Source organism: Rhinopithecus bieti, unplaced genomic scaffold (genome assembly GCF_001698545.2).
Source record: "Rhinopithecus bieti isolate Rb0 unplaced genomic scaffold, ASM169854v2 scaffold_15676, whole genome shotgun sequence".
NCBI lineage: Eukaryota > Metazoa > Chordata > Mammalia > Primates > Cercopithecidae > Rhinopithecus > Rhinopithecus bieti.
This window is the reverse complement of record NW_016809194.1, coordinates 706,946-778,757: the sequence shown is the minus strand read 5'-3', so window position 1 is coordinate 778,757 and position 71,812 is coordinate 706,946. Positions and strand designations below refer to the sequence as shown.

Below are 71,812 nucleotides of genomic sequence, written 5' to 3'. Positions count from 1 at the left end.
GATTCTTCTGCCTCAGCTTCCTGAGTGGCTGCGACTACCGGAACATACCACCATGCCTGGGTAAATTTTGTGTTTTTAGTAGAGATGGGGGTTTCACCTTGTTGACCAGGCTGGTCTCGAACTCCTGACCTCAGGTAATCTGCCTGCCTCAGCCTGCCAAAGTGCTGGGATTACAGGCATGAGCCACCATGCCCGGCTTCTCATTGTCGTTTTGATATGCATTTCCCTAATGATTAGTGATGTTGGGCATCTTTTAACAAGTGTTTATTGGCTATTTGTGTATCTGTTTTTGAGAAATTTTGAAGTCCTTTGCCTGTTTTTGAATCTGTTTGCTTTTTTGTTGTTTACTTGTTGGTCTTTGTTTTGTAATGCCATTTTCTTCTTACTATCATTGTCTTCTTTTTTTCTTTAAGCATATTAAACACAACATATTTGTTGCTGAGTAACCAGTTATCCCCAAATTTAGCAGCTTAAAACAAACAACATTTATTCTGAGTGTTAGAAATCTGAGAGTGTCTTAGCCAGGTATTTCTAGCTCAGGGTTTCTCAAAAGGTTCCAGTCATACTGCTAGCTGCTCAGGGTTTCTCAAAAGGTTCCAGTCATACTGCTAGCTGGAACCCTTGTATTCTTCAGTGGATTTTAATTATTTGCAGAAATATGAAGTGTTTTGTGTGTTGAGTTTTAATTTGTGTGTAAATAGAGTGTTGATACCTTAAAAATGGTTTTTTAGAAATCTTTATTCCATGTTAGCAGAAATTATATGATATGTAAAAAAAAAAAAATCATTTTCAAGCCTCCTGGCTTGAAACCCCTGGCTCTTTAGAAAGCACTCTGCTTAATGTTCGTGATTTGATTGTTGACATTTAGTTCAGTGAAGTAGTTTAATTTCCATAAAAACTTCCTTTGCCTTAAGTTATGTCATTAGGAAACTATTAAGGATGATTGGTTTTTCAATTACTAAATTCATGCTCATGTAACAAGACTCTTGAAAGAGGTTATTATATTTGAAACACTGGAAATGGTATTTGCCAAAAAAAATGTGTTTCTACCTTGCAGGACCTTCATTGTAGTCAAAATTATGAAATTTATAAAAACTAATGTTAACTCTGTTTTGACCATGGGAAAAAAGTTATTTAGGTGAGATTATAAAAAAGTGAATTTATTATGACAGAGTTTGATTTAGTAAGACAAGGAACTGTTCCTCACCAGTCCACTAGGGGATACTCCAGTACTTAGGAAGAAAATCCAGTTTCTGCTGTAACTTAAAAATTAGGCCAGGATGGAGACCATCCTGGCTAACAAGGTGAAACCCCATCTTTACTAAAAAACATACAAAAAATTAGCCGGGCCACGTGGTGGTGGGCGTCTGTAGTTCCAGCTACTTGGGAGGCTGAGGCAGGAGAATGGCGTGAACCTGGGAGGTGGAGCTTGCAGTGAGTTGAGATTGCACCACTGCACTCCAGTCTGGGCGACTGAGTGAGACTCCGTCTAAAAAAAAAAAACCACCACCAACAAAAACAGGTCAGGCGCAGTGGCTCACACCTGTAATCTCACTCAGCACTTGGGGAGGCCAAAGTGTGCGTGCGGATCACTTGAGGTCAGGAGTTTGAGAGTAGCTTGGTGAACATGGTGAAACCCCGTCTCTACTAAAAATAGAAAAAATTAGCCGGGTGTGGTGGCAGGCACCTGTAATCTCAGCTATTTGGGAGCCTGAGGCAGGATAATTGCTTGAACCCAGGAGATGGAGGTTGCAAGTGAGTCAAGATCACGCTGTTATACTCCAGCCTGGGTGACAGAACGAGATTCTGTCTCAAAGAAGAAACAAACAAAAAATTAAATCCCACTTGCTTACCTGAAAAAAAAAAAGCAGACATTTAGGGCTGGTTTGAGTTACTGATTTGACGATAATATTCACCTTTAGAAAGAGCCTACTACATTTTTTAAGTTTAGAAATTTGTATGATTTCATTGGCCACTTTTCTAGTAGAGTTGCCTCAAATTGACTTCTTTGAGTACTTTAGAAAACTGATTATTATATTTTTTTCTTGATACATGAAAATTAATGGTTCTCTCTCTTTTTTTTTTTTTTTTTTTTTTTGCAAGTGTCCCTTTTTGGAAAATTCCAGAAAGGCTGATATTGGTGTGAGTTTGTTATATTTTTCAAACATCACACCATGTAGCTGTTTAAGATCGTTTATCTAAGAAAAGTATGAAATATATATGACCTTTGATATAGACAACACAAAGATAATTCCTTCAGTTACCAAATTGTTTTTTTTTTTTTTTTTGAACGGAGTCTGCTCTGTCCCCCAGGCTGGAGTGCCAGTAGCCGGATCTCAGCCCTCACTGCAAGCTCCGCCTCCCGGGTTTACGCCATTCCCTGCCTCAGCCTCCCGAGTACTGGGGACTACAGGCCCCGCCACCTGCCTGCTAGTTTTTTGTATTTTTAGTAGAGATGGGGTTCACCGCGTTAGCCAGGATGGTCCTCGATTCTCCTGACCTTGTGACCCACCCGTCTCGGTCACCAAAGGCAGGGATTACAGGCTTGAGCCACCACGCCCGCCACCAAAGGATATTTTAAGAGTTTAATGTTTCTTGATTTCTTTCTAGTAATTTTAATAGTAATTCAAATAGACAAATGCAGTGTGACCTAACGCTTTAAAGAAAAATATGAAAAAGTTATGTACTTGCAATAGCAAAGTTTTAAGAAAATAAATTCAGGCTCTTGTATTTATTAGGAAGAAGTGATCAGACTTAATGTTTCAGAACATACTTTGATTAACCAAAATTTACTAATTTACTTTTCCTAACCTAGTTTTAAATTTTTTTCTATGTGATATGATTGTACAATTTTTCTGCATGCCATGTGTTTCATTCTTTTATGTCTAGCACATAAGTAATTAAAGGTTAAGTGAATTGTCAGATTTAACTCAACCTGCTTGAGTTAATGTACTTGATTTTTCTGGTGCTTACAAGTACAACAAATGGGTGAAGGTGTGTGCCATTATGACAACATGACTTGGAAAATGGAAATTCATGCGGTGTGGGACAAGAACAAGGATATTTATTTGTCCAGTGAAAATAAAAGTGGTCTAGGATTTATTGAGGGTTTGTTGTAATTCGAGCTTGAGTGATAATTTTATAGGATGTTATGGAGATAACAAGTGTAGGTGGAACGGTTGCATTTGGCATTCTTTTTTTTTTGAGACGGAGGCTTGCTCTGTTGCCCAGACTGGAGTACAGTGGCACTATCGCGGCTCACTGCATCCTCCGCCTCCTGGGTTCACGCCATTCGCCTCAGCCTCCTGAGGAGTTGGGACTACAGGCATCCGCTGCCACGCCTGGCTAATTTTAAAAATATTTTTAGTAGAGACGGGGTTTCACCGTGTTAGCCAGGATTGTCTTGATCTCCTGACCTTGTGATCCACGCGCCTCGGCCTCCCAGAGTGCTGGGATTACAGACGTGAGCCACCGCGCCTGGCCACATTTCACGTTCTCTTATCATATTTTTTGGTTTGTCTCTGTCTCCCTAATGAAATGAAATAGGAAACAGCTAGAGAGTGGTGGGATATTAGTAGTTGTGCATTTGGATAGATTGACTAGCATGCTCAAGATGCCAGCTGTATCTACCTTTGGGAGAGCGAGAGAGAGCCAAGGTATTCCTGTGGATTGTTTTTCATAACTAAATCTCTAACTACTGAGTATAGAGTCTCTGCTATATACAGTGACTAACCAAGGAGTGAAATATAATTGGTTCAAATATTTTGTTATATTTTGACTATAGGGGAATGGTAAAATGTCACAAAGTATCAGTTACTCTTCTGCTTTATACTTTGTTTGCAATTAAATGTATTTTTCTTAAAGAGAATATAAAAGCAAAAAAAAAAAAACCATTGGTAATGCTTTTGCTTAGGTCCAACCTTAATTTTTATATGACAGTTTCCAGTTGATTGTCAGATTTTCTGTCTCATTTCAATTGAGTTAGTAATGGCTCCATCTGTCATTTAATAGGACACAGACTGTTTCTTAGTGATTTTTTGAAAACTCTTTAGTGATTTTTAAAAATCTTAACAGAATGTTGATTATTTAAATGATAGCAGAATATGTGTATGTAATAGAGATTTCAGAGTCTGGGCATGGTGGCTCATGTCTGTAATCCCAGCACTTTTTTGCGAGGCCGAGGTGGGTGGATATCACCTGAGATCAGGAGTTCGAGACCAGCCTGGACAACATGGTGAAACCCTGTCTCTACTAAAAATACAAAAAATTAGCCAGGCATGGTGGCACATGCCTGTAATCCCACCTACTTGGCAGGATGAGGTAGGAGAATTGCTTGAACCCAGGAGACAGAGGTTGCAGTGAGCCGAAATTACGCCTTTGCACTCCAGCCTGGGCAATAAGAGCGAAACTCCATCTCAAACAAACAAACAAAAAACGGATTTCATACAGAAAGGTTAAGGTTCTTATACTATCATACAACATCTAATAATTTAATGCAGAAGAGTTGGAAAAGTATCCAGCCTTATTTGATTTTGAAAGTTAAGTGCAATCGTCTATTACCTTACAGCTGGCAGAAATCAGTGCTTATTCTTTCTAACTTTGGGTTTATAAGCCTCATCCTTTGTGATGTAGTAAGAATTATAAAGTACTGGGAAGACAGTCTAGTATTGGTCCATGAAGGATTTCATTACTGTCATCTTTCTGGGTTTTCTTTTCTGAAAGTAACCTTCTTCCTGTGGCCTTGGCAGTTGAGAGGACCACTGTTTTCAAGAGAACTGGGAGTGGCTTCCTATCTAAATAGGGACTAGCTGTGGTTAGAAGGGGAAGTGAGAAGTGGCTGGATCGCTGCTTCTACTTTTTCCTACTCAACCCTTCTTCCGCCCAACTCTACTACCAGGCTTACCTAGGACCTTAAATTCTGGATATAATGGACCATATCCTGGAATATTTTGTTATGGGAACTTTGGTGACAGAGTTTCTTATAACAATGAAACTTTATGTGATATTGTGAAATATATATTTGGTCTTTATTCCGTTTCATGGCCAAAAAAAAAAAAACCCTCCTAAAATTCTAGGACTCTCCCTAGTGATTAGAGCGTCTTTTGTATGCGAATGAGATGACTGGAGGCTGGGGACCCCTAGATAGCCTCAGGATGGGGACTGCGTCACCTGAAAGACTGAGGAGAGCCGATAGAAGAGTCGAGACTTTCAGCACTCACTCCTCAACCCCCCCATCCACCAGCCACATCTCTGTAGAGAGGAGAGAGCTAAAGTTAACCTCATCAATCATCAACAATGGCCGGTGATTTAATCAACTATGCCTATGTAATGAAGCCTTCACAAAACCTAAAAGTACTGGGTTCAGAGAGCTTTGGAAGAGCTGAACACCTGGAAGTTACTGAAGGACTCTGCTCAGCCACTCTTCTCCCACACCTTGCTCTGTGTATCTTTTTATTTGGCTGTTCATCTGTATCCTTTGTAATATCCTTTATAATAAATTAGTAAATGTATGTGAAGTGTTTCCCTGAGTTCTGTGAGCCACTCTTGCAAATTAATCTAACCAAGGAAGGGGTTGTGGAAACCCCAGTTTATTGCCAATCAATCAGAAATGGCATCTGAAGTCTAGGACAGTCATGTGGGCCTAAGCCCTGGACTTCTGGAATCTGACACTATCTCTAGGTAGATAGAATTAGAATTGAGTTAAATTGTAAGACACCCAGCTTGTGCGCTGCTTGCTTGGTGTGTGGAGGAAATAACTCCACACATCTGGTGTCAGAAATATTGTGCTGAGTGGTGAGAGTAGGCAAAAACACTTGGGGATTTTGTTTTTCCTATCCTCAGACTCCACTTACTGTTTGGTGGCTGTGTCACCCTTTATGAATGAACAAATGAATGTAGGTAACAACTTCCTACTGACAAGGTGATTGCTAATTAAGATGTAATATGATATAACAGTAGGGAACATTTAAGAAAGTAACATTTAACTTCTTGTGCTCTGAGAAATTCCCGGAGAGTCTTATTAAAATACCCTAGAACAGGGCTGGACACGGTGGCTCACGCCTGTAATCCCAGCACTTTGGGAGGCTGAGGTGGGAGGATCACCTGAAGTCAGGAGTTTGAGACCAGCTTGGCCAACATGGTGAAAACCCATCTCTATTAAAAATACAAAATTAGCCGGCCGTGGTGGTGCATACCTGTATTCCCAGCTACTCGGGAGGCTGAGACAGGAGAATCACTTGAACCTGGAAGACGAAGGTTGCAGTGAGCCTAGATCACAGCATTGCACTCCAGTCTGGGCAACAAGAGTGAAACTCTGTGTCAAAACAACAACAACAACAACAACAACAACAAAAAGCACCCGAAAACAACATGAAGATTGTCATGTTTTGGCCATTAGTGTTCCATATCCTGAGAATGCAGAATTTAATTGGAAAGTTAATGTAATTCAGTCATTGTTATAACCTGTTAAATTAACATGTTACATTTTGTTTAATTTTGAAAAATTAACTCATTAATATAGTTCAAGATTTAAGGGGTATACATTTAATCTCCCTGTATTTCTCTCCCTTTAGCCTCTTCTTTAGAGGCAATCAATATTCTCAGTTTAAATATACTTCTAACATTTATTATTTAAAGGACTTCTTTGGTGTGTATGAATAATTAAAGTTGATAACATGGATTCTAGAGTCAGACATTTTAAATTTTCATCTGCTCAACAGTTATTGAGCACCTACGAGGTAGTTTTTTGGCACTGGAAATAACAGCACTGAACAAATCACAGCCTTCATGGAAAATACATTATAGTAGGTGGAAACAGGTGCTAACTAAATATTGATTTACTGTATAATGAGATGATGAGTGATAGGGAGGAAGATAGTGCTGGTTAAAGGGAGAGAGAGTGATAGTAGAAGTGCTGTTTTATTTTTTATTTTATTTTATTTTTTTGAGAAAGAGTCTTACTCTGTTGTCCAGGCTGGAGTGTGGTGGTGTGATCTCGGCTTACTGCAACCTCCACCTCCCGGGTTCAAGCAGTTCTCCTGCCTCAGCCCCCTGAGTAGCTGGGATTACAGGCGTGTGCCACCACGCCCCACTATATTTTTTTTTGTATTTTTAGTAGAGATGGGGTTTTGCCGTATTGGCCAGGCTGTTCTCCAACTCCTGCCCTTCGGTGATGCACCCATCTTGGCTTCCCATAGTTCTAGGATTACAGGCCTGTGTCACCATGCCCAGTGAATGTGCTGTTTTAGATTAGATGGCTGGGGAAAGCCTCTGATGGGGTAACATTTGAGCAGATAATTGCCGTCTGAAAGAGTCAAACTTGTGACTTTTGAGATAAAAACGTTTCAGGAAGAGGACCATCGAGGGCAAAAGTCTGGAGACTGTATTTACAGTAGAGGTGTATATCCTTCCAGAATGGTGGAAGAGGCTAGACTGGCTGGAGAGGAAAGCTGAAGGAGAATGGTAGTGTTATGCCCAGACCTTTTATTCCCCGAAAAAGACCACCAGAGACCAGAGTCAAAGCCAAGCGGCAAGGATCTTTAATGCAAGTTCGAACTTGGTCCCTCCGTTTTACAACATACAAGAGGGCCCTGAACAATGCGTGCGCTTGCCTTTTATAGCCTAATGTAAACGGGACTTGTAAAGTTGCAGAGGAACGAGGGAATTCTCTAGGTTACAGCATTACAATTGGTTAACATTTTAAGTCTATACATTTAGCAGTTTTTTTATTGGTTCCCGCGCTCTCACAAACGACTGTGCTCTTATCGGGGACTTTCCAGGTGGTGTCTTTCTAAAGTTGAGATATATGGTAGTCTTTGAATTGAGAGATATATGGTGGGGAGACATGTAGTGGGATGAGCCCAGTAAGTTGAGAGATATATGGAGGGATATGTTTATACTGGGCTCAGGAAGTTTGAGAGATATATGGCAAGCACTAGTAATTTAGAACAGAAAAAGAACAAGACAGGGACTTTCACAATGCTTGTCTATACAACATCTGAAATCTATAGATAACATTATCGGTTGGGCCCGGGGTCAACTTGTTAACTAGGCTCAAGGCGCCGCCCGGGCTGTCTGCCTTTAGGGTCAACTTTTAGCTAGGCTCAAGGCGCCGCCCGGGCTGTCTGCCTGTGGATTTCATTATTTCATTTGATCTCTTTCAGTAGGGGATAATATAAGAAAAAAGAAAGTAAAAGAATTGTGTGGGAGTAGTGATGGGGATTGCTGATGACTGGTTATGTAGGGTTTGTATACCATAATAAGGAAGGAGGATTTTATTCTGAGTGGGATGGGAATCTTTTGGAGAGTTTAGATTTATAGGGTTCAGTCTAGCTGCTTTGTGGAGAGTAAACTCTGGGGGGCATGGGTGAAAGCAGAGAGATTAGTTATGACTCTGAAATGGTCATAGAGTATACAACACTGTACTAGATACAGTGAGCTTTATCAAATTTAGTTAGTATTATTTTCCCCTAGATTTGATTTTACCTCTTGAGGAATAGAGTTAAGAAGTAAAATGAATTCATAATGAACATTTATATTTATAAATGATAACTTTAGGAATTATAGTTAAAACTCTAGAGGGATTCAAATTTGTACAGATCCCGTATTTCAAGAAATATGGTAAAATTCCCCAAAGAAACTCCAGTACCTTTTATAGTTATATTATAGCATACAATAATTTTTTTTCTTAGGCCTTCCAAAAAAGGCTGTGTTGCACAGTTTTGACAAATTAAATATTGGGTGCTATTTTTTCCTCTCCATTTTGACTAGATGACATTTTGAATTTGAAACTTCCTTGGTTTCTCCAATGTATATCAAAGTGCTAGAAAGTATTTAAAAGGCAAAATCCTTAGACTTTAAGCAACCTAGTTGCTAGTGATGAAAATAAATGGAAAATAAAAATGTCAACTTGGAAAGTTTTAACTGACAGAATAATGTGTTTGAATTTGCTAGCAAACCTGCTACATCTGGTATTGCAGAAAGGAGGTGGAACATGGGAAATCTGAAATTTGAGGATCTCAGAACTCCTGATACCTAACTGGGTGAATGAAGTCCCTTGAGTCAGAAATGAAATCATATGTAAGAGAGACCAGACATGGTAAAGATGTAGAAAATGGAAAACCAAAGTGGACACTGCAAAGTACGCTAAAATATAAATGGTAATGGGGCCGGGCGTGGTGGCTCACTACAGTAATCCCAGCACTTTGTGGGGGCAGGCGGATCACTTGCAGTCAAGAGTTCGAGACCAGCCTGGCCAACATGGCGCAGCCCAGTCTCTACTAAAAATACAAAAATTAGCCAGGCATGGTGGCATGCACCTGTTGTCCCAGCTGCTTAGGAGGCTGAGGCATAAGAATTGCTTGAACCTGGGGGGCAGAGGTTGCAGTGAGCCTAGGTTGCACCACTGCACTCCAGCCTGGGTGACATAACGAGACTCTGTAAATAAATAAATAGTTTTGGAAGCAGAAGAGAAATAGGAAATGAAAGTTAAAGGGAAAGCCCGCCATATTGACAATACTTTAAATAAATATTTGCTGGATCCAGTCAGGTTTAAGAAAGAAGTTGAGGCCAGGTGTGGTGGCTCACCCCTGTAATCCCAACACTTTGGGAGGCTGAGGCGGGTGGATCATCTGAGGTCAGGAATTTGAGACGAGCCTGAGCAACATGGTGAAACCCCGTCTCTACTAAAAATACAAAAAAAAATTAGCTGGGCATGGTGGTGGGCGCCTGTAGTCCCAGCTACTTGGGAGGCTGAGGCAGGAGAATCACTTGAACTCAGGAAGCGGAGATTTCAGTGAGCCAAGATCACACCATTGCACTCCAGCCTGGGCAACGAGAGTGAAACTCCGTCTCAAAAAAACAAAAAACAAAAAAGAAGTTGAAATGGCTGATAAACCTATGCACACATGCTCAAAAAGAATTGTGAAGTAAGTTCCAAGGCTTGTATATATTACTCATTAAGTAGTTGTAGCCCAGAAGAGGGCATTGCTGATTTTTTTTTTTTTTTTTTTTGAAAGACAGAGTCTCCCTCTGTCACCCAGGCCGGAGTGCAGTGGTGCGATCTCGCCTCACTGTAACCTCCGCCTCCCAGGTTCAGGCGATTCTCCTGCCTCAGCCTCCCGAGTAGCTGGGATTATAGACATGCCCCACCATACCTAGCTAATTTTTTTGTATTTTTAGTAGAAACAGGGTTTTATCATGTTGTCCGGGCTGGTCTCAAACTCCTGGCCTTAAGTGATCTCCCCACCTGAGCCTCCCAAAGTACTGGGATTACAGGTGTGAGCCACTGCACCTGGCCCATTGCTAATTTTCTCTACTCTCAATTTCTATTAATTTGGTTTGCTTGTCTAGGCTTCCTAAAATGGGACTTATAAAAGTAGCTATTAAGTATTTCAAGTTAATGGTTTAGAAGGTAATTTTTTAAATTAAAAAAATAGTATTACAGAAGTAACTTTATCCAGGGAAAGCATTGTATATTCTTATTATTAAATTCTCGTTATATCTTTTCATGAGTTTTATTATCGCTAATAAAATAACGAATGTACAGCTACCTCTTTTAGTCAAAAACAATATAATGCTACCTTTAACTCAAACTTATGTACTTTTAATTTCTATTTAAAATAAGAAAACGTAATATGACATACCTCACTTTGGGTCATGGAATCGTAAGATGTTTGAGCTGAAAAAAATTTTTTCCATTGTGAACACATTTAGTTTTATAACAAAGCAACTTATACAAAGTAACTTGTACACTTTTAACTTTTAAAACTGAGCATCATCTTTCCTTTCCAGTGAAACAAGAAGAAAAATTTAAAAAATAAACAGGATGAAAATTACAATAGAGAATGTCAATTCCAAGTAAGATTCTACAGGTTTTGCCGATTCTTCCATTGAGTGGCAGGGCTCAAGTCATCATTAGGAGAGAATTAATTTTAAAAGTATTACCTTAAACTGCAAGGATTTGTGTCAGACATCTCAATTTAACGTGCCAAAAGAGAAGCCATGTTGTCAAAATGCCCGCTTAACCCACCCAACCATCTCAAACCCACACTTTGCTGACCTTCTCTAACCCCATTTTTTAGAGTTTTCTTTCCCTTATTTATTTATTTATTTATTTATTTATTTATGAGACGGAGTCTCGCTCTGTCGCCCAGGCTGGAGTGCAGTGGCCAGATCTCAGCTCACTGCAAGCTCCGCCTCCCAGGTTCATGCCATTCTCCTGCCTCAGCCTCCCGAGTAGCTGGGACTACAGGCGCCCACCACCTCGCCCGGCTAGTTTTTTGTATTTTTTAGTAGAGACGGGGTTTCACCGTGTTAGCCGAGATGGTCTCGATCTCCTGACCTCGTGTGGGATTACAGGCTTGAGCCACCGTGCCCGGCCTCTTTCCCCTTTTTAAATAAGAGAAAGTAGACAGATGCATATTGGTAAATGCTAACTGTCCATATTCACATAGAGACACAGTGTACTCTGAGTCCAGTGTACAGAGAAAGGAGGAAAGGAACTAGAATTCTGTGCACTACCACACGGGGGCCTAGCACCATCCAGGTTCCAGAAGAGTGAAGGGAGCAGGTTTTTCTTTTTTCCAACAGAGCTCGGTGGTGGTGATTCCATACAGTTTTTGTTCAGACAGGAAGGGATAAAAATGAACAGAAAGGGGTAGAGACTCTTATCTCTTATCCCATAATATTCTGCTCAAGGTATTCACCCCCCAAATAAGTTGAGAACCATGGTGTAGAGAAAAGAGACCCTAAGAGCAGGGCAAGTGAGCCCCAAGAGGGGGAAAAAAAAAAGACTGCAACTTGCTCCCAGGGACTGGAGAAAATTTTAAAAAGATTGAATCCATCAGTGTTCTATTAGTCATCTTCTCCTTCATCCTACTCTCTTTCCTCCCCTTCATCATCATCTTCATCTTCTTCCTCATCCCCTTCTTCAATATCTTCTAATCCTTCTTCCTCCTCCTCCTCCTCTTCCTCCTCTTCCTCTTCTCCTTCTCCTCTCCTCCTCCTCGTTCATCATCCATATCGGGAACCAAGTAGTACTGTAATGGGATGGGACAAATGTCATCTTTGATGACCTCTCCTAACTCATCAGCACCCGCATCAGAATGGTCAGTAAACCAGGTAAAGAAGCTCTCTGGGCCGGGCGCGGTGGCTCAAGCCTGTAATCCCAGCACTTTGGGAGGCCGAGACGGGCGGATCACGAGGTCAGGAGATCGAGACCATGCTGGCTAACATGGTGAAACCCCGTCTCTACTAAAATACAAAAAAACTAGCCGGGCGAGGTGGCGGGCGCCTGTAGTCCCAGCTACTCGGGAGGCTGAGGCAGGAGAATGGCATAAACCCGGGAGGCGGAGCTTGCAGTGAGCTGAGATCCGGCCACTGCACTCCAGCCCGGGCGACAGCTGGCTTTATTCTGTGTTTGATTTGAATGTTTCACCACATCCTTTCCAGATTCCATTTGATTTCAGTGGACTTTGTATTTTCAGTATTCAGTATTTTCAGTATTCAGATGGAATACCACTCTCATTCAGATGAAGTTCTTTGAAGAGAACTTTATTTTCAAAGGAAGGATTTTCGTCAAACTAAAAGTCTATTCTGTAACCTGACTTAGTATCTTCAAATTCTGTCACTTCAGCTTTGGTCAGATAATGCAGTCCCTCTTCGTCCTTCTCCCTAAGCAGCACAGCACTTGAGGATGGTTGACAAACGTAACCCCAAAACTTGGAATTTTGGCGATAAATTCCCACCTCTTCTGAAAAAAATGGTTGACAGAGTTTATTTTCTGTTCTGCTTTCAAAATCTCCTCCCTCAGTTCATTAAGCCTGTTTATTTCATTTTGTACTTCATCAATATGTTCAGTTGCTTCCTGCTGTTCTTTTTCTCTCTTCTTCGGCAAGTCTAGAGAGGCTAATGATGTCTCTTCCAGTCTCAGAACAGGAGATGTTCATGGTTTCTTCTTTTGAGGTGGGAGTGGAGACTGGCATTTAGGGGCCATGCTGCTAGGAAAGTTCGAGAATCAGACCACAAGTTTCCTTGCTTGTCAGGAAGAAGCTCAGAAAACTCTGAAATAATTTTAGAGTGATCTTTTCCCCTGCTCCCTAATTTTACAGATGAAGAAATGGAAACACAGTAAAATTCCCATATCTAGTTATGGCAGAGAAAAGACCAGAACTTTGGTCTTCTGGCTTCTGGTTTAGTGTTCTACAACGTTTTAACTTACGTTTGTATTATAATTTTTTTTTTTTATCATTTCAGTTTTACATGAACAAAGACAGGAATTATCTTTTTTTGTTAGATTGTTGCTTTGTGATTAATTGACCTGAGGTGAGTGCTTTATGCATACATAGAAAGATGCACTCTTCTTGTTGAGAAGGTTAACAGCCTTGTGACTGTCTTCCTTTAAGTGAAAATCAACCTGTACTTTCTAGGGATACATATTTATTTAAACTTTCTAATGTTTTTGTGGTTGTTATAAATTTAAGTGGTACAAGTACAGTTTTGTTATGTCGTGGTGAAGTCTGGGCTTTTAGTGGGACCATCACCTGAATAGTATAAGTCATATGCATTAAGTAATTTCTCATCCCTCACCCCTGCCCCACCCTCTGAGTCTCCAGTGTCCTATTCTACACTTTATGTCCATGTGTACACATTATTTAGCTTCCACTTGTGAGAACATGCAGTTCTCTATTTGGGAGGCTGAGTAGGAGATCATTTGAGGCCAGGAGATCGAGGCTGCAGTTAGCCGTGATCTTGCCACTTCACTGCACCCTGGCCTGGGTGACAGAGTGAGATACTGTCTCAAAAGAAAAAAAAATAAACTTAGTTATTTGTTAAATCAAGAGCCCCAGTGATTCTTACCAGCAATACTATGACAGTCCATTTCCAGTTTTCTGTACCTAAAAAAAAAAATATATATATATATATATCCTAAAATATTCCTAATATCCTAAAATATTCTGTAAATCAGATATCCTACAAAGCCAAACTGGTCCTTCTTGTTAAAATTAATAAGTCTATAAGCTGTTAACCAAAAAAGTTTCTGCTAACACTGCATACTTAACTCTCCTAAATAAATTTAAATATGCAAAATGTTAAATCAAAATAATAAAACAATAAACACAACCATAAAGCTGGCGATTAAGATTAAAAGGTTTATGAGTGTCTATCAAAGGATAAACAGATAATGAAAATGTGATATCTATATACAGTGGAATACTGTTCAGCTATAAAAATGAATGAAATCATGTCTGTTTTGGCAACATGGATGGAACTGGAAGCCATTATCTTAAGTGAAACAGCTCAGAAACAGAACGTCAAATACCCTGGAAGATCTTCTCTGATTACTTTAATCTTCTAAGCCAACTTTAATTTTCTAAGCCAGGTCATTGGCTTAGTAAGAAAGGAAGCTATTAGGAGTTTGAAAAGAGAGGAGAGCATATAATTGTCTAGAAAAGTGGGAAAGCGAATGGACTAGAGAAATATAGTATGATCACCAGGCAGTGTTAAGGGCTCATTTGAGGCTAAAGGTTCTGAGTTAAAAGTGAGGCCAGTCAGCTTGGTTTTGTGCTTTCTTTCTCCAGCCACCTTCACTTTAGGAGTAGGAGAATAGTTGAATTTACCCGGCTTGTGGTTCTGCAAAGTGAGTATGTCCAAGTGATAGAGGAGCGAGTGATTATAATGATGGACTATGGAACTTAAGCTGGTAAGGAGAGGAGAGGACTTCACAGGGTGAGGAACAGTGAAAAGAGAGTTTGAAGATAGGCCAGATGTGCCTGTAATCACAGGACTTTGGGAGGCCGAGACAGGCGGATCACAAGGTCAGGAGATCAAGACCATCCTGGTCAACATGGTGAAACCTCATCTCTACTAAAAATACAAAAAAAAAAAAATCAGCCGGGCATGGTGGCACATGCCTATAGTCCCAGGTACTCGGGAGGTTGAGGCGGGAGAATTGCTTGAACCCGGGAGGCAGAAGTTGCAGTGAGCCGAGATCATGCCGTTGCATTCCAACCCAGGCGACAGAGTGAGACTCTGTCTCAAAAATAAAAATAAAACAAAAATTAAGAAAAGATAGTTCAAAGACAGTGGTCAGTAGATGGGAGATCTGGTGGGGTCACAAGATTATATTAATTTATGTATTAGAAAGGATGAACTGGAAATATAAAATGGTATTCAAAAAGAGTTGCATGAAATTGAGATTATTGAGTGGGTGCATTAGAGTGTGCTGATTTAGGATTACATTTAGCTCTTTGCTTTTCACAGCAACACCATGATATAGATGGTGTAAGCATCATTAATCTTGTTTCATAGATGAGAAAACTGAAGCTCAGAGAGGTTGGGCAGTTTTCCCAAGGTCACAAAGCTGCCGATAGGTTAGCTATGTAGGACTCAGACCCCATTATTCTGATTCTCGGTACTCACTCCTCTACCATACTGTATCAGTTTTCTGAAAGTTAGTAACTTATTTCCCTATCTTTGCACCTAGATTGCAATCTCAAGTCAAAACTTTTGACAAATAAGTATACATTACCAAAATTATTTTCCTCTTTAGAAATCTTCAGACTCTTAATCTTAGGGCAGTGTTGGAGGGGTTTACTGCCACTATTTTTACCTAGCTGGTCTTATTGAAAACACACATGTATTAGAGGCTTAAATATGACAGTTTTGTTTAGACTGCCTTTCATAATGGGGCTTAAGGTGGGTGGAGGATGGAACAAGGAGGAATGTACTGTTCTTTCAGCAGCATGCCTGGACAGACAGCTGTACTGTCAGAATGTGTCCAAATCCATGTGCATTCTTTTTGGTGGCAGTTTGTACCATTGCAAGTCTCAAGGATAGTTGGTTATTGGATGTTGTCCATTTGGGACATGATTCTCTTCTCTCCCCCAATTAAATAATTATCACACTTTTGCATTTTGCACATTTAGCTTTGTGGTAGGGGTGGACTTGGAAGAATTCTTTAAATGTGAAGGAAGAATGGGGAATTATTATTAAATATACTCTGAACTGATCTTTATCATTTAAAATGACAGAATAGAAAATGTTTCACCTAAATTTCAGATAGTTTTTTTCTTTTAAAAAATTATTTTAAATTGTGATAAAATACACACAACATAAAATTTACTTTGTTATCAGATGTTTTAATATCCTCTAGTATTATTTTGTTGGTATAATATTCTGTTTAAAGTATGAATAGTTCCCTGGAGGTGACCCTTATGCACCTTGACCACAGGAACTCTCTTTCTTCTCTGTTACTTTTCTGTTTCCTACCTACTACTGGTACTGGACCTTTTTATTCCACTAGTGAAGTCTGATGATAGAACATGGGGGTAGAGAGGTGGTAGGCCTTAGCAGCAGAGTCTCATGCAGTATCTGTGAAACATGGGGCATATCAGCTCCCTCCTCTCCTCTGGAGCCTTCATGGCAGCTCCTCAGAGGGAACGTATAAGAAAGCCTGAGTCAGGGAGTATACAACTCTGATCTTTTTGCTTCCTTGCTTACTAGCTTTTATTGATTTCTTACCATCTTTAGAGCGAGGTCCAAACTCCTTAACAGAGCATCCAAGGCTTTCATAATTTGGTGCATTCCCAATCTCATCCAGCTCCTGAGGCTGTAGCCATGCTAAAGTACAGGTGGGTGGGCCTGTAAATATGGCCTGTCTCTGGCATACAGTAGGTGGTCCAGAAGTATTCCCCCCCCCCTTTTTTTTTTGAGACAGGGTCTCACTCTGTCACCCAGGCTGGAGTGCAGTACCCAGGCTGGAGTGCATGGCTCACTACAGCCTCAACCTCCACCTCCCTAGGCTCAAGTGATCCTCCCACCTCAGCCTCCCAGGTAACTGGGACTACAGGCATGTGCCACCACACCTGGCTAATTTTTATTTTTATTTTTTGTATTTTTAGGAGAGACAGGGTTTCACCATGTTGTGCAGGCTGGTCTTGAACCCCTGACCTCAAGCCATCCTCCTGCTTCGGCCTCCCAAAGTCCTGGGATTACAAGCATAAGCCACTATGCCCAGCCAAGAAATATTTCTTGAATGAATGAATATAGTATTAATATATATCACAGTTGTACTATTTTATATGCTAACCTGCTTTTATTCAATGGCTAATTCTTGAGTTTCCTTTAAGACTCAGGCCAAGAATCCTCTTTCAAGAGGCCTTCTCTGCTTTTGTCTATACTAGTAGACACTCTTGCTATATGATACCAGAAACATTCAGGCCATATCTCTGTATTATAATAGCTGATTTACTTTTTTGTTTTTACCATATCAGTACATGAGGTTCTTGAGGGCCAGGGACCATGTCTTGCTTATCTTAGTGCCCCTAACTCTGGGCCTGTTCTTCCTAGGTACTTTCTGTTACAGAAAAATAGATAGATAAGGTAGCTGTTGCTCTTGGTACTAATATTTACATTATATAATGTTATATATTGAATATCCCTGGCTTTTAAATTTTATTTTCTTGCCTTTTCAAGGTCCAAATTGCTTAGACACTTGACTTGTGAAATAATCAGTATTCCAATGAGTATAAATCATGATAATCATAATTAGTATAATGTGATTTTCTATTATGAGATTGGGACATTGGGTAGGAAGCTTAGAATTGCAGAGTTAATCCTCATGTGGAGGAATTATCTGAGCACTTTAAATAATTGGACAACATTATATAAGCCTTACCCTTCTAGGTCTGAGTTTTGCACATTTTAAACTGGTGACTCATTAAATTGTATTCCTACTTAGGATGTAACTATGGTTAATGTAGTCGTGTTTCCTAATTTCCACTGTTTTATCAATGCTCCTTTTCTTTTATACTCTGACGTCAAAAGTTATGTAATCTGGGTATTCCTCAGATTTAGTGACTTAGTCAGTGGGTATTAACATTATTTGTTCCTATAAGAAGGCTTTATTTTAGATGTTCTTCTTTTTCTTGAGACAGAGTCTTCCTCTGTTGCCCAGGCTGGAGTGCAGTGGCATGATCGTGGCTCCTCAGCTCACTGCAACCTCCACCTCCCGGGTTCAAGCAGTTCTTCTACTTCAGCCTCCCAAGTAGCTGGGATTACAGGCACACCCCCCACCCCCACCCACCCAGCCCACCACACCCAGCTAATTTTGTATTTTATTTTATTTTTTTGAGATAGAGTCTCGCTCTGTCACCCAGGCTCGAGTGCCAGTGGCCGGATCTCAGTACTGCAAGCTCCGGCCTCCCGGGTTTAGCCCATTCTCCTGCCTCAGGGGCCTCCTGAGTAGCTTGGACTACAGGCACCCGCCCACCATCACTCCGGCTAGTTTTCGGTTTTTTGTATTTTTTAGTAGAGATGGGGTTTTACCGGGTTAGCCAGGATGGTCTCAAGTCTTCCTGACCTTGTGATCCGCCCGTCTCAGCCTCCCAAAGTACTGGGATTACAGGCTTGAGCCACCGTGCCCAGCTGTATTTTTAGTAGAGACGGGGTTTTACCGTGTTGGCCAGGCTTGTCTCGAACTCCTGGCCTCAAGTGATCCACCTGCCTTGGGCTCCCAAAGTGCTGGGATTACAGGCAGGAGCCACCATGCCCGCCCTATGTTCTTTTTATTTTATTTTATTTTGTTTTATTTTATTTTATTTATTTATTTATTTATTTTTGAGGCGAAGTCTCGCTCTGTGGCCCAGGCTGGAGTGCAGTGGCCGGATCTCAGCTCACTGCAAGCTCCGCCTCCCGGGTTCACGCCATTCTCCTGCCTCAGCCTCCCAAGTAGCTGGGACTACAGGCGCCTGCCACCTTGTCCGGCTAGTTTTTTGTATTTTTTTAGTAGAGACGGGGTTTCACCGTGTTAGCCAGGATGGTCTTGATCTCCTGACCTCTTGATCCACCCGTCTCGGCCTCCCAAAGTGCTGGGATTACAGGCTTGAGCCACCGCATCTGGCCTGTTCTTCCTTTTTAAAGTCTAGATCTTGATATTTTGCCTTAAGTTTTTTTATTCTCTCTGTTCCTAATTTTAGTTATAAGGTCATTTAGTTGAAACAGTGAACAAGGACACTATAAGCTTACTAAAATGCCTTGGATTTTGGAGCATGAATCTGCGTACTCGAAAGATTTCTTACACAAACAATTTTTTTTTGAGGCACCGTCTTTCTCTGTCACCCAGTCTGGAATGCAGTGGTGGGATCTCGGCTCACTGCAACCTCCACCTCCCAGGTTCAAGCAAGCAATCCTCTTACCTCAGCCTCTCAAGTAGCTGGGACTGCAGATGCATGCTACCACACCCAGCTAATTGTGTTTTTAGTACAGACAGGGTTTCACCATGTTGGCCAGGCTGGTCTCGAACTCCTTATCTCATGTGATCTATGCGCCTCAGCCTCCCAAAGTGCTGGGATTACAGGCATGAGCTGCTGCATCTGGCCAGTACAAGCTTTAATATAGTTGTTACTTTCAGTAGAATTTTGGCATGTTGGAACTTGAACCTTTTATTACCAAAATTTGTGTATTCCATTTTATATGGATTATATCCCTGCAGAAATATTAGTGTAGGCATATTTGCATAGCACTTTAAATACATAGCAGAATGTTTTATACATACAATGAGTAGGGAGACCAGAGTCTTGGATCCCATATTGTGGGTATTCTATTAGAAGTCTATGATGCCCAAATGGACCATAATTCATTAAGGAAAAGAAGTTTTAATAGCAGTTTTTCCCTTGGTTACTGATGACTGAGGTGTGAGAAGTTCTTATTCTCCAACCAGAAAGCTACTTTTACTGGTTTCATAACCTCTTAATGCATAGTCTCTCTAACTTTGCAGAAAAGGACTGTCTACTTTTTATTCTTAAGTATTTTAAAAGTTGATTTTGGCGCCTGTGGTTTCCCAGATAGTCCCTGAAATGCTAGATTTACAAAAGAGGTAACTGTTTTACCACCCCCAATTAAATGAATTAATTGCGGTTAAATCCCAGGTTCCTTAATCTACTGTTTCTTGAAGTTTTGTTGGATAAGGAAGGAAACAGTAGTAACAACTGACTGCCCTTCTGAATTCTGCCGTTAGTCCCAGGGCAAGATGCTCCCAGAAACAGCCTCCCTGAGGATGACTGTAGTTGGAGGGGGATGGTATGGCACGACTATTCTTGGAACTTGTCTTGGCTGTTTCTGTGCTTCTTTGGCAGAGGCCAGAAGGGCTGGGTTGAATCTCTGGGCATCTTTGGAATAATCAGGATGCTTAGTGTAGAAGCCTGGCTTGCAACTAGGGTTCAGTGGTCTGATAGTGTTTGTTGGCTTGTTTTTTGTTTATTTCTCATATTGTTTTTAATCCCTGTTCTCCTTGTCAGAAATAGGAACCTGCTCCTCACTTGCTCATCTCTCCTAGGCTAGGGTGTTAAATCTTCTTCTGTTGATTCATTCACTCTCTTAAGTATTAGACATCAAAAACAAAGTTTTATTTCTTAAAAAGTATACCTGTTTATAGTTATCTTAGGATAAGAAAATGTAACAACTCTCGGCTGTGCATGTTGGCTCACGCCTGTAATCCCAGCACTTTGGGAGGCCGAGGTGGGTGGATCACCTGAGGTCAGGAGTTCAAGACCAGCCAGACCAACATGGCGAAACCCCGTCTCTACTAAAAATACAAAAATTAGCCAGGCATGGTGGCGGGCACCTGTAGTCCCAGCTACTTGGGAGGCTGAGGCAGGAGAATTGCTTGAACCTGGGAGGTGGAGGTTACAGTGAGCCAGGATCTGTACTCCAGCCTGGGTGACAGAATAAGAATCTGTCTGAAGGGAAAAAAAAAAAGAATATGTAACAACACTAAAAATGAATACTGACTGCTGCTAATAAAAGCCTTATTATTTTTGTTTTCTTGAATAGCACTTGAATATGCCAGATATTTGCCTTCAGCTCCCAAGGTGAGATAGTCTTAACTAGAACTTTATAACAACCTTTTATACATATATTTAAAAAGGAGTGATTGATTTTGATCAATTTCTTAGAAAGTTTTTTAAAAAAATTTTTGTGGGTATATAATTGGTGTATATATTTGTAGGGTATAGAGGATATTTTGATACAGGAATACAATGTGTAATAGGGTATCCTATTAAACATTGGGAAAGTGGGGTATCTGTCACCTCAGGCGTTTATTCTTTGTGTCACAAACAATCCAGTTATACTCTTTTAGTTATTTCAAATTGTATGGTTAAATTATTATTAACTAGAGTCACTCTGTTGTGCTATCAAATACTAGATCTTATTCTATTTTTCTGTACCCATTAACCATCCCCCCTCCCCCCAACTGATGAACTTGTGACTGTAGAGACTATGGCAAGAACATGTCTACTTGGCCAGGTGTGGTGGCTCACACCTGTAATCCCAGCGCTTTGGGAGGCCAAGGCAGGCGGGTCACTTGAGGTCAGGAGTTGAGACTAGCCTGGCCAACATGGTGAAACCCCGTCTCTACTAAAAATACAAAAATTAGCCGAGTGTGGTGGCACACACCTGTAATCCCAGCTACTTGGGAGGCTGAGGCAGGAGAATTGCTTGAGCCTGGGAGACAGAGGTTGTAGTGAGTCGAGATTGTGCCACTGCAGTCCAGCCTGGGTGACAAAGTGAGACTCTGTCTCAAAAAAAAAAAAAAAAAAGAATGTGTCTACTTGTCTAGCCTGCAGTCTCGTCTCCTTTGTTAATTTGCTTCATCATTCCCTTTCATAAGCCTTTAGACTCACCGCCTAGGGCACGAGCTCACATTCTCATTTATTAGACTTACAAGACAATGGCATGCCAGACAGCAGTAAAACCTCCCTAGGATATCTGTCTGCTAAGAGACTAAAATTAAGAGCTAGATATTTTCTCCCTTAAGGACATCCATTTAAGGAGAGTGGTTCCCCCACTATCCTACCCCGAAAGTAGCTCATTTATTTCATTTAGGTAACTCAGACTTGTCTGTTGTAATATTCTAATTAAGCCTTCAGATGTTAAATAAGCTTTTATTATTGTGAAACATTCTTGGCAATGGAAGTCTGGTCTCTGCCAGTTCCAAGTGACTGGTGGTGGCTTTTCTGTTCTGGGCAGGGCAGGGAACAGAGGACCCATTCAAGGGGACCAGGGAAAAGGGTAAAGTTGCTAGTTGAACAACTATCAGCGTGGTCTAACATCTTGCCTCTCTTTATTTTCTGTCTCTGTCATTGACATCTTATTGCTCTTGTGGCTATGTTTGGTACCTTACCTATTTCTGCTAAAAACATAACTAACTCATATCTTTTCTCCTGTTTTTGAAAGAAAAAGTGCTGTAAGAAATTTCAGCTGGGCATGGTGGCTTATGCCTGTAATCCTAGTACTTTTGGGAGGGTGAAGCAAAAGGATTGCTTGAGGCCAGGAGTTCAGGGTCAGCCTGGGCAACATAGCAAGACCTAGTCTGTATTTTAAAATATATTTTTTTAAAATGAAAATTCCGTGGGGAAAGACACTAAACGGTCAGGGGATAGGCACCCTTTTATATTTCTCTACTTTGTCCTTTTGCTTAGAACCAATAGAAATTTTTTTTTTTTTTTTGAGACAGAGTCTCTGCTCCGTCGCCCAGGCTGGAGTGCAGTGGCACGATCTGGCCTCACTGCAGCCTCCACCTCCCAAGTTCAAGTGATTCTCCTGCCTCAGCCTTCTGAGTACCTGGGATTACAGGTGTGCGCCACCACTTTGAGGTCTCAAACTCCTGACCTCAAGTGATCCGCCCGCCTCAACCTCCCAAAGGGCTGGGATTATAGGCATAAGCCACTGTGCTCAGCCCCAATAGAAAATTTGAGGAGTATAAAAAAGTTGTATAAGGTTTTAAGACTGTGCCAGGGCTGAAGTAATATGAAGTAATAGTCATTCATATATACATACATATATGTACATATGTATGTATATATATGTATACACACACATAGATATATTTCAAAGTATTAGGCTCCCAGGTAGCTGGGATTATAGGCATGTGCCACCATGCCTGGCTAATTTTTTGTGTTTTTAGTAGAGATGGAGTTTTTTCATGTTGGTCAGGCTAGTCTCGAACTCCCGATCTCAGGTGATCTGCCTGCCTCAGCCTCCCAAAGTGCTGGGATTACAGGCGTGAGCCACCGCGCCCCAGCCTTACCAATATGTTTGAAACCATTTTCTTTTCTTCCCTTCCCTTCCCTTCCCTTCCCTTCCCTTTTCCCTTTACTTCCCTCTTTCCTTCCCTCTTTCCTTCCCTCTTTCCTTCCCTCTTTCCTTCCCTCTTTCCTTTCCTCTTTCCTTTCCTCTTTCCTTTCCTTTCCTCTTTCCTTTCCTCTTTCCTTTCCTTTCCTTTCCTCTTTCCTTTCCTCTTTCCTTTCCTTTCCTTTCCTCTTTCCTTTCCTCTTTCCTTTCCTCTTTCCTTTCCTCTTTCCTTTCCTCTTTCCTTTCCTCTTTCCTTTCCTCTTTCCTTTCCTCTTTCCTTTCCTCTTTCCTTTCCTTTCCTTTCCTTTCCTTTCCTTTCCTTTCCTTTCCTTTTTTCTTTTCTTTTCTTTTTTTTAACTTTGAACTTAGTCCTGTGAAAAAAATATCTCTATTATCTTTTGTTTTTGTCTTGGGTATCTTTTAACCAAGCAGTAACTGGTGTTTGAGAACCCATTAAGTTCAAATTTGTATAGCCACATGAGACGTTAGGATTATATAGTTACCTTTTTTTAAATATTGTGGCATTGACCTCACAATTTTAAATAAGGACCAAAAGGAAATTTTAAAATCTATTTTAAAATATTGTTATACAGCTTCTTTAATGGTGACTTTTTAAATAGCTTATTAAAATTGGTTGATATGATTGTTTTTCTCAAACTAAATTATACACTTTTTTGTTTCACAATATTTCTTACTGATCTAGGAATGTGTGTCTGGGGTTGGAAGATCTGCAGTATGTTTTCATGATTTCTTCACATGAGCTTTTCATTACATTGTTGAAAGATGAAGAACGAAAGCTACTTGTTGATCAGATGAGGAAGAGATCCCCTAGAGTAAATCTGTGCATTAAACCTGTAACTTCATTTTATGATATCCCAGGTTAGCTCTCTAGTCTGCCAGCCAAAATATTGGCATGTTTTGCCCCTCTATTCAAATTAACATTGAAATATATTTGAGGATTCTCTCTTATTTGTTTTAATTAACACTTGTGTTGGTAATTAATAGAAATTCACCTGTCTTCCATATCAGATTTCTGTATAAGCAGCTATGCTCTGGAGCTCTGCCAAGCCAATGATTAGTGCAGATTCAGGCCTAGATACATAAAAGATTTTAGCTGGGGAAACAGAGCAAGGTAACACTGCTGCCAATATGTTCATGGAGGTAAAAAAAAAAAAAGGGTGGGGGAGGGGAGAGGAGTGGTGAGAGATGCTGGGACCAAAAAGACGACAGACTTTCGTGCATGTCAGTCTGTATCACTGCTAGTATCTGCTGACTGAACATTTTTGTCAGTATTGCCATTTTGCCTTATTTATTTTATTTTTTTCCCCATTTTTGCCCTTATAAATATAAGTAGAAAATACAATGCTAGTTTTAAATAAGAAACATACACTTCAACATTTAATATAGATGAGAGAGAATTCAGTTGGTTTAACAAAAGCAAAATTTTAGTTTCTTTGACCTTCACTAGATTTAAACTGGTTGAATGTCCAGTTGTAAAGGAAAAGGGTAAGGTTAACACATACAGAAATGCTGGAAATGCATTATTGAAGACTGTGCCTGATAGCTGAGCTGTAATTAGGTATTTTGGTAATCATTTTTGGTTCTCTGGGAAGAGCATGCCCCTTTCTCTCAAAAACCACATGCTTAATGTTTATTACTCAAAATTAACATTTTATATATGCTTTTATTAACACATGATGTTCAAAAGTAGTGTATAAGTAGTGTGTAAGTCTGTGTATAAGTTAATTATTTTCATATATTCCACATAGTTCTTTGCATGAATTAAATATTGATTTTATCTTGTTTATATTTTCATTATCTTTATTTTTAAAATGCATTCATTTATTAAATGTAGATATAGTAAAATTGTGTTAGGTTTTCTATGTGAGGATAAAGTTAATATGTAATTTACACAATGTTGAATCAGTTCTCAAGATGATAGCAGCTTTTAATTTACAGATGTAATACAAAATACATAATTTTAAGTAAATTTTCATTCTCATATGTATATCATTGAATTAAATCATTGAAATATAAATCTTTTTTTAGCTTCAGCAAGTGTCAACATTGGTCAGTTAGAGCATCAACTGATATTGTCAGTGGATCCTTGGAGGATTAGACAAATTTTGATTGAATTACATGGTATGACTTCAGAGCGCCAATTCTGGACAGTGTCTAATAAGGTAAACCCTATGTCAAGAACAAATAAGAAAATTGCTGTTGTTTTCTGAGATAATTTAATAGAAAAGCTGTTCCCTAACCTTTTTGATAATAAGGACCTCTTTTACTTAACAGTTGTAAGACCTTCACATGACGATAATTGCATTTTTAACATCCATTGACAGAAAAAATAGGAAATGTCAGAAACAAAAGATACCATTGAATGAATAACATCTAAAATCAGTTTTCCATTTGTTGACAAAATATATGCATTTTATTTCATTTATTTATTTTTTGAGACGGAATCTCACTCTGTTGCTCAGGCTGGAGTGCAGTGATATGATCTTGGTTCACTGCAACCTCTGTCTCCCAGATTCAAGTGATTCTCCTGCCTCAGCCTCCCAGGTAGCTGGGATTACAGGCATCTGTCACCGTGCCTGGCTAATTTTTGTATTTTTAGTAGAGATGGGGTTTCACCATGTTGGCTAGGATGGTCTTGAATTCCTGACCACAAGTGATCTACCTGCCTCTGCCTCCCCAAGTGTTGGGATTACAGGTGTGAGCCACCACGCCCGGCTGCATTTTAAATATAGTTGTAAATATATGTAACTGGTATATTATTTATGCATTCTGTAGCATAATACTTCATTATGGAGCATTTTTGGCTTTAAATGTTCCTTTAAAAATTCCCAGCTAATACATTTACCTGTTTCTGAGTTTATCTATTAGAAATTTTTCCTGCATGGAAAGTGCAAATGAAAATAGCTTTTAAAATGCCATGTCAGTGGAATGTAGCTTAGAGATACAAGGGAAGTAATCTACAGATACAGTAGAAATTAAAGCAATATCGTAATGCTCCTGATTAACTACGTACTTACTCTTCCTCTGCTGAAGATATAGTAAAAAGGCAGCCAGAAATGTATGGGTTTTTTTTTTTGGGGGGGACGGAGTTTCATTATTGTTGCCCAGGTTGGAGTGCAGTGGTGCGATCTTGGCACACTGCAACCTCTGCCTCCTGGGTTCAAGCAATTCTCCTGCCTCAGCCTCCCGAGTAGCTGGGATTACAGGCTTGCCCCACCACACCTGACTAATTTTGTATTTTTAGTAGAGACAGGTTTCTCCATGTTGTTCTCCATGTTGGTCAGGCTGGTCTCAAACTCCTGACCGCCTGACCTCAGGTGATCCGCCTGCCTCAGCCTCCCAAAGTGCTGGGATTATAGGTATGAGCCACTGAGCCTGACCTGTATTTTTTAAAATTGGGTTTAAACATACAAGTAGCGTGAAAAGAAAAAAATTGCTCTAAAAATTAGTTGAGTTTTTTTTTTAGTATTGATGCTATTTGTTAGTGTGAATTTTTAAGATGAAGGCCAGGTGCAGTGGCTCATGCCTGTAATCCCAGCACTTTGGGGAGCTGAGGTGGGTGGATCACTTGAGGCCAGGAGTTAAAGACCAGCCTAGCGAACATAGCAAAACCCCGTCTCTACTAAAAATACAAAAATTAGCCGGGCATGGTGGCATGCACCTGTATTTCCAGCTACTTGGGAGGATGAGGCAGGAGAATCACTCAAACCTGGGAGACAGAGGTTGCAGTGAGCAGAGATCACGCCACTGCACTCCAGCCTGGGTGATGGAGCAAGACTATCTCAAAAATCAAAAACCAAAAATTTTAAAGATGAACAAGTATAGCATAATAGTTATGATAGGGGATTCTGGGACTAACTGCCTGCTTGAGCTTGAATGCCAGCTCATACTTAAATAGCCGTATAATCTTGAACAAGTTATTTAACTTCTTTGTGTTGCAGTTTTCTCATTTGCAAAATGACAGTAGTAGCATAATAGTACTTACCTTGGTATTGTTGTGAGGATTACCTGAATTAATATATATAAAACTCCTAGTCTTTGTCTTTTTTTCCTAATAGTAATCCCAATCCATTATTTATTACTTGTTGATTGTAGTGAATGTGTTCATTTTCATTAGTGTTATATTATGGCTGTGATTTTCCTTTCTCTTTAAGAGACAACCTGTGAATTATTTTTTTTAATGCGATTGAAGATTATTGAAAGATTCTTATCTAGATTTGGCTTTCTCTGCGTGTGTGTGTGTGTATATATATATATGTATGTATGTATTTTTTGTTTCTTTTAGTGGGAAGTACCTTCTGTCTATAGTGGTGTTATCCTGGGAATTAAAGACAATTTAACAAGAGATTTGGTTTATATTCTTATGGCCAAAGGTTTGCACTGCAGTACTGTTAAGGTGAGTAAAAGTGTGTATCAAACACTTGTTAAGAATATGCTTTATGGCCAGGTGCCGTGGCTCACACCTATGATCCCAGCACTTTGGGAGACTGAGGTGGGCAGATCGACTGAGGTCAGGACCAGCCTGGCCAACATGTTGAAACCTTATTTCTACTAAAAATACAAAAATTAGCCGGGTGCCTGTAATCTCAGCTACTCTGGAGTCTGAGGCAGGAGAATCTCATGGGAGGTGGAGGTTGGAGTGAGCTGAGATTGCATCACTGCACTCCAACCTGGGTGACAGAGTGATAGTCTATCTCAAAAAAAAAAAAAAAAAAAAAAAAAGCTTTACTAATTTTAGCAGGAAGTCAGGAACCAGAACTTACCTTTTCCTAATCTTTAAAATCACAATCATAGGCTTAAAAGAATATTTGAAAAGGCATTTTGGTTTGTTCTCTTTCCTTTACTGTTATAGTTATACTAAAATGGTCTTGATCAAACGAATACTGCTCTGTGCCTTTTTAAAAGTTTAGAGAATATGCAAATATATTATTTGTATTCTTTAGGATTCAGCTAGTAAAGATTGTGTACCAAGATTAAAAAACAAAATTTTTAAAAATTACTTTTGTAGTATATTTTACATGAGTTTGTAGCCTGGGATGTTGAGACTTAAGTGTAATGTTAAATCATATAAGACAGTGCAGTTGCGTGAGTGATCATACACTGAGTTCTTTAGGAAGGTTAAAGACAGCATCTGGAATGCAGAAATGAACTAAAATTGAGGCTTAAATAAGTTAACTACGTCCCCACACCAGCAGCATCTGTGACATTTGGAAACTTTTTGTTTGAGACAGGATGTTGTTTTGTTGCCCAGACCAGGTGCAGTGGCATGATCACGGCTCACTGCAGCCTGGACTTCCTTGGCTCAAGCAATCCTCCCACCTCAGCCCCCTAAGTAGCTGAGACCACAGGCATGTGCCACCATGCCCAGCTTATTTGAAAGAATTTTTTTTTTTTTTTTTTTGCAGAGGCAGTGTCTCCTTATATTGCCCAGGCTGACCTTGAACTCCTGGGCTCAAACAATCCTTCCATATCAGCCTCCCAAAGTGCTGACATTACAGGCATGAACCACTGCACGTGGCTGGAACTTGCTGGAATAAAAATTTGGGGGTCCCATCCTAGACCTAATGAATCAGAAATTCTGGGATGAGGCCCAACATCTTTTTAAATAAGCCCTCAAAGTAATTCTGTTGCATGCTAAAGTTTGAGAACTGCTGCTGTAGACCATCATTGTCCAGTGGAAACATAATGTAGGCCACGTGTGTAATCTATAATTTCATTAAAAAGTGTGATTGATTGAAATGATTTATTTAACTCAATATGTCTACACTATCATTTCAATGTGTAATTGATATAAAAAGTTGAGATGTTTTGTATTCTTTTGAAAATGTATGTGCTAAGTCTTCAAAATCCAGTAAGTGTTTTATACTTACAGAATCTCTCAATTTGGACTAGTCACATTTCACATGCTCAATAGCCACATCTTATCTAGTGGCTGCCATATTGGACAGTGCATCATGAGACAATTGTAAGCCATTGAAAAGTTTTAATAGGAGGAATGTAGTTAGCAGCTTTTCTCCTTCCACACCTAAAATAACGTTTACTGGGCACAGAGACTGTTCTGCAATTTCATATATGTTTATTGTTTCATTTATTCACAAAAACTTTGTGGAAGGTATTATCTCAGTTTTAAAGGTATTAAATTGTCCAATGGCACACAGCTAGTAAGTATCACAAGTGTTAGAAGGGATAGAGAGAAGAGGACATATTAGAGAAATATTTAGGAGATAAAATCTGGAAGCAATTGGTAACTGACTTCATGTGGAAGGCAAGAGGAGAACGAATCGAGCATGATGCTCAGACTTCTGGTTTGAGAGTCAGAGAACCAGTGGCAATGCTAGCAAGTAAGTGTGCAGAAACACATTTTTGCAGGGCAGATTACGAGTTTATTTTTACAATTTTAATTTGAAGCTACAGTTGGAAACAGCCTAAAGCTTGGAGAATGGTCTGGACTGGAGCTACAGATTTGGGAGTTACCAAAGATCACCCAGAGAGAATATAAAGAGCATGAGACCCTCGGGAATGCAATACTAGGTCCAAGAAATAGTGGTGTGATGGGCGTGAGGATCAGACAAATGTAGAAGGTGTTAATACCTAGGGGAAAAGAAAATGTCAAGAAAAGAGCAATACACAGCACCGAGTTGCAGCCCCCTAATTCCTGTAAGATAACAGAAGAGTGTTCAGTAGATTGGACAATTAAAAGATCTTTGGCTTGGCCGGGCGCGGTGGCTCAAGCCTGTAATCCCAGCACTTTGGGAGGTTGAGACGGGCGGATCACGAGGTCAGGAGATCGAGACCATTCTGGCTAACCCGGTGAAACCCCGTCTCTACTAAAAAATACAAAAAACTAGCCGGGTGAGGTGGTGGGCGCCTGTAGTCCCAGCTACTCGGGAGGCTGAGGCAGGAGAATGGCATAAACCCGGGAGGCGGAGCTTGCAGTGAGCTGAGACCCAGCCACTGCACTCCAGCCTGGGCGACAGAGCGAGACTCTGCCTCAAAAAAAAAAGGTCTTTGGCTTGTGAGAGCTATTTCTTTGTAATGATGGGGGTAGAAGCCAGATTATGGGAGTGAATGAAGTATGTGGAGCAATAGAATCTAGTCTTTAGAAACATAAGAGATGCGTAGGAAAGGACTTGGATCATAGCTGATTTATTTCATTTTATTTGTTAGCCAATTTTATAGGCTAGTAGGGTGGTGTACAAAGATTTTGAAATGTGTAACCGTTGAATGGTCTAAGATCTAATTCTGAATATGTTGGATGGAGGAGGGTGCTTGTAATAGAATTTTACACCTGTATAATACAGAAGTCTTTGGTTATTTTATAACTTTTATGAAAGTTGCATAATATAGCAGGTATTTTATATTGTTTACTGGATTTTTTTAAATTACAAAGGTATTAAATATGTATTGGAATAAATCAATAATACAGAGATGAAAATCCTATCGAGCCTTACTCCCTGAGGAAAGCAACGTTAACCATTTGAACTAATCCTTCTCTTTGCTCTGTCATCATAAAGGCACACATTTTTTGGTGCCAAAGGAAAGGTGACCCAGGCTATTCTTTTTCTTTTCATAGGACTTTTCCCATGCTAAACAGCTCTTTGCTGCTTGTTTGGAGTTGGTAACAGAGTTCTCACCAAAGCTTCGTCAGGTCATGCTGAATGAGATGTTGCTTTTGGATATTCATACACATGAAGCTGGGACAGGGCAGGCAGGAGAGAGACCGCCATCCGACCTTATAAGTAGGGTACGAGGCTATCTGGAAATGAGGCTTCCTGGTAAGACTGGTTCACAAAGACAAATTTCAGAAACTCAGTACTTAGATAATTGTGGGGGAAAATTTAAAAGCACATTTATTTGAATTTGTAATCATCTTTTTTTTTTTTTGAGACAGAATGTGGCTGTGTTACTCAGGCTGGAGTGTAATGGTGAGATCTCGGCCCACTGCAATCTCTGCCTTTTGGGTTAAAGTGACTCTCCTGCCTCAGCCTCCTGAGTTGCTGGGATTTCAGGAACCCGCCATCATGCCCGGCTAATTTTTGTATTTTTGTAGAGATGGGGTTTCACCATGTTGGCCAGGCTGGTTTTGAACTCCTGACCTCAGGTGATCCACCCTTCTCGCCCCCACAAAGTGGTGGGATTAGAGGCATGAATCACCACACCCAGCTGAGTTTTTTTCGTCTTTGGAAAAAGTTATTTCACTCCTAAAACAGAATTTGGGTTTGGTGTTCACTTGAGAACATTGGGAAAAATGAAGGAAACTGTTCGTTTCTGGGTTTCTGTGACAAGGTACCACAAACTGGGTAACTTAAAACAGTGGAAATATATTATCTCCCAGTTCTGGAGGCCGGATGTCTGAAGTCAGGGTGTCTGCAGGGCTGTGCTGCCCGGAAAGGCTCCAGGAAAGACTCTTTCCTTGTATCTTCCTAGCTTCTGGTGGCCCAGCAATCTTTGGTTTGTGGCTGCATTGCTCAGTCTCTGCTGCTGTCTTCACATGGCCTTCTCCCTGTGTATGTCCATGTTCTCTTATAAGGACACCAGTCATTGGATCCAGGTTCAGCCCTAACCCAGCTGACTTGATCATAGCTAATTACATCTGCAAAGACTATTTCCAAATAAGGTCACATTCTCAGGTTCCAGGTACACATGAATTTTAGGGGATGCTTCTACACACTAGAGAAACTATATTGCAATTTTCAAGTGTTTGAAAGAAACAAAATGTCCTTTCGTATACAGATTGAAGTTTTATTTCCTCATTACAGCCATAAAATGCGTTCACACTGATTGCCAGTGGGCTAGAAATTCACTGGTGGCTACTTTAGGAACACATCTTGAGTGTTAGATTCTAATTGTAAATATCTTACTATGAAAAGGGGCTTACCATATAAATGATCATCTGTGACACATATAAATCTTTCTTAGTTAAAGCAGTTTCTTATTTTTCTGCTTTAGGAGTATTTAGAGCAATTAAATCATACTGTACACATTTAATAGTATAAACAGTGGAATTGCATTATAAAGGAAGGTGATAGTAATGTGTCAGAACAGAAGCAAGTGCTACCATCTTGAGTCCTATGGGGTTAACTTAATTTCTAATTAAAGTCTAGTTTCCAGCAGGGGCATGCAGTGATAGATCACAACTTTTTAGTACCGTATAGAGAGAATGCCCTTGAGCTTTAACACGTCAGTGCTCTTAAATATTGTAATGTCTTCATGAGAATTGATCTAATAATATGCTGGCACTAAAGGACACATGCTGCTGTATACATGTTTACTTTTTAAAAGTGGGAGGTAGGTTTTCCATGCATGGTTTTTCTGAAATGAGACAGAATGTTTAAACCCTAAAGTTTGTTGAGTGCTAACTACGTGTCAGGCATTGTTCTAAGCTTCAGGTGCATAACTCATTTAGTCCTCATAGCAGCTCTGTGAAGTAGCTGCTGTTTCCTTATCCCAATTTTGTAACTAAGAAACCGAGGTGCAGAGAGGTTGAGGAATTTGCCCACAGTCACACAGGAAGAGACAGAACTATGACTTTACTCCATCAGCCCAACTTCGAAGCCTGTGCTTTTACTCTTTGAAATGGGTGAAAGTTCCTTTAAATTATTAGTCTCTTTGTACTACCTTTTTGGCTTATCAGTTTGTAATTCACATCCCTTTTTTGGGGATAGGGAGGGTAAAGGACTGATAGATCTGCATATAATTTTTGTAAACTCCTAACTTACTAAATGTTCAGCAACTTGTCCTATAGCTTGTGCTTATAAACAGTATTTAAAATAAGGAGGCTGGGTGTGGTGGCTCATGCCTGTAATCCCAGCACTTTGGGAGGCCGAAGCAGGCAGATCACTGGAGTTCAGGAGTTCAAAACCGGCCTGGGCAACATATGAGACCCCATCTCTACAAAAATGCAAAAATTAGCCAGGTATGGTGGCATTAGCCAGGTGTGGTGGGACTTGTGATCCCAGCTACTTGGGGAGGTTGAGGTGGAAGGATCACTTGAGCCTGGGAGCTCAAGGCTGCAGTGAGCCGTGATCACACCATTGCACTCCATTCTGGTGACAGAGTGAGACCCTGTCTCTACAAAATTTTGTTTGTTTTTTGAGACAAGGTCTCACTCTGTTGCCCAGGCTGGACTTGAACTCCTGGTCTCAAGTGATCCTCCTGCCTTGGCCTCCCAAAGTGTTGGGATTACAGGTGTCAGCCACCATACCCAGCCTGTTTTTTTATTCAGTTGAAATCTGAGCAAGTATTTGCTTTGTTCTTAATGTTGTGATGGTAATTCCAACTGTTTTCCTCTTTGCTTTTTAGATATTCCTCTTCGTCAAGTTATAGCTGAGGAATGTGTTGCCTTTATGTTAAACTGGAGGGAAAGTGAATACCTTACACTCCAAGTTCCTGCATTTTTGCTTCAGAGTAATCCATATGTTAAGGTAATTAATGTTTAAATAAAAGGATTGTGAGGATAGTATTATACTTGTTTCTTTAACTTTATACTAGTTTGGGAACTTGTCTAATTTCTGTGATACAAATGATTGGACAAATGCTTGTTGATTTGTAGTTAAAGGATAGTTTTTGGTAATTCACTTGACCTTGTTCTAATATTTCTTTCTAATGCCCTATAATTCATGAGCATGTAGTCACAGATTATTTAGTTAACAGATGACACGTTGGTGTAATCCTAAGATAATGAGAGATTGACTTTCTTTGCTTTGGTTGCTATAATCACACTCTAGAACTGATGGAGTCCGTCAGGGATGCACTTCTCCTTGTTTCCATTTGAACACTTTATTCTTCTTTAGAATTTTACCCTTCTAAGTTTGCTATCTCTGAATCTCTAACAGGTTTGCTATTAGTAATTATTTCCCTAATAAAAGAATTTATTCAGTAAATTGGTAGTAAGTTGTTTATTTTGTTGTCTTAATTATATCCTTTGCAACCTAAAATGCTTCTGAGTACAGAAAATATCAAAACTAATGAGAAACTGGAGGCTTTTTCTAAGATTATATCTTTCATGTGTTAATATTATACACACTGAATAAGTAGTAGGTTTTTCTCACTTTCTGATGTTACAGTTTAAAAAAACAAAGGAGGCCAGGCACAGTGGCTTATGCCTGTAATCCCAGCACTTTGGGAGGCCAAGGTGTGTGGATCACAAGGTCAGGAGTTTGAGACCAGCCTGGCCAATATGGTGAAACCCTGTCTCTACTAAAAATACAAAAATTAGCCGGGCATGGTGGCGGACACCTGTAGTCCTAGCTACTCAGGAGGCTGAGGCAGGAGAATCGCTTGAACCCGGGAGGCAGAGGTTGCAGTGAGCCCAGATCGCGCCATTGCACTCCAGCCTGGGCAACAAGAGCAAAACTGCATCTCAAAAAAAACACCAAGAAACAAAGCGAAACATGTAGTGATTTAACATTGTAAGTCCCACTCTCCTTTTTAGGTATATTTGGTCCTTCAGATTTTCTCATTATTTTTATTTGTTCCTATTACCTTTTGTTATTCTTCCTTGTTTGTCCCAACTTGTCTTTAGTAATACAAAATCCTTTAAATCTGTGTTTATCTGGGAACTCCTGTAGAACTGTACCACTTTGTAACATTTGTGTTTGGTTACTTGTTTCTTCCTTCATATTTCATGTATGTCCTTTTAAAAACTGAGCTCATTTCATTTTAACCCTTTGAGGATTTATTGAGAGTTTATTGATTTTTTTTCAGTTTCCCCCCTTTTTGTCATCTTTACACTTGCTCATGAAAATTGCCATACTTGAATTATCCCTTTCTTTGAAATTTCAGACATTGAATCATATCTGTCTCTTCTTTTTTTGGAGACTGAGTCTCCCTCTGTCGCCCAGGCTGGAGTGCATTGGCACCAGCTCGGCTCACTGCAACCTCCACCTCCCAGTTTCAACCCATTCTTGTGCCTCAGCTTACCAAGTAGCTGGGATTACAGGCATGCACCACCACACCCGGGTAATTTTTTTTTGTTTTGTATTTTTAATAGAGACGGGTTTCGCCACAGCTGGTCTCGAACTCCTGACCTCAGGTGATCCATCTGCCTGGGCCTCCCAAAGTGCTGGGATTACAGGCATAAGCCACCGCACCCAGCCTGAATCATTTCTGTCTCTTTAGTGAACTTTCTGGAATGTGAGTTCTTAATATCTTGCGTACTTGTCTCATTATGCCCAACAGTCTTTTCTTAGCCTTTAAGAAAATCAGATGAGGGAACCATTTTGTTCCAAGGTTACTATCATTTACACTTAGAATCGTAGCTTGTCACTGAGTGCAAAGACAGTAGAGTAACTCTTCTCTTTACCTCTGGCAGTGACTTCTGTGGAGCTGTGCACCAGGAGAGATAGGCATGTGTTTGTGTAATGAATGCTCGAGGGTCTGCAATGTGTAAGGACACAGGAAATTGTTTTGTTGGTTGCCTAACTCTGGGAGAGGCTGTCTCACTGCTTCCTGCAGTTCCCCTGATCTGGTCCAAAAGCAGGAAGGATGTGTGGTGACTTTGCGAAAGAATTGTCACTTAGGTGTCTCCTCATGTGTCATCTGGTGGTTAGGGTTTTGTGTGCCACCTTCCATACATAATTGCCCTCTCACTGCCTTGTTAATGTCAAGGAAAAAGGAATTAGAGAAAGTTTACAATGAGGGATGGTGTTTTGAAAAAAAATATAATCTGAATCAGTGTCCACACTTCCAGTTTGGTGTGGAATACACCACACACACACACACGCACACACGTGTAGGAAAAGGTCTGAAAGGATATTAACAGCCATTATCTCTGGATAATGGGGTATTAGTGATTTTAGTGTTTTCTATTCTGTTATATATTTTCCTACTCATGTATTATGTAACACAAATAGGCACAGAAAATTCTTAAGCATGTGACTAAAATGCACCCTTTTGAAATAATGTAAAACTGTCTAGTCTGCCCCTTAGATCAGAGTGAGTGGTAGTGTCACATAATGGAAAGGGCACAGGTTTATAGGCACTCGGATGATAAGAGCCTAGGTGGTAGTAGTAGGGGTTGACAGCCACAGTGGTCCTAGTGTAGGCTAAAACCTTAGGTTGTTCATGTGGCCTACCACCCTCTTAAGGTGTGCGTGCTTCTCCTCCTCCAGATGCAGCTCACCTGCCCCTTGGTGTTCTAGCCCTGTGCTGGCAGCACCAGCATGCCCACGCCATGTTTCCATTTTGCACCTGTGCACATGCTGTTTGTCATCTTAGCCAGGATGTCCTTCCCAGCTTTGCCTGTTTGTGTGATTTCTTCGATGCTTTCCCATATTCTTTTCTCTGTAAATGAGTAAATCACTTCGTCTTCTTGCTTCCTTTGTACTGTTGTACTGTTGACTGTTTCTTTTGTTGTGTTTATGCTGAATAATAAATTATTTATCCACTTATCTTCTCTATAAGACAATGAACTACTTCAGGGCAGTTAATTTTTATGTTGTGCTTTTCATGATGCCCACCACATAGTCGGTGCTCAAGAATGTTTGTGGAATTCAGTTGATTTGGGGCCTAAGACCTCTGAACATTTTAAAAATGTAATTTATGTAATAAATTCAGTGACCTAAAGCATATGATCCCTGACAACAGAAGATGAATTTGAGCTAAGAGCACCGGTAGCCTTGGCGTTACACTGCAGTGAATAGCTGCATGTATCATGATTCCATTTGTCAGAGGCGAGTATTTTAGGTGAGCATGCAGGATGAAATATCCTACTAGGCCATTGTTCCATATCCATTCACCTGGTATAGGTAGGGTTTTTATGTTATTCTTACGAGCTTTGGAAAGCCACAGTACTCTTGTTAATTTTCTTAGACATGATCACAGAGTTGTGGTTATGGAGAAGAATGTCCTTGTCCTTAGAAGATGTATATGGAAGTATTTAGGGATGAAATATTGTGTCTAACTTAGTTTAATATGGTTTAACAAAACAATTTATGTAGATATATAAAGCAAACATGGCAGAATAGTCACAATGTGTCAGGTATTTATTGAATTTTTTTTTTTTTATTTTTCTGTTTGAAATTTTTCATAACAGAAAATGTAGAGAAAACCACCAATTTTGTCTTTGTCGCAATCTTGCTGCCACCTTAAAAAAGCTGCCTTAAGCAGTAGGGACACCTAGAAAATTTTCTAGGTCCATTTTAAATAGAAACAAGGGTTTCCTGATGGATTTGAAATTATCCTTGTTACTGCACCCTCTACAAGAGCCACGGAGTATAAAAGTTAATATGAACAAGAATAACGGGTCCCAATTCTGAATTTGGCCAGGTGGCATGGCTCACGCCTGTGATCTCAACACTTTGGGAGGCCGAAGTGGATGGATCACTTGAGGCCAGAAGTTTGAGACCAGCCTGGCCAACATGGTGAAACCCCGTCTCTACTAAAAATACAGAAATTAGCTGGGCATGATGGCACATTCCTGTAATTCCAGCTACTCGGGAGGCTGAGGCACAAGAGTCGTTTGAGCCTAGGAGGCGGAGGTTGCAGTGAGCCAAGATCATGCTACTGCACTCCAGCCTGGGTGCAGAGCAAGACCCTGCCTCCAAAAAAAAAAAAAAAAAAAGAAATTCTGAATTTATTGTAAGTTAGTGTTTCTCTGTCTTTTGTTTTTAGCTTTTCCACTCATTATTTCTGGGTGCTCCCTACGTCTTAGGTGCTTGAGGCTGCATTTATTCACACCAGTCACTTTATATAACCTGTCCTGCCTTAATTCTACCTCCTCAGATGAGCAGTAGCTCCATTCCCAGTTGCTACCAATTTTCTTAGAGAAAAATTGCTTTAAATCTGTATCCCTTAATTCCACCAACTTCAGTTTCCTTATTTTTTTCCTTATTTTTTTCATTGAAACAATTTTTTTTTTTAGTGGTTAGAAGTTGTATGTGTGCGTATGTGTGCAAGGGAGAGAGTAAAATCTAAGCAGTATTTTAATCTCAACCCCTGGGCTTTTACTACAGTTAACATCTAGGTGTATGCCTTCCATTACACAATTTTTTCCCGATGTAACGTGGGATAATACTATGTGTATTTAGCATCTCGGTTTTTTTTCCACTTAATAAATCACCTATCTCTTTGCATTGTCTCATTTTCATTTTCACTAGACTATAATTGTTCAGAGACAAAGTTTGTATGCTCGAACCAGAGGATCTTTCTCAGATTCAGATCTGTCAGTAGACAATGAGCCCTAAATTCCTCAAAGGTCGTACACAATGCACAGCATAAAATAACTGTGCTTAGTATGTTTGGGCAGTCATTCCATCTTTCCTCCAGTGTGCCTTGATAATAGAACTAATGTGCATGACATTACAGATTATCTTTTGTGTGTTTTGTTTTTCATGTTATAGCTTGGACAGCTTTTAGCAGCTACATGCAAAGAACTTCCAGGCCCTAAAGAAAGTAGACGGACTGCCAAAGACCTTTGGGAAGTTGTTGTTCAAATCTGTAGTGTGTCCAGTCAGCACAAACGAGGAAATGATGGCAGAGTTAGTCTAATAAAGCAGAGGGAATCTACGTTAGGTATCATGTATCGGTATGTATTGGTATGTTTCTGTCAGTTGTGTTCAAGTTCTTAATAATTATCCTGTTTATACTATTGACCTATTAAAGGTTGATTTCAAGAACATCAGCTTTTATTGTGTATATCATAAAGTTGGACAATCTTACGAGTTCTGCAGTACTCATCTGTGATGAACTTGTCTGCCTTGGCCACCTTTGGAAGTATCTTCTGTTCATATGTCATTTTAAGAAACTATTAATCATTTAATCAACTGGAATTAAAAATCAGTAGTGTTTAAGGTTGGATAGTATTGAAGACTTCACATGTGATTAAAACAGGGAAGAAATGTTATTAGGTTAGTATGACGATAGAATATTACATTCCTTTTCATACTTGCCGAATTGGAGCATTTAGAATAATCCTTCATCTGTAATTTACTTTCTTGATTTTATTTTTAATTTCTGATATTTAATGTGTATTCAAAAATTTTTGTTTTGTAGGAGCGAACTGCTTTCTTTTATCAAAAAATTACGAGTAAGTTTTATTAAAAATTGCTCTAATTACTATTGCTGGTTATTGTAGACTATTGGGTACTTCAAATACTGATTAAATTATTGTTTGTTTTTTAATTTAAATTTTTTTTTAAGAGACAGGGTCTTGATCTGTCACCCAAGCTGGAGTGCCGAGGTGTGATCATAACTCACTGCATCTTCTAACTCTTGAGGTTAAGCAGTCGTTCCGCCTCAGCTTTCTGAGGAACTGGGACTACAGGCACATGTCACCATGCCCAGCTCACTTTTTGTAGAGATGAAGTCTCCCCTTGTTGCCCAGGCTAGTTTCTAACTCCTGGTCTCAAATGATCCTCCCTCCTTGGCCCCTCAAAGTGCTGGCATTACAGGTATTAGCCACCTTGCCTGGCTTCTGCTTAAATTATTAAAGTGGCCTGTTAATGTGCTTTTCTTCAGTGATCATTATTGTTGGGTGGGATAATCTGATTGGAAAAGTTTTTCATTTACTTTACCATGTTTTAGTGAACGGAGCAGGTATTTCTTTAAATTGTAAAAAAGTCTTCATAATAGGGACTAGATGTGTGAAGCCTGGCTTTAATTTTTGCTTAGTAGGATCAATGTCATATTTATTTACTGGACATAACCTAGGTTTCACCCTTTTAACATTATTTGAAGGAATAAAAAGTCACTTAAGAGTTATGTGAGGAGTTGAGCTTGGAGATAGCACCATAAGCCAAACATTTAAATATGCTAATTTTATATAAATTATGTGCTGTGATCCACCCCCCGCCCACATGCGATTAAAATAAAATTGATTTTAGTGTGCTAAAGCACATGCTAAAACAGATGCTAAATTTTAAAAAGGCAAGGGTCTTTTAAATTGCTTGATGTCTGTGAGGTTGACAGGAGAAAAATAAATATACACACACACTGTTTAAGGATTCTGTGTTTTCTTTCTCATAGGAACCACTGGTTTTGACTATTATTTTATCACTCTTTGTGAAACTTCACAATGTTCGGGTAAGTATTTCATAATTTCATTTAAAAAATTTGAAAGAAATTTCTTTGTAAATCACACCTTTTTTCTTTTTAAAGGAGGACATTGTGAATGATATTACAGCTGAACACATTTCTATTTGGCCATCTTCCATTCCCAAGTAAGTAGTGGTATAGCTTATATTTTATTAAATGAGTTATGTATTTGGAAACCATTCTGACTAGCAAAGATACCTTTAGATAATTTTATTAAAGGACCAGAAATCTGCTAAGATTCTACAGTCTTTGTGTTTCTCTATTTCATAATTATCTTCCTATAGATTGTGGATAAGGCATAACTTTTTTTTTTTTGAGGCGGAGTCTCACTCAGTTGCCCAGGCTGGAATGCAGTGATAACAATTTCTGCTCACTGCACCCCCCGCCTCCCGGGTTCAAGCGATTCTCATGCCTCAGCCTCCCAAATAGCTGGGATTACAGGTGTCCGCCACCACGCCTGGCTAATTTTTGTATTTTTAGTAGATACGTGGGTTTGCCATGTTGGCCAGGCTGCTCTCAAACTCCTGATCTCAAGTGATGCACCTACCTCAGCCTCCCAAAGTGCTGGGATTACAGGCAGGAGCTACCACACCCGGCCCAGCATAACTCTTAAGTAGGAGTTAAGATTTATCAGCCTTAGAACAGAAGATAAAGTGGTCCTGATTGTCAGTAGAATTTGAAAATTGGGGCCAATGAAAGAATGACTTTCTATCAGGTTTCCAGCATCTTATTTCTTTTTTTTTTTTTTGAGACGGAGTCTCGCTCTGTCGCCCGGGCTGGAGTGCAGTGGCTGGATCTCAGCTCACTGCAAGCTCCGCCTCCCAGGTTTACGCCATTCTCCTGCCTCAGCCTCCCGAGTAGCTGGGACTACTGGCGCCCGCCACGTCGCCCGGCTAGTTTTTTGTATTTTTTAGTAGAGACGGGGTTTCACTGTGTTAGCCAGGATGGTCTCGATCTCCTGACCTCGTGATCCGCCCGTCTCAAACTCCCAAAGTGCTGGGATTACAGGCTTGAGCCACCGCGCCCGGCCTAGCATCTTACTTCTTTTACAAGTATCCATTTGAAAGTGATTTGTTTTTTCATAATTTTTTTGTATGTCTCATCTAATGCTGCAGTTATCAAAAAGTCTCCCAATCTCTTTTAGTTGCTGTAGGAACTATGCTAAACTTCTTTAATTACTTTGAGAAATATTCCCTTTTGCATGCGTTACCTAAGAATCACAGTAAGATGATGGGGACATTTTTTAGGGAAGGAAAAAGTGTTCATTTACTTGAAGGAATCATTTACATTTTTCTTTTCCCACACATAGCAACTTCTCATATAGGGGAATCCACTTGTTTCCTCCCAAGTGTTTTTCCTCCCTGCCTTCCCTCTCACTCTTCTTACTTTGTGCTTGTCCAAGCCTTGTGTTATTACTCTTAGTGGTATCTTTGAGGAAGAAAATATTTCAGTGCATAGGCAAGCTGATAATAGAATAACAGTAAAGAATTTGTTTCCATCTCAATCTTAGAGATTGGAAAAGCTCCCTTGTCTTGTCCAGGGATTTGGAGGGTCAGAGCAGGTGAGTGCCCCTGCCTTCCACTTACTGAGGCTTGTTTCCCAAGGGAGCACCATGCTGCATGAAACACATGTGCGTGCTTCACAGCATTTGAACTGCAGAGTCCGTCATGCTGTGTTTCTGATTTTTATATAAAATCTGTTAGATAGCAATCCAAGAATCAGGTAGAAACACTTTTCTTTTTTTTTTTTTTTTTTGAGACATAGTGTTGCTCTGTTGCCCAGGCTGGAGTGCAGTGGCGAGATCTCAGCTCACTGCAACCTACATCTGCCAGGTTCAAGCAATTCTCATGCCTCAGCCTCCCAAGTATCTGAGGTTACAGGTGCACGCCACCACCCCCAGCTATTTATTTTTATATTTTTAGTAGAGATGGGATTTCACCATGTTTCCTGTGCTGGTCTTGAACCCTAGCCTCAAGAGATCTGCCCACCTTGGCCTCCCAGAGCTCTGGGATTATGGGCGTGAGTACCATGCCTGCCAGTTTTGGATTTTTTTTTTTTTTTTTTTTTTTTCTGAGACAAAGTTTCGCTCTTTTTGCCCAGGCTGGAGTACAATGGCGCAATCTCGGCTTACTGCAACTTCTGTCTCCCCGGTTCAAGCGATTCTCCTGCCTCAGCCTCCCGAGTACCTGGGATTACAGTCGTGGGCCACTACGCTTGGCAAATTTTGTATTTTTAGTAGATACAGGGTTTCTCCATGTTGGTCAGGCAGGTCCCAAACTCCTGACCTCAGGTGATCTGTATCCCTCAGCCTCCCAAAGTGCTAGGATTACAGGCATAAGCCACTGTGGCCAGCCCAGTTTTGCATTTTTAATTGGTGGTTGCAGTGGTTGCGTTTTTTTTTTTTTTTTTTGGGGTTTTTTTTTGAGACAGAGTCTCACTCTTGTCACCTAAGCTGGAGTGCAGTGGTATGATCTCGGCTTACTGCAACCTCCACTTTCCGGGTTTGAGCAATTCTCCAGCCTCAGCCTCTTGAGTAGCTGAGACTACAGGCATGTGCCACCACACCTGGCTGATTTTTTTTTTTTTTTTTTTGGGACGGAGTCTTGCTCTGTTGCCCAGGCTGGAGTGCTGTGGCATGATCTCGGCTCAGTGCAACCTCCACCTCACAGGTTCAAGCAATTCTCCTGCCTCAGCCTCCTGAGTAGCTGGGATTACAGGCAGATGCCAGCATACCCAGCTAATTTTTGTATTTTTAGGAGAGATGAGGTTTCACTATGTTGGTCAGGCTGGTCTCGAACTCCTGACCTTGTGATCTGCCCTCCTCGGCCTCCCAAAGTGCTGGGATTACAGGCGTGTGCTACCATGCCCCACCCAATGGTTGTATTTTTTAGCCTCTGTAGTATTACCTCTGTGGCCTAAGTTTAGACTGTAATGATTGATTTCCAGCGTGTTTATAAATGAGGCATAGGAATTGTTTACCCTAGGGGCTATGGGTCAGACATCCGGGGTTTGAGCCCTAGCCTTTTCACTTAGAGGTATATGCCTTCAGTAAGTTGCTTTCTGTGCCATGTTCCCCGTCTCTAAAATAGTAACTGCCTCAGAATTGTGAGGATGAAATAGTACATTTTCTTTTCTTTTTCTTTTTTTCTTTTTTTTAATTTTATTTTTTATTTTTTGTTTTTTTGAGACGGAGTCTTGCTCTGTTACCCAGGCTGGAGCGCAGTAGCATGATCTCGGCTCACTGCAAGCTCCACCTCCTGGGTTCATGCCATTCTCCTGCCTCAGCCTCCCGAGTAGCCGGGACTACAGGTGCCCACCACCACATCTGGCTAATGTTTTGTATTTTTAGTAGAGACGGGATTGCACCGTGTTAGCCAGGATGGCCTTGATCTCCTGACCTTGTGATCTGCCTGCCTCAGCCTCCCAAAGTGCTGGGATTAGAGGCGTGAGCCACCGTGCCCTGCCTGAAATAATACATTTTCTAAGCTAGATATTTAGAATAAAGACTGGTACATAGTAGGCTTAACTATTATCTTCATGATGAAAATACTTTAATATAAATTGACCCAGAGAAAACAAAATATGACTAAATGTTTGACTAGAGAAAAGTATTTCTCCTTAGTGGGAGTTTTTATTGATTCCAAGAATAGTGGAAATGGCACTGGATTGAAGATTACGTTTTTAAAACCAACTATTTGATATATAGAATTCTTAGACTTGTAATATTTTGTAAATGTCTATAAAATTATAAGCCAATTTAACTTATATAACTATTTAAGTTTAAGTAAATAATTGACTATTTGCTAATAATCCCACAATTCATTTTCCACTGTACTGGGCACAGTGGTGAGTTAGGGTAAACTGTAACCCCTCAGGGCAACAGAAGTACCTTGTCTGAATTCACCTTGTAAATGATAGAGCCATGTGTCTGAATCCACAGCTTGTATTCTCTACCCTTGTGCTTTACTGCTCTTAGGAGGTGGTAGCAGTTAGCAGTTTCTTGAGTGCCAGCCTCGCTTTTCTCTTCACAGTTCCATCTTCTGTACCTCAAGGTGTCCACATTTAGCCAGGCTCACAGTACTCTTTTCTTGATTCTTGGGGGCTGCCAAATGCACTGACGTGATATACTTGGACATCCAGCACCTCACCCCATTAGGGCCCCTGAAACATCTCAAGGGGAGTCGGTAACTCTTGCAAGAAGCCTTAAGGTGGATGTAAGGCCACATGGCAACATTGTCAGTGTTGAGTCCTTGATTTTTTTGTGGCTTCTCATAGATAACAGAACTTAAAAATCATTTGGGGGCCAGGTACGGTGACTCAGGCCTGTAATCCCAGCACTTTGGGAGGCTGAGATGAGCAGATTGCCTGAGGCCAGGAATTTGAGACCAGCCTGGCCAACGTGGTGAAACCCCGTCTCTACTAAAAATACCAAAAAAAAAAAAAAAAAAATTAGCGGGGGGGCGGGGGGGGGCCTGTAATCCCAGCTACTCGGGGGGCGGAGGCAGAGGGGTCTCTTGAACCTGGGAGGTGGAGGTTGCAGTGAGCTGAGATCGCGCCACTTCACTCCAACCTGGGCGACAGGGTGAGACTCTAAAAAAAAAAAAAAGAAAAAAAAAAAGAAAAATAATTTGGGGACATTTTATGAGTCTCTTTCGTTGCCCATAAATCGTGCTAAAAGCAAAGGTAAGTGTCTTACTACTTTTATATGCTTTAATCATTTGTAAAAGATGCAAATACNCTGGTGTGCTGGTGGGTGCCTGTAATCCCAGCTACTCAGGAGGCTGAGGCAGAGGAGTCTCTTGAACCTGGGAGGTGGAGGTTGCAGTGAGCTGAGATCGCGCCACTTCACTCCAACCTGGGCGACAGAGTGAGACTCTCAAAAAAAAAAAAAGAAAAAAAAAAAGAAAATAATTTGGGGACATTTTATGAGTCTCTTTCGTTGCCCATAAATCGTGCTAAAAGCAAAGGTAAGTGTCTTACTACTTTTATATGCTTTAATCATTTGTAAAAGATGCAAATACACTTTCTTGGTGCAGCCTTGTCTACCTTTGACATTTTGAAGAAAAGAGAACAAATATCAGATTGTTTTCAACCCCTCATAAAAAGTTAGCCCATCACACTTTCTTAGACTTAGTTGTGTTGATAGTTCTTATAGTACATTTACTCCTAGTATTTAGCATTATATTTATGTTCACCTAAATCTTGGCGGAGTCTTTTTGTTTTTAATAAATGCATGCATGGAATTTAAAGTTGACTTTTAAAATAGAGATTAATGTTATGTGTCTTTCCTTTTAGCCTGCAGTCTGTGGACTTTGAAGCTGTGGCAATCACAGTGAAAGAGCTGGTTCGATATACACTAAGTATAAATCCAAATAACCATTCCTGGTTAATTATCCAGGCAGATATTTACTTTGGTAAGTGAGATGTTTAGTTGCTTTGTGTTTTGTTTTTATAGCACTTTCTGAAGTGAAAGTAAATATATGACCTATTTTATTGCAATACATGTTAAGTTTTCTTGAGATTTACTTTAGTAAATTAAAGTGGTAAAAGTATTTATACTTTTTTTTAGTGTGGAACCTTTGGTTCAGATGCTTTTGATTTTGTGTGGGCTACCTTTATTCTCTTTTTTAAAAAAGTAGTGAATTTTTTTTTTTTTGAGATGGAGTCTTGCTCTATCGCCCAGGCTGGAGTGAAGTGAAGTGGCATAATCTTGACTCACTGCAACCTCCGCCTCCCGGGTTCAAGCGATTCTCCTGCCTCAGCCTCGCAAGTAGCTGGGATTATAGGCACCCACCACCACAACTGGCTAATTTTTGTATTTTTAGTAGATACTGGTTTTTGCTATGTTGGCCAGGCTGGTCTTGAACTCCTCACCTCAGGTGATCCGCCCGCCTCGGCCTCCCACAGTATTAGGATTACAGGCGTGAGTCCCTGTGCCCGGCATGAATTTTTTTAATCTAATAGGTAAAACATCTTTAAGGAGAATGAGGTTTTCTTTTTAAAATGCTGTTTAGAGGTTCTAAACTCTCTCCAGGTACACTTGATCATTATTTTTATTCTTGGAGATAGATCCTAACTCTCCCCATTACCCCTGTGCTAGGTTGTATGTGATAAGGTTTTCCCACTTGGTACGAAACTTTCAGTGCTTCTGTTACTCTACAGATCAAATAAAATTTCTGACTAGAATCATTTCAGAATCTGTGTTTTAGGAGTTGGTTTTTTATTGAGATTTTTTCCTATCGTATTTGTTTCCTAATGAGTTGAATTTTTTAAAGGGAAAGTTCAAGATATGAAGATAAAAGGGATAGTGGGCTGAACACCCATGTATCTACCACCCAGCTACTAATTAACAGTAATTAGCTCATGGCCAGTCTTGTTTCATGTGTGCCCTTTCCCACATCATTCCTCTCTCTGGATTACTTTGACGCAAATGCTGATTTTAATGCTCATTTCCACCCCAGTCCCCAAAAGAAGCTATCAGGTTCTCGATATCTATCAAATTCACGATATCAGCTTGATAGCTGTCAAGTTCTTGATATACCGATTCTGAACTACTTCACAAAATTATAATTTGTTTCTAGTTTGGACATTTGGGAAGTAAAATCTCCAAATACTAAATTCTGTGCTAGGACATTTGGCAAGAAATTTGAACTAACGTTTTATTTCTAGATCTGTGGTTTAATCTGCTTGTGTTAACTTATGAAGTTTCACCTGACTCTTCACAAAGAAAGCCCTGTTTTTCAACTGTTACCTCTAATGCTTTATGTCTGTTTTTCTGTTTCAGCAACAAATCAGTATTCAGCAGCTCTTCACTATTACCTCCAGGCAGGAGCTGTGTGTTCTGACTTCTTTAACAAGGCTGTGCCCCCTGATGTTTATACAGACCAGGTAAATTGTTTTCATGGGCTGGCTGGCTTCTTGCCTACCTGTATATGTTCTTCATGGGCCCCCTTTTGGCTGAACTTACCCATTTCCTTGTAATGATTGTAAGTCCCAGATTCATGACTCTAGAACAGATTGCTCTCCGTATTTTCATTGTCCCTATTTCTAGCACTTATAGCTATCTTGATTCCCCCAAAACACCTCAAATTCAACTTGTCCAAACTGATTTGTATCTTACTTTACCATAAAGTAATAAACTCCTAATACACTCCTAATAAATTCACGTGCCCTTTCAAAAACAAAAAAAAAAACTGCAAAATACCAAACAACCTTTTTTGTTTAACCATCTGAGTTATTCAAGCCCAAACCCTGGCCATCATTTTTTACTTTTTTCTTTACTGATCCGCCTGCCACCATCCAGTTAGCTCTCAAATCATATGGATTCTATCTCCTAAATCCCTTTTTTTCCCTTAATTTCTTTGGTATATATTTAAGATATACAGAATTATGTTTTAATATACACAGTGAAATGATTACTACAGTCAAACAAAGAAACATATCCGTTGCCTTCCGTAGTCACCCATTTTTTGTGATAAGAGCACCTAAAATCTCTCAGCAAATTGTTAGTATACAGTACAGTATAATGAATTCTAGTCCTCATACTGTATATCAGCTTGCTGGACTTACTCTAATTGCAAATTTGTGCCCTTTGAACTACTTCTTCCCATTTCCTCCCCATTCCTGCACCTGGTATCAAATTTTGTCCATTTTTTTTTTTTTGATATGCGTTGCTATTTCCTCCGATGTAGGCTACCAGTATCATAACTTAAATGATATTTTAAAAACACTTATAATGGCTTTTGAAATAAGATTGAACATTTATTAGATTTTTAGTTTTTTTTTTTTTACAGCACTTTTAGGTTCACAGCAAAATTGAATAAAAGGTACAGAGTTCCCATATACCCTGTTCCTCCACACACAGCTTCATGTTTGTGAAGTGGCACATTTGTTACAATCCATGTTAGCTGGTTTTTGAAAATAATGAGAATTTTGCTTTTGTAGGTAATAAAACGAATGATAAAATGTTGTTCTTTGCTGAATTGCCACACACAGGTTAGTTTATAATATTATGAAGTTGTTTTGTTTTTATGTATGTTAGAGTTTATAATAAAGCATTGAACTGGAAATTATATTTATTTTACATATCGAAATCACTTAGGGTATGTAAGAGTTTGGCATATTCTTTAATTTTTTTAATAGTTTATACAATGTCAACTAAAATGAAAGTATGAATTAAAACATTGATCTTTAAACCTCCTAAATGGGAAAAAAGTATTTTCAAGTTTTTAAAGATACTTTAGATTAGAAATGTGCATTAGTCATTAGGGAAATGCAAATCAAAACCATGAGATACCACTTCCTACCCACTGGGATGGCCGTAATCTAAAGACATTTAAAAACAAATGTTGGTGAGGATGTGGGGACACTGGCACCCTCATATGTTGCTGGTGGGAATATAAAATGGTGTAGCATCGAAATGGTGCAGCCTCAGGAAAACAGTTTCCCAGTTCCTCAAAAAGGTAAAGTATTATATGACCCAGCAGTTTCACTCCTAGGTGTATACTCAAAAGAATTGAAAACATATGTCCACAGAAAAAGTTGTACACAAGTGTTCACAGCAGCCTTATTCATAATAGCCAAAAAGTAGAAACAACCCTAATGTCTATCAAATGAATGACTAAACACAATGCAGCATATCCATGCAATGACATATTATTCAGCCATAGAAAGGAATGAGTTACTGTTGCGTGATACAGCATGGCTGAACCTTGAAAGATTATGCTAAGTGAAAGAAGCTAGACACAAAAGGCTACATAGTCTATGATTCCATTCATATGAAATGTTCAGAGTATGGAGACAAAGTAAATTAGTGGTTATCAGAGGCTTGAGGTGAGAGGGAATGGAGAGTGACTGCTAATTAATGGACTTTTTTGAGGGAAGTAGTGAAAATGTTTTGAAATTACATAGTGGTGATGGTTGTACAACTTGGTGAATATACTAAAACGCACCAGATTGGGTACTTTAAGAAGGTAACTATTATGGTTTGTGAATTAAGTCAATAAAAACTATTTTTTAAAGAGATGGACATTATGACCTGAGTGAAATGTTTTCTATGTTAAGCAGACGGGCAGCCTAAATTTTGCCAAAATGAGCATCTATACTTGCCAGCTGTGAAAGGTTTAATTGCACGCTCTGTATGTCCTTGAATGTCATGACACTTTTGCTTGGCAGTTTTCCACCCCCTTCAGTTTTCTGAACTGGCTTTTTGCCAGCTTCTCATTCAAACAGACCTCTAAAAATTTGTGGTTTAGGTCACTGATGAAGAAAATATTGGTCAGACAGACACGTGTATAAAGGTTTTTGAACTTAAAATTGGGTGGAATCCATAAATGAGCTGATTCAATGTGATCTATAAGGCTTCTTAAAGAATATATTCTTCATATAAATAATTCAAGATTACTCTGTAAAACCAAGCTTTCATTACATGAAACCATTTTCAAATCTTTGTTAATGTAGGTGGCCATTTTATGTCAGTTCCTCAGAGAAATTGACTACAAAACAGCATTTAAATCTCTGCAAGAACAAAACAGGTATGAATAATTTTTTTAAAATAATGAGGTCAACATTTTTCTGCTTAAGAAGTAACTGAATTCTCTTTCAGTCACGATGCTATGGACTCCTATTACGACTACATATGGGATGTTACCATTTTGGAATACTTGACTTGTATCCTTTCATCAATGTGTGTGATGTTAGAATGATCCATTTCTATAAGTTAAAGGAATATTTAATATTGTATATTTTCCAAATCAAAACTGAAAATGAGTTGAGATTCTCTCATTATATTTAATACTGTCAGATTTATTTTTCTTAACTGATTCATTAGATCTTCATCATAAAAGAGGAGAAACAGATAAAAGACAAATTGCAGTAAGTTACCTTACGCCTTTCTTCAGTGGTATAGTTCCCAGAATATTAAACAATTGTTAAGATGTGAACCAACAAAAAATAGATTTTGTGTGCCTAGTTACTGCCAGAACTTTATTATCAGTGTTTACGTCATAAAAGATCCTTTTTTGATAATTTTAGCTGTTCCATGTCATTATATATTATTTTAAAATATTAGAGCATGTCATTTCTCAGCCCCAAACCTTCCAATGGCTTATCATCTCACACAAAGTTAAAAGTCTTACAATGGCTTATAAGGCTATATACAAGTTGACCTCTAGCCTATCCATCTGACTTTTCCTCCTTGCTAATTTCTGCTACACCAGTACCCCTTCTGTTTTTTGAACAAGCCAAGAACATTCACCACCTAAGAAGGGCCTTTGAAATTTTCTCTTCCAAGAACATCCAGCTTCCCTCAGGTGTCTCCTCAATCCTTTCCTGATCATCTTATAAAGTAACAATGTCTGCTTTCCTTTTCCCTCCAGTACTCTTATTCTCATTTCTTTTTACATTTTTCTCTGGAACAGTTGTCAACATCTAACATACTGTATATTTACCTAATATCTATTTCCCCATGAGGATAAGGACTTGTTTTGTCATAGTTGTTACCTAGAATGGTGTCTGGCACATATTAGGTGCCCCAGAATCACTGATGAGATGAACTCTGTATCTAAATTTGATGTATGGGCCAAAACATTTTAAATTGTATGGCCATATTTACTTGTCTAACATTTACTGCAGCAGTATCACCACATATCTTTTCTTTGTTCTTTCACTTATATTTTTAAAAATGCTATTTATTAAGTGTCTTTTAAACTTTGTACTTGGACTAAAGTGTATGCCCATTGTTTAGAAGAAACAGAATAATAACAGCACTTAAAAAAAGTAAAAAGAACATGAAGGCCAGTTCTACTTGATTGGAGGCTATTCATTCTCCCTTTTCTGATTTACCTGGGGCTGGAAGGCAATATTGAAAAATTTTCCTAGCTCCCTTTTGCTATTTCCAAACCACTTCTACTTCTATCATTTTTTGAGACCCTTATCCTTCATACCTTACTTCCTTACTAGCTCATGTAAGCATCTGGTTGTTCTTCTACATGTGTCAAAAGACGTGATGAATTTACCTGTCACCCTGACGTCACCAAGGACTTTACAAGTCCTTGTCAGCCTCAGATCTATGAAGTGTTATTTTTACTCTGTGCCAGCCACTCACAATTACTCTACGTAAGATCTTATACTGCAACCCACTTTCTGCCCATAACCTATCCTTCTCTTACTTCCTGGTTCCTGAGCCCCTCACGATCAGTGAGATGTTCAGGTTTGTGACATTTTTTTCCCAGTCATTCCCTTCCATCTTCCCTTCTCTACTTATCTCAAGTACGACAAATACCATTCTGCACACTGGGAAATACTGATTCAGTTGGTCTGAAGTGGGACCCTGGAATCCCTTTTTTGTTTCCCGGGTAGTCTGATGATGAACCAGGTTTGGGAACCCCTGCTATGATAGAGCTACTCTTGATCAATATTTTTAGCATCTTCACTTTATCCTTTACCTGACCTGGGAAAGCCCTAGCCCTGCATAAGTTCAGTAACTTATGTGTTTTATTTTCTTGGGCCACTGAGACTATTGGAAAAAGTTCTACAACTGGTGCCACTGCCAAACCAGTCTTCAACCTTAGTTGGCCCGTCAGCTTTTTTACCTGCCACTAGTTCGGTGGTCCACATTCTCTTTGTGGACTCTAATTTTTAGACTTTCCTGTTTAAGCCCTCGTCCTCTCTCTACCTTTTCCATACTTCTTTACCTCCTCTATGCTTGGCATATACCAGTGAAGACTGGCCAGGCTCTGTCCTCATGGATGTTAGTCTTGGGAATGGTGACCTTGTGAGTACTAGCTTCAAATTCCTATTTCATTCGCTGCTTCTTGCCTTTAAAATAATCTACAGCTGTACTCATTGTTAAGCCCACTATGCGGCCCGTAAGAGGTTATACTACTCTTTGATGAAGGCAAATTTTTATGCTTTGAATTCTCTCCCCTCAGTAACCTTTTAATGAGTTATATGATTTCCTATGTCGTCAGCCTCTCCATAGTCTGTAGGATATTTCATCCTAATACAAGTTTTTGTTGTCTGTGCCTCCACCTCCGGCCCCCTTATCCCTCTCAGCCTAGCTTTTGAAGCTCTTCAAGCCAGCAATTTGACTAATGCTATCACTGCTCTTACTTTTCTCTCAAGAGCCACCAAACGCCAGATCCACTGGATACTTTCCAGTCCTTTTCCTGATTACATCTCCTTCCTTCTTGAAAGTTTTTATTCCTTTGGCTTCCCTGACATCATTTTTATTGGACTGCTTTTTCTCTATTTCTTCCTTTTCTTTGTTGTGGGTGTCTCCCTCTGCCTACTCCTTAAACTTGGTTTTCTCAAGAAGTTAGTCCTTGGGTTACTTTTCTGTAACCCTACATTCTCCCTAGGTAATTTAATCCACTCTCGGTTTTGATTAGTGTTCACATGGGGTGTATTACTTCTCTCAAATATCTGGCTCCGATTCCAGTTCTGTCTCACACTTCGGGTTTTTATAGCCAGTTATCTTTGGGATACCTGTGTGAAACAACTGTGGTTATACTCGGCTACCACCTTTTGCCACATGCATTCCTTCATGTTGAATGGCATCATCCAGCAATTTCTCCTATTCCCTAACTTCCCATACCTGATGATCATATCTGAATAGTCATCTCTCTCTTCAAGCCACATGTCAGAAGTCTTATTGTTTAAAGAAATTCTAGGCCAGGTGCAGTGGCTCACGCCTGTAATCCTACCCCTTTGAGAAGCTGAGGTGGCGGGTCACCTGAGGTCAGGAGTTTGAGAGCAGCCTGGCCAATGTGGTGAAACCCTGTCTCTACTAAAAAATACAAAAATTAGCTGGGCCAGGTGGCGGGCATCTGTAATCCCAGCTACTTGGGAGGCTGAGGCAGAAGAATCCCTTGAACCTGGGAGGCAGAGGCTGCAGTGAACTGAGATCACGCCATTGCACTCCAACCTGGGCAACAAGAGTGAAACTCCGTCTCAAAAAAAAAAAAAATTCTAATTAAAAAAAAAAAAATCTATAGATTTTAAGGTCCTAAACACTCCATAGCAAAAAAACTAGTGTGTATATTTAGTTGGTTGAGGCACTTCTTTCTAATCATGAAAAGTTGAGCCACTGTATGCCACTATAGTGCTGAGCCACTAGTTATTTTTGCACATTAACAAATGAAGCCCTAGTTTAACTCTAAAAATTACCATGTAGAGCTTACTTATACTTTGAAATAAATTTACATGAATTTACTTAATATATTAAAATGCCACTTAATTAATTCCATAAACTATGGCTCAGCAGTCCATCTTTCCTTGAGAGTGGCTCCCGGTTATTTTTTATTTTTATTTTTTTTTAGAGAAGGATCTCCTGCTCGTTGCCCAGTGCCCTGGATGCAAGTGGGTGGCGATCTCGCTCACTGGCAGCTTCTGCTTCTCCCAGGTTCATGCCATTCTCTTTTGCCCTCAGCCTCCGAGGTAGCCCTGGGACCTACAGGTGCCCCCCCTCTCACATGCTGGCCCCCCCCTAATTTTTTGTATTTTTTAGTAGAGGACCGGGTGTTTTCCGCTGTTTAGCCAGGATGGCTCTGATCCTCCTTTGAACCCTCTGTGATCCGGCTCTCCGCCTCGCCCTCCAACAGTGGCTGGAACAGGCGTTCAGCCACCCACCGTGCCCGGCCTGGTTTATCGTTACTGTTAATTTCTTTTTCCAGAGATCTCTTTTGGGTTTTTACAATTAGCGTTCAGTTAATCATTAAACTTTATCAAATTGTTAGCATGTAAGATAGCTTTTATATTACCTTGTACCACAAACTTATTTTGACACACCTCCTAAATAACATCTTCAAACGTTTTTGTTTCTGGTTTTTGGAAAGATCAAAGCGCACTTTCTCGGCCAGACAGAAGTTTAAATGCATAGCGCACGATCCCCAGAAAGAAGCTGTTACAGCTTGGCAAGCGCAGAGAAGGAAAAAAAAGTTTCTTCCAAGCAATTATGCACCAAACTTTACTTTTAAGGCAGCTTTAAATTTTTTTAACTTTTTATTTTTTTAAACAATGAGCGCTAAAATAAAACATATTAAAAGGCTTAAGTTTTATATAATACATATGTGCACCAAATTTAGTGGTTTTTCCCTTTTCAGATATACCAAAATACTGAAACAAATGTTTAGTTTTTAATAAACAAACCATTACAGAAAGATCATACCATAACAAATAGCTTTAAATGTAAATTTCTTCAGAGGGAGAAGAGATTCAGCATATCTGATAACTAGCAACAGTTTCTTAATTAAATCTACTATTATGATCTGGATTTTTTTTTTAAGCTAATTAAAAATATTAGAAAAAGCTAGCCGAATGTACAGCAAGTTTTTTGTGTCTTTTTTTAATAAATAGATTTCTAGGAGTCAGTATATATTTGATACTCTTCCTTAAGAAAATAGAAGTTTAGGTCAAGTGTTCAGCTTTATCACTTTGACACTGTCCTTATCTCACAATGGAGGAATTTAGAAAGGACGTTAACAGTTTTACAAACATAAATAAAGCCTTAGTCACACTAAATTAAAAAAACAAAAATTCCTTAGGGATATCTTAGAGTAATAAAGTGACTTCCTCATATAAATAGTTTGAAAGGGTACTTAAGTTTTTCACCCAAATTGTGATATACAAAAAGGTTATTACCAAGCAGTCTACATGTTAATAAAGCCCCAGTTAGGAAGGAGCCACAGCATTTATCTTGTTTATAATTTCTTTGGTACTCCCACTGTTTAGAGCACAGGTTGAACACCATGTTCATCTAAGCCTTATTAGTTAAAAAATGTGTTATGGCAAGGCAAATAAACTAGTTTAAAAAACATTAATTTTCACCATTTGTAGAAATTCAAGTTTTATAATAGCTTGCTATAGCAGCTATAGATAAATTAGTCACCTTATTACAAAACTAAACCTTTGTAAACAAGTTTAATTTTCAAGAACCAAATTGCACTAGTCAAGAGTATAGGAATTTTGAGAATCTAACAACTAGATTCAAAGTACTGTATCACTTAGTATATACCCTTTAAGGTAGCACTTACCCAGTCGAAAACTCCAATGAAAAAATTCCTAGTTTATCAAGATAAACATAGTAACACTGGATTAAAGGAAAAACATTGCTATGGTATAGACTGTGGTTGGCTTCTATCCAGTAACCTTGGGAATGAAGACATCTTTGTAAACAAGTCCTGCTGTTTCTTTTACAGCTAACATAGGAAGTAATTAAATGTATTCTTTAGTGCCAATTGCAAGTTTTAAAATCAAAGAATGGCAGTATAACTTATGAATTGGCTAGGACAATCAATCACAGCACTATTTTCCTGTAAAACTTTAGTAGTTCAGTGATACCAGTTCTACCCAATACTTGGTGAATTCCAACTTCTTTGCTTAGTTATCTTCTTTAGTGTTTTCCTGGTGGTTTTTCGGTGCTCTTCGGTGGTGTCATAATGCCTCCATTGCACACTGGTGACAACTGTCCCCCTTTGCTGAAGGTGTGTATGTAATTTACTTCTTCCTATACATGGGAAGAAATCAGTCAAACCAGACTTCTGGGTACTTATTTGAGATTATTTAGGTCTAATTTTTTTTTTTTTTGAGACGGAGTCTTGCTCTGTCGCCCAGGCTGGAGTGCAGTGGCCGGATCTCAGCTCACTGCAAGCTCCGCCTCCCAGGTTTGCACATTCTCCTGCCTCAGCCTCCCGTGTAGCTGGGACTACAGGCACCCGCCACCACACCCGGCTAGTTTTTTGTATTTTTTAGTAGAAACGGGGTTTCACCATGTTAGCTAGGATGGTCTCGATCTCCTGACCTCATGATCCGCCCGTCTCGGCCTCCCAAAGTGCCGGGATTACAGGCTTGAGCCACCGCGTCTGGCCTAGGTCTAATTTTAATAGTCGTTTTATGTCTTTGCAAGTGTGAAGGGTCATATTCTGAAAGTTTCTGTAACATGTTATATATTTTTTTAACTCTTATTTGGACTGGTGGCATTGATCTTGAGACACTTCACAAATCTTGCTTTGATTTCAAAGTAATTTTATTAACTTTTCTACATTTTGAAATCAGTGTGCCCATTAGAACTTTCTTTCCCCTGATCATCTTACGTAACTGCCTGAAGGAGAACTCTATTCCTACCATCAGTTTCAGTTACTTACTAGATTCAGATAGCAAAGCCAAAAAACTCACAAAAAAACATACCAGCATGGCCAAATAATTTGTATGTGTCTGGATATTATGTCTGTCTTCCATAGGAATCTTCTTAAAAGTCTTCAGCTTCACTGGACTAGTACTTTTTACTACATTGACAAAAGGTACCATCCAATCTACACATTCTGAAATACTGTCCCACTCCAAACCTAGATAGAAAAAAGTTAGAAAACCATGAAGGTTGTACATCAGAAACTATCTTACATATGCCTGATGTACTTGGTGCTGTTTTTGAGACAAGTTATTTTAAAAAGAAACCAAAACAAATCATAACCAAAAAGTTTAGCATGTCAGAACAGATTATCACTCTCAAACTATTTATATGACTATGTTGAAGGGAAAAGGGACTTCAGAACTTCTTAACCAGTACCTTCTACATGTGAAATTGAAATGGTCAAATTCCAAAGAACTCTTAAAGCAGAACTATAATGTTGATTCGTTTCAACTGTATTTAAATTCCATTTGGTCTTTTTGTTTGTAGAAACACATTCAGGATTGGAAAGTACTTCTAACAGAAAGGTAATCACTGAACAGCTAATTTTTTTTTTTTTTTTTGCCAAAGTTTTAAATTCATGTTTAGCAGAATGTTAAAGTTCAGAGACTATAGTCCCATTAGTAGTTGTGAGAAGGTAAGAAGACAACAAATAGAGAGTCTTACCTGAGGCTTTCTTAACCACTTCAATGGAGGTAAAATGGCACAAGGCAGCAGCAGTCAGTATTCTGTACTGGAACTCTAATGAATCAATGGCTAGAATACACAGATCTAAAAGCTAACAAAGGAAAAACAAAAGTACAAGCAATTTAGGAGACAGATGAGTACTAAATGTCTCTTGCTAAAACTTTAGGGACCCAGAGATAAGCCACCAACCTGAAGGAAGTAGACAAGGAAGGACCGTTGCAATACAACGTGACATGTACTAGCAGGAAGGGCAGCTAAATCCAGATTGGAAAAGATAGTGATGGCCTCAAATTGCCATAAATGAGTCTTATAAAGTAGCCAGGAAGATTGGGAGGCAGAGAATGTTCTAGGTATAGGTACATCACTTGGAACTCAGTTCATAGTTCAGAACTCCTAAGGTGAAAAATATGAAATAAGCAAGGAGTACCTTTCCTTCTTTTCTTATCCAGAAAGACGAGGGGTGGTGGCTAGAGAGAGGCATGGTCTAGATTGGATCACAAAGGGTCTCTAAGAAGTCAGAACTTTATAGGCTGATTCTTGAAGCTATTGGAAGATTTTTAAATCAAGAAAGTTCCATTTTAAGAAAGATACCTTAGAATGCAGTAAAACAGACTAGAAGAAAACCTGTTTATTAAGCAGTGAGATTAGTTAAAAGGCTGTATAATCTAGGCAATAAGAGCTGAACAAGTAGCAGTGGAATGGTATAGTGTAAAAGGGCAAGATTTAACACATTTGAGAAGATACTTGTGCAGCGGAATTAAATTTCAATTCTGTTTGTCCTCATTGGTCCATAAAGTAAGAGAGATGGGAGAAGAGTTGGGAATTGGAAGTAAAATATTACTGTTATATACCTCTAGAAACTCTACATTGTTTATTGGCTTATCAAAGATTTACCCTATCAGAAGGGTATAGCTGCCTAGGACAATCTGGGATGCCAGGAATTCTGGATGAAAAAATTAAGCTTTTAATAAAAAGTTTTATAAACCAATTCCAGTATACTTAGTGGTTATCCAATTTGAGTATTCATAATGTGCTAGATGTAAGCACCATTGCCCACAAATTTTAACCTAGGTGACTTAATATTCATCCCCAAATGTCTTCCATATGTTGAATTTTTCACTTCCCACACAGAATAAGAATGTAGATTTTCTTCACTTTTGTTATATGACAGATACAGCAGCCTTAAGCTTACTTATGAGAAGTAAGCAAGAAAGAATGGGGTATCCTTTTTTTTTTTTTTTAAATTTGAGATGGAGTCTCACTCTGTTGCTCAGGCTGGAGTGCAGTGGTGTGATCTCGGCTCACTGCAACCTCCACCTCCCAGGTTCAAGCGATTCTCTTGCCTCAGCCTCCCAAGTAACATGTTGGCTAGGCTGGTCTCAAACTCCTGACCTCAAGTGATCTGCCTGCCTCATCTGCCCAAAGTGCTGGGATTACAGACCTGAGCCACAGCGCCCAGCCAGATCCTCCTCCTCCTCTAATTACTTACTTTGTTAAATATGCTAGCCTGGAAAAGTTTACTTTGAATTATGTTCTAAAAATTTTTTTTAACAAAGTAATTTTAATTCTGATATTTAACTTGATAGGTACTCTGTGTATCCAAATGTAAAGACATCATACAGAATAATTCTGTGACATTATAAAGCTTAAACACAACTGGCTAAAAAATGCTTTTCCCCATTTTATATCGAAAAGATACTTTAGTTTGGACTCCTAAAGAATGAAAGTACTCAGAAAAGTGTAAGGACTTTGTTTTCTAGAAACATTAAGCAACATAAACGTTGGGGACAGAACTTTATGCATCAAAAGTTTTGTTCTAGAATTAAGGAGTGAAGTCAATGTCATTATTTTGTGACATAGCCTATTTAAGACTATACACTAAAACCTGTAATTAATAATGATATTACCATTGAATCAATAAAAATGTCAGTACCTGAGCTATTTGAATGAATGTTTCCTGAGAATATTGAGGTAGAAGAACTTTAGGAGCATCTTTAAGAGCATCAACTTGGAGAAAGAGACTTAGCCAGGAGATGATTGTTACAGGACAAAGTTCCCATTTCAAAGCCTGTTAACAAAATTTCAAAATGCCTGTTAATGAATGTAGACACATATACCACGTTATATAGTAGAGTTTAGAGGTTAAGTAAATTCCCCATCCAACCATAACCATTGTCAATATTTTGATGCATTAACGTCTTAGAACTGGATCCTAATACCTCAGTTTTGACTTTTTACATTGTAGTATTTGAGATTCAATCACAACTACTTATGTTACTTAGTAACACAGTTTCTTTTTTGCAACTAGGAAAATATAATTATTATTACCTTTAATATAATGAGTTCCATCCTTAAGATATCCTCTTCACTGCAAGCACCATCAGTGACGTAAGCAAACTCTTGGAGTTTAGGAGCGTAGATTTCCTTTAAATTGTAATTTTTTTATTGAGTACAATTGAGATAGAAATTAATTACAAATGTTCCTCAGTTTACAATGGGGTTACATCCCAATAAACCAAAATATCAGTAGAAAGTACATTTTTATTTTATTGGAGAAATAAGCAAAAATAAAAAAAGTACATTTTCTTTTTTCTTTTTTTTTTTGAGGCAGAGTCTCACTCTGTCACTCAGGCTGGAGTGCAGTGGTGCAGTCTTGGCTCACTGCAACTTCCACCTTCCAGGCTCAAGTGATTCTTGTGTCTCCGCCTCCCCAGTAGCTGGGATTACAGGTGTGTGCCACTATGCCCAGCTATTTTTTGTATTTTCAGTAGAGACAGGGTTTCACCATGTAGGCCAAGTTGGTCTCGAACTCCTGACTGCAAATGATTTGCCCGCCTCGGCCTCCCAAAGTGCTGGGATTAACCACCACACCTGGCCAGAAAGTGCACTTTCAACTTACGGTATTTTCAACCTATGCAGACATAGCCCTGTTGTATGTCAAGGGGCATAATGAATGGAGGTTTTCAACCATCATAAAGTCAAAACATTGTAGGTCAAACCATGGTAAGTAGGGGACCATCTATATACAAATCACACACAAGCTTCAGATTTAAGGACAGCTTCACTAAGTAAATATAAATCTCAGTAAAATAATTTTGTAGTCAAACTTAGACATTTTCATATCTAGGGATCTAGTAACTATATTGATTATCAAGACTTCTTTTCATAGAATTGACTTTGAATTTTCATTAATACAACTAGAATATCTTATGTCATTTCAGTTAAAGAACAGCCAAACTTGTTTTAAGATTGCCTGATACATTGGTCAGATCAAAAGGAGACACCCTGCCGGGTGCAGTGCAGCAGCTCACACGTATAATCCCAGCACTTTGGGAGGTCAAGGTAGGAGGATCACTTGAGCCCAGGAATTTAAGATCAGCATGAGCAACAAAGAGAAACACTGTCTCTACAAGAAAAAATAGCCAGGCATGGTGGTGCATCCCTGTAGTCTCAGCTATTCCAGAGGCTGAGGTGAGAGGATCGCTGTAGCCTGGGAGGTCGAGGCTGTACTGAGGGGTGATAGTGCCACTGCATCCAGCCTGTGTGACAGCAAGACCGTGTCTCAAAAAACAAAAGCAAAGCACCCAACAAATAAGGTCTAGAAACTAAAAACATTTCCTTTACCCTAGTACAAAAATAATGGTTAGTCAAAAAATACTTCGTGCAGTTTGGCTAACAGGTCCGTTTTAGCACTCCAGAGAAGAATTAGAATCATCAAAGGATTAGGTGTCTCCCACATAGGAGAACAGGCTAAAAGATAAGGATTTCGGTCTAGAAAGTTGTCTAAAACAGTATAATTTCAAGTAAGGATAGACTGAACACAAGTTTATGTGCCGAATTCAGCAGAATTTGGGGATGGCTCTTAAAGCTCAAAAGACATTTAAAAGAAAAAGGAAAACACTTAAAAAATTAATATATGATCACAATCTCTCTTCCCTCAAAATGATACCAGCTATAAAAGTCTTAGGTGAAAGTACCGATGATATTCATCACGTATTAAGAAAAGTAAATTGAGCTTATGCGAAGGAAAATCTTAAGAAAGGAGTTGCCTTCTATCATGGCAGCACCATCAGATACAAAAATATTAGGCTGGCCAGGCGCGGTGGCTCATGCCTGTAGTCCCAGCACATTGGGAGGCCGAGGCGGGTGGATCGCCTGAGTCAGGAGTTCAAGACCAGCCTGGTCAACATGGTGAAACCCCATCTCTACTAAAAATACAAAAATCAGCTGGGCGTGGTGGCAAGCGCCTGTAATCCCAGCTACTCAGGAGGCTGAGGCAGGAGAACCACTTGAACCTGGGAGGCAGAGGTTGTAGTGAACCCAGATCATCCCATTACACTCCAGCCTGGGTGAAAGAGTGAGACTTTGTCTCCAAAAAAAAAAAGAAAAATAAAAGGCTGGATAAACCATTATTCTAACCCAACACAGTATTCATTTCATTTCATTTTATTAGCTGTTTAGTTTTCAAAGGTCATTCTGTTTAATACAAATGCTATAATTATGTATACAAATAGAGCATCAATATGTTTCGTTTGGCAGAATGAGCCATGGGACATTTCACTTAGATACTAATCCCAGAATCTAAACCAGAGATTTATAATAAGGCTCAGACATTACAGAGGGAACTATGATAATTTATCATTTATCCCTGTGATAATGTTCAGAAAATGTACTGAGAAACAAAAACATTCACTTTTCTAAGGAGTTAATATAAGACATAGTATTCTTTGGGATTAATACATTGATTAAAAAAAAAGTTTGGGATAAATATATCTAAGGATACTCTTTGAGAACTTACCTCAAGTTTGGAAGCAATGAATAATGAGGTAATTCCAATGAGTTGAAGCATATTTTTATTTATATCCTTTTGTGTCAACATAAATCTATCAAAAAAGTCTTGTGCAAGATAAAATGTTTCCCTGTGAAGTGTGTATACTTCACATACCTAAAGAATCCAAACATTTAAATATTATCCTCTGAATTTCTCAAATTAGAAAGTCATCTCTCAGCATATCAGATTTTAAAATATGTTTAAGCCAAACTGATAGCAAAGCTAAGATAGGAAGGGAAAAAAAGAAACTAACGTGTTATTAGGATAAACAAATCTATTACTATCCACATTTACTAGTTTTACAGTTTTTCTTACCTCATTTATTTTTCATATTTTACTGCACTAGTTAAATATTATCGAAGGATACTGAATGTTTAACATTGGTCATAAAATCTCATCCCTTGTTTCTGACTTTGATAGGAATTGCCCTGATGTTTCAATATTGTTAATAATAATAAATAGTATCTGTCATTTCCACACTTTTAGGAAAAGCTTTTAATTCTCACAGTAACTCCTTAAGTAGGTACCATTATCCCCATTTTGGAGGTGAGGAAATCGAGATATATACCAGAGTTTTTTTTTGTTGTTGTTTTTTTTTTTTTGAGACAGGGTCTCGCTTTGTCACCCAGGCTGGAGTGCAGTGGCTCACTGCAACCTCTGCCTCCCAGGTTCAGGTGATTCTCCTACCTCAGCCTCCTGAGTAGCTGAGATTACAGGTATGTGCCACCATGCCCAGCTAATTTTTTGTATTTTTAGTAGAGATGGGATTTTGCCATGTTGGCCAGGCTGGTGTCGAACTCCTGGCTTCAACTGATCTGCCTGCCTCAGCCTTCCAAAATGCTGACATTACAGGTGTAAGGCCCCACACCTGGCCACCTGAGTTTCTAATAATGAGTTAAGAAAATCTCATTTGCTGGCCGAGTGCGATGGCTCACACCTGTAATCCCAGCACTTGGGGAGACCAAGGCGGGCGGATCACTTGAGGTCAGCAGTTCAAGACCAGCCTGGCCAGTGTGGTAAAACCCCCATCTCTATTAAAAATACAAAATAAAGACAGGTGTGGTGGCCCGCGCCTGTAATCCCAGCTACTTAGGTGGCTGAGGCACAAGAGTCACTTGAACCCAGGATGCAGAGGTTGCAGTGAGCCGAGATCGTGCCATTGCACTCGAGCCTGGGCGACCACAGCAAGGCTCCACCTCAAAAAAAAAAAAAAAAAAAGGTTGAATTTCAAAAAATGTCTTTTGCATCTATTGAGATCTTAGCATTTTTCTCATTTACTGTTAAGGTAATAAATGAATAGATTCTCAAATGTTGAATCAAGTTTATATTCTTAGACTGAAGAATATAGTAAGACAGAGTTTAACACTGCCGGATTTGATATATTCTGTATGCTGTTCCATACATAATCATATTTAGGTAAAAACAGGAATAAATTGAATAGGATGACCACTGGATGACTGGATGAATATCGGTATAACAAAAAGGAAAAAAATTAAAAATTAACGTAATTATGCTTAGGTTGAAAGTCTGTGGTCTTTTTCCCTTAGAATGCTTCATCTCTGTCTTAAAGACAGACTACAGAGTAAATACCCAAGAGTTGGAGGAAAAATCAGTTTGTCATCAACATAAGTAATCATTTCCTCAATAATAATTTTAGAGACTTTTTTAGAGCTATTATCCAGAGAAAGGGAATGGACCTAAATAAGAGAGAAAATTCTGGCACAAATCTATAGGGGCTTCAGGATCACTATTCCTTCAAATTAATTTTATATTTCAGAAAAGAATAGAAGAATATAATAAAAAGAAAGTAGCTGGACTATAGAGGGCTTAGAGCTTCCAGATAATCCATAATCTCATTACGGTTTAGGATGTAGAAATCAGGATTCCTCATGATCAGTTGATTTTGTTAATACAGAAAAAGACTTGAGAGGGCCCTGAAGCCTAGTTCTAGTTCTTCACTTTGTATAGCATAATTCAAAACCTAATCAACTATACGTTCCATTCACCTTGTGTATCTGTGGCACCTAGAAAGTGGCTGGTACATAGCAGTACCCACAGATAACAGGAGTTCTGGATTGGGTTTAGTTACATGTAGTAGGTTTGTCATTTTACTCTTATTTATAGAGTCACTTTCCACTTTGGGTACCATCAGCTACAGTAAGTACCTCAAAAAAGACAGCTTCCTGGGGATGAACAATAAACTCTGGAGAGTACATGGAAAGCACATTTACAGCTAAATATTTTTCCATCATACAGAGAGAGACAAAGGAAATTTGTATTGGTGTAACATACCTCTAAAAGCCAGTCTAGAAGTATGGACCTCATCTGTGGTTCCAAGTCAGAATGCAGAACTTCAAAATGTTTTTCATGAACATATCTGCTCTCCTTTTTTAACATGTTTAGCCAGACTTCTTTTGAACATCCCCAGCTACGGAAAGAGAGGGAAAAAACCATAATTTTTTTTTTTTTTTGAGACAGAGTCTCGCTCTGTGGCCCAGGCTGGAGTGCAGCGGCACAATCTTGGCTCACTGTAATCTCCACCTCCTGGGTTCGAGTGATTGTTGTGCCTCAGCCTCCCAAGTATCTAGGAGTTATAGGTACCTGCCACCAAGCCTGGCTAGTTTTTGTATTTTTAGTAGAGATGGGGTTTCACCATGTTGGCTGGGCTGGTCTTGAACTCCTGACCTCAAGTGATCCACCTGACTCAGCCACTCAAAAGTGCTGGGATTACAGGTGTGACCCACCATGCCCGGCTAAAAACCATAATTTAAATTGTGCAATCCATGTAATATACAAACTCTGTTTCACATAGATAAAATTCAACTTTCAGACACTGAAATGCAACTTTTTTTTTTTTGGAGACAGAGTCTTGCTCTGTTGCCCAGGCTGGAGTGCAGTGGCCGGATCTCAGCTCACTGCAAGCTCCGCCTCCCGGGCTTACGCCATTCTTCTGCCTCAGCCTCCCGAATAGCTGGGACTACAGGCACCCGCCACCTCACCCGCTAGCTTTTTGTATTTTTTTTTTAGTAGAGACAGGGTTTCAACGTATTAGCCAGGATGGTCTCAATCTCCTGACCTCGTGATCCGCCTCCCAAAGTGCTGGGATTACAGGCTTGAGCCACCGCGCCTGGCCTGAAATGCAACTTTTAATTAGAACTTGGAAGAAACTCTTAAAGTAAATTAGAAAAAAAACTTCTACCTTAATTTTTGGAAACCATTTTCTTTGCATGAATAAATAGAAGCCTGAAATAACAGTGGGAACCTGGACTATGATCATCCAAACTTGCAGATTTCAAGGGAGTGCTTTCTAGTCCCACTTATTTATACTTTACAAAGGTTGCTGATAAAAGATAACCATGTTGCTTTTCCCCTAAGTGGTCTGAGGTAATCTGTGAAAATGGTTGGCTATTCACTTGACCTGGAAAACCCCAAAAAATCATGCAGCTCAAGAGGTTCAAATCTTTGTGTTCACTCTAAGAACACTCGTGAAACTGCCCAGGCTATCAAGGGTATGCATATATGAAAAACCACGAAGTGGCCAGACACGGTGGCTCACACCTGTAATCCCTGCACTTTGGGAGGCCGAGGCGGGTGGATCACCTAAGGTCAGGAGTTTGAGACCAGCCTGGCCAACATGGTGAAACGCCATCTCTACTAAAAACATAAAAAATTAGCTGGGTGTGGTGGCATGCCTGTAATCCCAGCTACTCAGGACGCTGAGGCAGGAGAATCACTTGAACCTGGGAGGTGGAGGTAGCGAGATCGCACCATTGCAGTCCAGCCTGGGCAACAACAGCGAAGCTCCGTCTCCAAAAAAAAAAAAAGAAACACCATGAAGTATTTTTAAAATGTCACTTTACAGAAACAGCATGTACCATTCTGATATTACAATGGTGGAGTTGGTAGGTGTGCCCAGGCCAAGCAGTGGGACTGGACACAAGGTTGGTGGTCCAAAGAGTGCTGAATGTTTGCTGCACATGCTTAAAAATGCAGAGAGTAATGCTGAACTTAAGAGTTTAGATGTAGAGTCTCCGGTCATCGAGCATCTCCGAGTGAACAAAGTACCTATGATGTGCCAACAGACCTACAGAGCTCATGGTCGGATTAACTCATACGTGATCTCTCCCTGCCGCATCGAAATGATCTTTAGTGAAAAGGAACAAATTGTTCTTACACCAGAAGAGGAGGTTGCCCAGAAGAAAAAGATATCCCAGAAGAAACAAAAACTTACGGCACAGAAGTAAATTCAGCATTAAAATAATGCAATTAAAAGTGAAAAAAAAAAAGTTTTCTCAAGAGCAATACAAAAATCTAAATATGTAAAGCATGTGATCACAGTCGAGAAGTCTCAATCACCTCTAAATAGATCATCTATAGCAGGATCACATATGGGGTGGGTAAGGTGGGACAGAGTCCAGGGAAAGGGGAGTTTAAGTGTCTGATTCCATTAAATTCCTTATTAAGGCCAATCATAATACACTACATGTTTTGTATAAGCTGTACCTTTAGTATACTCGTTGACTAGAAAAAAGTAGTATAGACCTTACTAAGTTTGGTAAGAAATAAAAAGGGTTGATACATCTATTGAAAAGCTTCCTTTGAGTTGAAGCTGCAAGAAACAAGAAAAATTTTAAAGGAAAAAGCTGTACATGAAAAAATGTTTCTATCTTAACAAAAAACTAATTCAGTCCTGTTAAATCTTTACAGTCCTCAGCAAGCAAATGAAAATTTTATGAAATCGGTGTTTTAAATACCCATATCATTTGCACTACTCAGATAAAATGACATATGTTTAAATATTAGTAAAGAAAACAATTTTACAAGTTTTCTATTTTATGACAGCAAAAGACAAAATAGTGCCATGTATTAAATCAGCACAACTTTATATCTTTGAAATAAAATTACTGAAATTTTTCTTACCTTAAATCAGGCAAAGGTGAAGGATTAATAAAAAGATTTTAAATCTGTAATTTGTAAATCTGGAGAAATCACTTGTTCCTATTTCTTTGTGAGGTGTTTCAATGATAATGCAAGGACTGATTCCCCCAGATAATACAGGTGGCCAACAATTCTGTCATTAAAAATAAAGAAGAATATCAATTTGTGCAAGGAAAACCTTAGTTTTTATAATGGATCTTTTATAAATGAAAGCTAATATGTCTAAAGAATTGTAATTTTAGCTAACATAGATGGCAATATAGCTAATTTGACATTCATATTTTATAAACAAGCCATATAACTCATGTTGATTTTTATAGAGTAATAGGATATTTTAGACAACAAAATGCAATTCTGGTAATAGAAGACACTAGGTGTTGAAGGAGGCAGTAATAACAAAATGCATCCGTAGTCTAAAATACTAATCACTTTCAAGACCACAGAATCGCAGTTCTCTGTATCTAGCAATAGTAGCAGGGACTTTTTTTTTTTTTTTTTTCCCCAAATAAAAGCTCTTTTTAAAAAAAGTGTGCTCTGATACTTTTGAATATTTGAAGGCAAAACCTTAAAAATGGAATCAATTACTTAAAGGATCCTTTTCCCAATAATGCTGGTTTCAAAGGCAATCACTATCTCCAAAGTGCTTTCTGTAAAACACATAGGAAGAAGAGGTACCAAAGGGCTGCGTGCCAGGCTGTCAATGATCTCACATCCTATTTATGCCAAAGAAGCAGCTATTAGGACCGTCTACTAGAGTCTGCGAGGGAACAAAGAGCAGTATATTGGACAGATTAGGCGGGCCCTGGTGCACCAGGCAGTTCCAAGAGGGAGGGATTTACAAAAAGGAACCAGCTGCTTGAAGGCACTTAGTCTGCAGCTGTAGTAGGATTCGGGCACATAGAAACCACCCAAAGATAAGCGCCTTCCTGCTGACCTCTAGGGGCATTAAAAAAGTAAAAGTGTCAGAGGAATCTATTGCAAAGCAATAAACACATAATTCTATTCTTATTCGTCTATCCTCCATTTTCTCCCCAAACCCACCCAGTCCAGTTCTGCATTACCCTAATTTCATACTGATGTTTCTTGGTGACCTCCTCTCTTCTTTTTTTGACATCCTGGAAAACAGAAAAGACCATTGGTAAACTAAAGTCCCAGCATGGCATTTAGTTCCTCCCTCTTTCTCCTTAAATCACCTGGGTGGTTTTCCTCTTCTTGGCCTGGATTATCTGGACTTCTTGGGGTGATTCCGTCTGGCTGGGCTGAGGCTGCTGCTTAGCTTGTAAACGGCTACTGTGGTGAATTTTTAAAAAGGAAGTGTAATTAGTAAGTTAAAGGCGGCAACTAATTTGAAACATGTCTCTAAGACAGATGTTACCTTCGTCTTGACATTCTCTTCTTTCAGGTGTGTAAAACCTCTGAAGGGGGGAGAGGAAAAGCCGCAGTCAAGTACATTGTCATTCACATGCTCCAAGTGCTGATTTGGAGGTGAAAGCTCAGTCCCTCTGAAGGGGGCCTGGGCCGTGTGACCCTGCCATCTTCTATGCTATGTTAGCTAGCTCATGGTAATTCATTTTGGATACACGCCTGCATTTTCTCAACTGAATGTACAGCCGGGACGCGGGTGTCCAAAAATTTACCAAGCACTCCTGGCACCTTGAACACGCAGGGAGGCACATCTTCCTCAAACGGGTTTTTCTGGGTCCTCCACCCTCTCCCCGTACACCGAGAGTGGGGCTTGGGTAGCGCCCCCACGTCCCGCCTCCCATCCTGGATGAGCGCGGAGAGGGGGTTGTGGAGGCAAAAGGCTGTGGAGAAGCCGGTTCCGCGCCAATTTGGAGAGCGGCGGTGGCGGGGAAGCAGGGGGCGGAGGAACCGAGACTGGTGTCACGGCCTTCAGTCTCCTTTCCCTCCTTCCCGGTCCCGCCGCCCTACCGCCGCTCGGAGAGGAGCCCGGACCCCAACTCCAGATGGGAAGCGGGGGGGCAGGAAAAGGAGCTAAAGAAAGGGGAGACTGGGCTGGCCGGGAACTTTTCTCCCCATGGAGGGGACCCGGCCTCCCATCCTCTCTCCCACGGGATAGCTCCCTAAATGAGGATGGGATAGAGAAAGCCCCTAGAATGAGGGGCGGCTCTCCATGCCCTGCTGCTTCCCGGTCCCCTGCCAAGATTCCTGACAGGGACGGAACGCGGGGACCCATGACCCCCAGCCCTCCCGTTTTTCCTCCCTGAGGTTCCCGCCTGTGGTAAGGGATCGGCCCAACTGGGCTTTCTTTCCTCCCGCATCCCCCTTCGCGCAGCACCTCCTCACCGCCAGACCCGCTACCGCTCGGCTCAGCTGGCGCCGGCGCCAACCCAATATATAGGCCAGGCCGGGCCCGCCCCACACGCATGCGCCTCAGACTGACACCTCCGGACAGCGCGCTCCCCTCTCCCGCCCGTCTGCCCGCGCGCCAGCGCGCCGCGCCCTGCTCTCAGTGCGCGCCCGCCACCCGGAGCGGCTGTGGGGTCCACTCTCCCAGGCCTTCGGCCTGTGTCCACCGCGCTCCACGGCGCGGCCGGCGGCGGCAGGGAAACTCTCAGGGGCTCCTTCTCCGCGGCTGGCCTCCCCACCGCCCGGCTCCCGCATCTCCCGCCAGTTTGGTCTTGCTCCCTCCCACTGCATTTCGGGGGTGTCAGGCTGCAGCTCAGCCCGGGCGCATAACAGGGTGACGCGACCCGGGCGACCATAGGGTGGCTGGGAAGTGACCGTCCTGGGGCGCGCCCTAGCTGTCCCGCCAAGGCCTCAGGGAACCGGGGTCTTTCCTGAGCGACGCGGGGACCCGAGGGCCCGCCCCTCGGGGAGGAGAGAAGCGTTGGCTGAAGAGCTGGCCAATGGGAAGCGCGGGCGGCAGCACAACGTGGAGTGGCTGCAGAATGTAAACATCGCTCAGCAGCGCGCCGGGCCACGTGCGGCTCTGCGCTCCTCAGTCCCGGCCCGCGACCACTCCGAGCCCGCTCCCCCAGCCCTGCGCTGCACGCTCAGGAATCTCCAGCCCGCCCACCCAGGTATGTATCAACCCTATTTTTCGGCTCCCTGCTCCCCCTACCGGGTTTCTTTCCCCATGGGTGGGTCGCTCCCTCAGCCCGCCGCCCTGCCCCTGCAGTGGCCTCCAGCTGCCACCCCGCAGTCCTCGCGCAGGAAACGCTCGCGCCACGCCGCGCCCTTCCTTGCTCCCTCTCTAGTCCCCATCTCCAATTCCGGGGTCCCCGAGGGTAAAACCCCTCTTCGGAGCGGGGCCCGAGAACGGCATTCCCGCTCCCCATGAGCGCGGTGGTCCCCGGGGACATGGCCGGGTGGGAAGAACGGTCGCCACCACTTGCAGGCCCCGGACCTGCCTGCCGCGCCCCGCCCCGCCGCCGCCAGCGCGCCCTGCGGAGCCCGCGCGAGCCGGCAGCGCGGGAGGGCGCCGTTCGCGCCCGAGCGCTGTTGGGAGGAGGCGGGCCCGACGCTCTTCCTTTACCATTCCCGGAGTGTTTAAACTTAGGGGTCCCTTCGCTGCCTCTATGAATGCCCCCACAACTAGCGCACCCCAAAACTGCACATCGTCAAGTCAGACTTGCGGCGGGTATTCCGCAAAGAGGTTTTGCGGCGGGAGCAGCGAGACGGGGAACAGATCTGGGAACAAAGATCCCCCGGGTGGAGGAGCAGTGCGAAGCCCTCTCGGAGACCCGCGGCAGCTCGGGCGGGCCACGTCTGCCCCGGCCCTGAGCGAGCGGGAGGGCGAGCTGGCCGCGCCGGGGAGACTGAGCTGCGCGGGCGGGAGCCCTTCCCGAGATGCACCGGGAGGCGGCGCCCGGCGACCCCGGCTCCCGCCCGGTCTTTTGTGCTGCGCCGCTGGAGCGCGCTTGAGGCCCGGGAAATAGCCGCCGCCGGACGGTCGCTTTGGGGCGGGCGAAGTCCTTTTCCACACTTTTTCCATTCTTCGTCTCGTGACGCCGACAAAGTAATTGTTTCTCTTCCTAATTTACCTGTAAGAGCTTTGCCCAAGGTGACAGCATCAGAAGTTCATGCCTTGTCAGTCCCAAGAAACTTTCTGCCATTTCTAACGCTTAGGATGGCTCTGGGCGGGGCAGAAGTTGCCTCCCTTTTGCAGTCAACTCAAAACGCAGTTACCGGTATAGCTAGCTTAAAGGTCCAACAGCATGATGTCAAGAAAAGGGGTCGGGGGCTCCCAACAAGCGTCACCTGATAGTGAGCAGAACTGGTGGCCCTCGTGGTTGAATTTGATTAAATGTACTGAAAACCAGTATGTCGAGTAACGTTTGTGGGATTCATCTTTGAATGATGAATGTATGCTCAGTACTGAGTTAACTAGTAAATTGGTTTTCATAAGACACTGCTCTTATAAATGTCCTTTGCCATACTCTTGGCTATTATGTGAACAGAATACAATCATAGTAAAGGAGAAATTAGAAAATTCCAAGACTTCTTTGTGTGGAAAGGAATAGAGTGAATTCTCCCATATTACAGGTACCTGGTCAGTAGACAAGTGGGTCTGTTAAAAAAAAGAGAAAATAAAGGTCGGGGGGCGGGTATGTGTGTTTTTAGCTTGCTTTTCTCCTACTTATCCGTTTTAAAATTCACCTAAAGTATATTTCCCCTATTGTACATGTAAAGTTAAAACACCATGGTAAATAAACTGTTGGCCTCTACCATGCTTCTTTGGGGTAACTGTTTTGATTGCTCCGACATTCATTTTCAGGAGGAAAAAACCCCAGAAGATTCTTGGAGGCACAGGCTTAAAAAAAAAATTCAGGCTTAGCCCACCCATTTCTTTATTCTGTACCTTTTCTTTAGTATATCTCCTCTGTCGAAGCTTCACAGATCCTTTTCTCTGTGCTACAGTTATCTTACAGGACAAAAATTAAATGTCTTTTATTTCCAACTAGGCCTCGGAAATTGTTTTGTTCACCTTTTTATAGCCAGTATTCAGCAGTTCAAAG

General features: G+C 40.4%; 2 protein-coding genes and 1 pseudogene across 2 annotated transcripts; 1 reads left to right on the top strand and 2 right to left on the bottom strand.

Annotated features, from left to right (window-relative positions):
- Positions 1-11,688: 11,688 nt before the first annotated feature.
- Positions 11,689-12,994, bottom strand: LOC108539868 (protein SET-like; annotated as a pseudogene).
- Positions 12,995-23,493: 10,499 nt separating this feature from the next.
- INTS8 (integrator complex subunit 8) lies at positions 23,494-50,214 on the top strand. The gene is made up of 15 exons (XM_017888838.1): positions 23,494-24,012; positions 25,183-25,316; positions 27,440-27,550; positions 30,728-30,929; positions 33,457-33,578; positions 38,496-38,680; positions 39,148-39,181; positions 40,120-40,176; positions 40,252-40,313; positions 45,484-45,602; positions 46,973-47,076; positions 48,133-48,183; positions 49,648-49,721; positions 49,793-49,857; positions 50,018-50,214. The coding sequence occupies exons 1-15, from the start codon at positions 23,877-23,879 to the stop codon at positions 50,119-50,121; spliced, it is 1,560 nt and encodes a 519-aa protein (XP_017744327.1). The 5' UTR covers positions 23,494-23,876; the 3' UTR covers positions 50,122-50,214.
- Positions 50,215-54,376: 4,162 nt separating this feature from the next.
- On the bottom strand, positions 54,377-69,202 carry CCNE2 (cyclin E2). Its single transcript, XM_017888837.1, is given in 13 exon segments — positions 54,377-55,693; positions 56,374-56,531; positions 57,041-57,152; positions 58,995-59,129; positions 59,390-59,485; positions 61,860-62,006; positions 64,185-64,320; positions 66,813-66,852; positions 66,855-66,963; positions 67,892-67,945; positions 68,024-68,120; positions 68,206-68,245; positions 69,138-69,202. Coding segments are annotated over 12 exon segments (1,212 nt in total). The 5' UTR covers positions 68,220-68,245; positions 69,138-69,202; the 3' UTR covers positions 54,377-55,579.
- Between the last annotated feature and the right edge of the window lie 2,610 nt (positions 69,203-71,812).

Bases quoted from the DNA above. Each gene is read 5' to 3' on its own strand.
- INTS8 (XM_017888838.1), top strand. From the start codon at position 23,877: ATGATTTCTTCACATGAGCTTTTCATTACATTGTTGAAAGATGAAGAA. The intron at 27,551-30,727 runs GTGAGTAAAAGT...TTCTTTTCATAG, and splicing joins TGCACTGCAGTACTGTTAAG to GACTTTTCCCATGCTAAACA. The intron at 45,603-46,972 runs GTAAGTGAGATG...TTTCTGTTTCAG, and splicing joins CCAGGCAGATATTTACTTTG to CAACAAATCAGTATTCAGCA.